General features: G+C 41.4%; 3 protein-coding genes across 6 annotated transcripts in view; 1 reads left to right on the top strand and 2 right to left on the bottom strand.

Moving 5' to 3' along the window:
* The window catches only part of LOC138607103 (AP-1 complex subunit sigma-2), a 19,192-nt gene extending 8,304 nt beyond the window's left edge, over positions 1-10,888 (bottom strand). Inside the window, exons 1-4 of one of the 2 annotated variants that reach the window (XM_069679660.1) lie at positions 10,847-10,888; positions 9,982-10,160; positions 7,302-7,410; positions 6,508-6,645 (exon numbers count right to left, since the gene is read on the bottom strand). In XM_069679660.1, the coding sequence (XP_069535761.1) occupies positions 6,508-6,645; positions 7,302-7,410; positions 9,982-10,160 (426 nt within the window). In that variant the 5' untranslated portion in view covers positions 10,847-10,888. Of the gene's footprint in view, positions 1-4,873; positions 4,905-6,507; positions 6,646-7,301; positions 7,411-9,981; positions 10,181-10,846 lie in introns of those variants that run through there. The other variant, XM_069679659.1, reaches the window with a different exon arrangement.
* Positions 10,889-12,914: 2,026 nt separating this feature from the next.
* LOC138607861 (retinoschisin-like) lies at positions 12,915-16,612 on the top strand. Its single transcript, XM_069680515.1, has 6 exons — positions 12,915-12,978; positions 13,437-13,462; positions 13,555-13,747; positions 14,707-14,848; positions 14,923-15,118; positions 16,460-16,612. Exons 1-6 carry the CDS (start codon positions 12,924-12,926, stop codon positions 16,610-16,612), a joined length of 765 nt encoding a protein of 254 aa, XP_069536616.1. The 5' UTR covers positions 12,915-12,923.
* A 1,859-nt stretch (positions 16,613-18,471) lies between these two features.
* On the bottom strand, positions 18,472-71,487 carry LOC138607290 (cyclin-dependent kinase-like 5). 3 transcript variants are annotated; one of them, XM_069679870.1, is made up of 18 exons: positions 71,420-71,487; positions 67,986-68,207; positions 65,027-65,061; positions 39,513-39,558; positions 39,280-39,416; positions 39,046-39,166; positions 37,867-37,926; positions 35,139-35,229; positions 34,833-35,022; positions 32,848-32,928; positions 31,836-32,002; positions 29,522-30,566; positions 29,004-29,105; positions 28,484-28,589; positions 26,549-26,672; positions 26,230-26,335; positions 22,437-22,604; positions 18,472-20,406 (listed from the first exon to the last, which is right to left on the bottom strand). In XM_069679870.1, the coding sequence occupies exons 2-18, from the start codon at positions 68,047-68,049 to the stop codon at positions 20,047-20,049; spliced, it is 3,003 nt and encodes a 1,000-aa protein (XP_069535971.1). In that variant the 5' UTR covers positions 68,050-68,207; positions 71,420-71,487; the 3' UTR covers positions 18,472-20,046. The 3 variants fall into 3 exon arrangements, with proteins under 3 accessions (XP_069535971.1, XP_069535970.1, XP_069535972.1); XM_069679869.1 differs by having other exon boundaries at positions 71,322-71,463; XM_069679871.1 differs by lacking the exon at positions 29,004-29,105 and having other exon boundaries at positions 71,322-71,463.
* Between the last annotated feature and the right edge of the window lie 602 nt (positions 71,488-72,089).

Here is a 72,089-nt window from a genome sequence, read left to right as displayed (position 1 = left end):
TAACTCAACTCCAGCAGCACTTTGACTAACCTGCATGTGCGTATCTGTAGGTTTACTAAAGGATGACGATAGCTTTTGTCTCCAATCATAAGTCTATAATAGTAAATAGTCAAATCATGTTCTTCGTGTCACTGATGCGTCGTGTTGTAAAAGCTCTGATAATTAACATGATAAACAGACAAGGAGTCAGATTACTTAATTGGAATTCCTGTGTGTCACATGCAGCTTCTCAGAGTCTCTTTGAATTTGATATGAAGCTCAGACGATGATGAGAAAGCACCACAATGATAACCACTTTAATCATTAGCAGGCTCCTTCTGCGGTCATGTTTTAGATTTTAGTTTGTCATCAAATCCCCTAAAAAGACCAAAACCAACACATGAGACGACAGAATAATTCACATGTACAGATCACGTCTGGCCATGCTGGGCTACTTTACAGGAGCTGCAGGTAAACACTGAGCACTACACAAACACTTTACATCTGTGTCCAGTTTTAACTTAATAAACACATTTCTGTCTTCAGTGGAAACAAATGACACATTTGTGATTTTGGTCTTTTTGTGGTTTTTGTTGAGAATAGGAAAAAATACAAAAAACAACTTTAATTTAGTAAAACATTTGAAGATGATAGTTTTCTAAAATGGTAATTTAAAGGGATAGTTTGGTTCGTTTGCAGTGGGGTTGCATGAGATGCAACATGAAGGAAAACAATGTCCTCTGGTCCACACTGTGAACGGCACTTTGTCGTTTCCATAATATTGTATTTTCTTTAGTTTGTTGTCTCTTCTACAAACCGCTGACACAAACAGCTGATCTGACACCGTACGCTGCAGGCGTAGTAACACGTTGCGGTCTACACAAAGTAGTGCCAAATAAAGAGGCTTTCTCACTGAAAAGTGAAACGTGTGAGTTATTCAAATATAGCGTACCATCGATACCACTATTGATTTGTAGGTGAGACATCCTTATAAGTGGATAAATTAGGTGTGGAATTGACCCTATCTGCAGCGACATATAGCCGAGTTTCCGTGCCGGCACTCCGGCCGGTTTCTAAACACCGGGGCCATGCTGACCGGCATCCACTGTATGTATGCTTATTATTGATAAGTATCTCATACAACCCCACTTCAAACAAACTGAACTATCCCTATAAGGTAAAAAAGTAGAATTAATTAATTTGTTGATATGAAATACTGTTGTAATGTGTTATTGTGAATCAAACCTTCAGTACCATTTTTATACAACAGACAGCATCATTAATGTGAGCACTTTCACTCAGTGCTGTGAGTAAAAGGACAGGGGCATGTCCATTGGACCTCGGCAGTCTTCACTCTGGCTCTATGAGTACAGAGCCATCAGAGACTCCTCCTCTTTTCCTCACAGGGTAAACATGCACTAAGGTTTTGACCCCATTTCTGTCAAAGTGAGAATATAAACTATATGTTTTAAAATAGCTAACTTTAATGTGAGCCCATCACAGGATCACAGTACAGTACGATCTCTAGAGTACAGATACCTGATGGTTTAATTAGCAGCTTCATAGTTGATATTTTTGTCCAATATTTGCTTATTTCAGAATCTCTGTATCAGTGTCAGTGTACGAGAATGTGCAAAATAAACCTGAAATAAATGATGTTCTTTACATTTTTAGCTTAATTAGAACAGCTGTTTCTAATTTCAGGTTTGTCTGCACAACACTTGTTCATGTCAGTCTTGTGTGTTTTTTTCTAAACTACAAAATCTCCTTCATGAATCTTTTCTAAAAATGTTTTGTGTTGTTTATAAAAAACATTATCTGTCAGAAATCCAATATCACCTTTCTCCACTGGACGTTAATGGTTTATCAGCAGTGGCCTGATTTTGCTTCCCAGAACTCATTAGCCTCGGCCTCTTGGCTCAGTTACCGACTAAATGTTGAGCAAACAGATCCAGCACACCCATCAGCCTGCAGACAATGATGAGTTTATACTGGACTACTGTTTAAAAAGCCAAATACTGTGGCAGGAATTCACTGAAGAATTGCGCGGCTTTTGCGCCTGCAAAACCTGTGAAAAAGACTCAGTCTCATTCTGCAAGCACATGCAGAGGGATGAATGCACCCCAAAGTGCGATGCAGAGCAAACAGCGTCTCTGTGCTCCGGTGCTGTTTGCACATATTTAAATGAGACATGATGCAGACATTTGGGGCAAATTTGGCCCCTTTCTGTGTAAATGAGCCTCGTGGCAAAAAGCACCTGATTCACAAACAGCAGCGCTAACAGCACCGCGCAGTTACAGTGAAAATGTTACCGCCTGCAGAGAGCTGGTGGGAACTGTGGCGCATCTTTTATAAGGGCTCTCACGCTCTGAGTTTACACTAATCACGACGACAATTCCGACTTTTGTGTAATCAAAAAATGTATTTGTCAATCAGATAATATTGTATTGTCATTTTTATTATAATCAGGAGACCAATCAGTCAGGGGTTGTGCTAGGTTCAAACTCTGCACACGGGCACAGACACGGGCAGACGGTCTGGAGCCGATATGCAGGACGGGGATTATTATATGGACGAGTTGCTGTTGTGCGCTCGTTTAAAAAAATGAAGCTGCGTTACAGACAGTTAAACTAGTAAACACTGGTTAAGACTGGATTTTACAATAAACTGTAAAAAGAGCTGCCCCCTCCTCTCCCTGCTCATCATTGATCTGTGCATGGAGTTGAGATCCATCAGTATCTGCTCAACTGATGCCTGAGAGCGCAGCACCGCGCAGCAGAGACGGGAGGTGCAGACAGCTTCTCTCCACAATCAGATGCAAAACAAGAGGAAACTGCACGGAGCTGTTAAACTTTATGAGCGTGTTTGAGCTTCAATATCATCAGAGCAATTTGCTTAGCAAATCGGATGTTGAGACGGAGCAGATAGCAGGGGCAAATGATGCGCAATTTATGGAGCTATCAGCGGCCACAATTCATTCTTAGTGAATTGTTGTGTATTTTTTGCTTTTTAGTCCATTACATATTAAAAATAATCCTAATCCTAATCCTAATCTTTTCACAGTGTGTAGCTTTCTTGGTCTATATAAAAAATATAACTTTTATCATTTTCTGTAACAAACTCAATATTTCTCATTAAAGGGAAATTCTAGTATCTACAGACGTAGACTCTATTTTACACATGTTGGGGTCTAAATGTCTAATAGGTACAAAAAGGAATTGGGGTTGGCTCAGGAGGTTGCTTCAGCAGGTTGTCACAAAACAGGCTGTAATGGCTGCAGTGTAATATTTCAGGGCAAATGTGAACAATCAGTTTGCCCATTAAAAGTGCTTTTTCTGACACTGACAGACTCTTATTATTATTATTATTATTATTATTATTATTATTCCAAGCATCAGACAACATAAAAGAAAGGATCCCTACAGAGGTAGATCTTTTTGTTAGGGTTACATCGTTCTCTTCAAAGCCACCAGACTCATTGACAAAAACACTAATTTAACCTAGCAGAACTCTGTCAGGTTAAATGGAGTGTCTGGTCTACTGCTGTCATGTTCTGTTAGTATGTTAGTTTGTGTTATTGTGCTGTGTTGGATTCAAGCTATCTGTTTAAAACCTGAAAGTCAGACAACAACACAAACAAACTAACCAATCAAGGCAGCTTCATATCAGAAAGTCCCCTGTTCTGCAAGGCAGAATTACTGTTTTTGTCAGTGGAGTCTGGTGGCTTTGAAAAGAGCGATTTAACGACCCTTTCTGATTGAAAAAAAAAACATTCTTACTTTTTAATAAAAACGTCTACCTCTGTAGGGATCCTTTCTGTAACGTTGTCACACATTTACAGGAACAATCGGGGCCTGTCAGTGGCAAAAACTAGAACTTTTAGTGAACATACTTTGATCTAGCACATTTGCCCCATTAGTGAGTGTCATTACAGCTCCTGTCCCGGCTGCTTGCTGGTGCAGCCTACTAAATCAAATCCAAAATGTTTGAACCTAATATTATCATTTACACCCAAAAATGTGTACAAATAGGTCCTAGGCTTAAAATACTTGAGTTACCCTTTAATTCTACAACTACAAAGTAAAGACATGTTCATTACAAACACATGACAGCGTTTCCTCTGTTTTCCAGTTTCCTGTTTTATCGAGTCCATTATTTTTTGTGGGGTGATTATATTGTTTTTATTGATTTTCTTGTTTATGTAAAGAACTTTATGTACATTATCATTGTATGGAAAGTGCTAACCTAAAAAGTCTGATTGACTGACTGATTGAGATATTTAAGGTTTTAGTTTTGTTATGTGTCCACATGAGAACCTCTTGTGTACTGAGACTGAGGCACAGCTGAGGTGCTGAACAGGCTGTTGGCCAGAATCATAATAAGCAGTGACACTGTGCCACTGTAATCATGCTCCCTGTACATGCATTGCTAATGTGGGCCAGTCATGTGTGTGTGGTCTGAGCAGTGAGGACAATGAGGCTTTGTTACTGGGCTGAAACCTGAGCTGCGTTCACTACAACCATCAAACTAGTCAGCGTTACAGTTCAGTGAATATTTGTAACAAAATATCAGCTGTTCATTTTCAGCAGATATAAATTAAGTATTCTTTTATAATGCGTACTACTGAATATACTTCTTGTATTAACCATGATCATGTAGATGAGCTGCTGATGAAGACTCATTGGTTAGTGCTTTAAGTACCAGTTACATCAGAGGGTCAATAAGAAGCAGAAAGAACAAACCAGTAACTTTCATATCTCCCATGTTTTCCTGACACTTGAAGTATTGCTGTTGCTGGTTTGTTGCTTCAGCTGCCTCTAGCAGGTTGAATCTATTGTTCATCTACTGATCTAACACTACAGCAGGGGTTAGTTGAATTTTTTCCACACTGTACCTGAGAACAGGCGCATCTGAAAGTCTATATTCTGCAGATCACAACAGTGAAGAGTAAACAGGCAGAGAGAGGAAAATGTCAGCGAGATCAAGATCGAGCAAATGAAACAGAAGACAGTAAAGCGCTGTGCAGCCAAGGGAAGAAGAATCACAAGACATTAAACATTGGAGGAAAAAGGTTGCGGCAGTATCTTCATGCAGGAGGGAAAATTATTAAAAAGTATTTTGGAATCAAATCAGTTTGCAGAAGCTTTCAAGTAGAGTCTGCCCTGTTTCTGCTTCATCTTACTGATATCATTGTTTACCGTCCATTCTCTCACAGGTGTATCAGAGATATGCTAAGTGCTAGCTAACTGCTAACAAAACCTTGTAATTAGGCTGCAATTATGAATTATTTTACTGTCAGTTAATCTGTTGATAATTTTCTCTGATTGATTGTTTGGTCTTTATAATATATCGATCAGTGTTTCCCAAAGGTCACGATGACTTCCTTTGCCTTCACAGAGGACGAAAGAATATATAGTCAAGTTTAAGAAAACTGAATCAGAGAATTTGGACTTTTTTTTTTAACTTAAATTGATTAATCGATTATCAAAATAGTTGGGAGATTTATTTAACAGCTGATGGCCAGTTCACACATGCATTTCACTGGAGAAACATAAAGTTGCTTTTTGAAATGCAAAGTGTTCATAAAGTTTAGATTCTGAAGTAGAAACACCAAAAATGTGAGGGTGAATAAAACCCAGATAGAGTTCTGATTAGTTTGACATTTGTCTGGGGTTAAAAACTTGATGTATCGATACATCAAAATGCCATGAAGTGCACAGACTTAACAAATAAAGAGCATCAGACCGCACTTGTTGTTACCAGCATAAACATGGACCTCCCCAAATCCAGCAGGACTGAACGGTCTATAACTTTAAGCGTGGAGGCAGTGCTAGTGTTAAACACTATTAACAAAAGATTGATTTTTTTCTGCTTAACCTGCAAAGTTGGACAAAAAGAAACTTATTCTCAATGCACCTGAAATGTGATGCATTGCGTCTGTAACTGTGCTGCCAAGCAAATAGTGTCCCTGTGCTCTGGTGATATTCGCATGTTATTAAATTGTCCCTTTTCGGTCGAAATTAGATTAAATGCTAAAAAATCCAATTCACAAACATCAGGCCGAATCGACACTCCCAGTTACAGTGAATATAATGAGTGTCTTCAGAGAGTTGGTGGTAACTGAAGCACGTTCAAGTACGCCACGCCAGGCATGCGCGTGTCGACTGTGGTCTTGCAGTGAAGCCAGCATTTACACTTTACATGCTGCACACATAACAAGGGTAAAATACACTTGCACTATGAGCATGTTTTCACTGTAATATAATCAGCCGAGTGTATTTAGTGAACCAGAGACGGGGCAGATAAAGGTTGCAGGTCATGTTGCTCTCCACTCGTTGTGAATTCACCCCTCACACTCTGAGCCCCTCCTCTCACTCTCTCTATTCAAACTGACTTTGATCTGAAATTTCACAAATGTCGACATAGTTGCAGTGGAGAGCGAGGGCAGATTACTAATGATGTAAGAGCAGGAGAGAGGAACTCATTAGTATGAAACAGCTATTATTCCCACATCGATTGAAGCCTTACCTCCTGCAGCAAGTCAGCCTGCTCGATGGCCTTTAACACATTCTTCTTGGACGTCTCCTGAGCCTCTCCGCCCAGCAAGAACTCGTCCAGGATGAAGTAAGCCTTCTCAAAGTTGAAAATAATGTCCAGCTCACACACCTGTTGTTTGGAAGTGAAAGAACACTCATTATAGATGGACAGTATTTCAAGTCTAGAAACAGATACACAACACATAAGAGAATATAGCCCTGTTCACACTGCACTGCACTCCTGAAAATATCCCGACATTGTCCGGGTGGGCCGCGTGTGTGAACGCAAAGAGCCACATTTTTCATCCTGACTTGATGCAGACTTTTTCCTGTCAGCGTCCGAGTAAAATGTCCAGAAGTCGGGGTGAGCGTGTGTGAACGCAGCAGGCAATACTCAGGAACATTCAACGTTAGCGAGTGATATATCGAGACTGGTGCGAAACCAGAAGAACGGCACATCACAGGATGATTAAAAACATCTGAGGTTGAAGAAGAAGGATCATTTACAAGAAGACAACGGCAGAGATGTCTGCTAAATGGAGAGATGAAGAAGTTTGGGAGCTTCTGGCTGGGAGAGCCGAAGCCAAAATTGTTTGGCAGTTGGATCGTACTTTTAACGTCATGGACTGCGTCATGAAACCCCCCAATCGTACAGGGAAAACCTCCCGCTGTGAGGGATATGAGAAAGGGCAATTTCAGGGGACTGTCTTGAAATTTTCTGGAAATTGTCATGAGTGCATGTATGGAAAAGGGCTTAAGAGAGATGAGGAGACAGCAGGAACTCACACTGCCAAAGTACTTGTCCAGCAGCTCCACATATCTGTGGATGATCTCCAGCGTGATGAGCTCGTTGTCCTGGTCCTCTATGGCACAGCAGAAGTACAGGCTGGCATATCTGCAACACAGTGACAGAACCACCAACTTTAAATCAGCATTTAAAAAGAATCACTGACTGTGAAAACTTCCACCTGACAACGTAAACAGAAGAAGAGCTGACGTATCTCTAAGACAGGATCGCAAAGTGAAATATGTATAGTGTCTCCTGGTTCACTGCAGTAATGCTGAGGCAGCACTTCTCTGTTATAATTAATGGCTGTTTACTGTGTGCAGGGTATTCATTTAAAAGCAGGATGCAGACGGCTGTATGAGTTAAGCCTCATTCTGCCATGCTTCTTATCCCTGGTAATCCCTGAGGCACTCTATAAGCATGTGATGATTGGCTAATAAAGGAGCGGGTCAGTTGATCCCTCACAACCAGCGGGGCAGGAGGGCAACATGGAAAAGGCCGGAGGTTTCAGAAAGCCAAGAAACACGGCTCAAACAAACACGGACTGGAGTTGTTGCCATTATTCATTCGTCTTGTTTGATTCCTGTTTCCTTTCTGTTCCTGGGCACTTTAATGGCTCTCTCCATTCCTTGTTCGCTGGCTGAATGCAGAGCACGGCCAAGCTCTGGAAACACAAAGGCTGCAGTTCAGTTGTTTCACAGAGAAGTGAGACAGCACTTTTACTGTAGCTGACTCATGTAGCGAGCCAGCAGGCACAGCAGAAGAAACTCTTTGAAGAGATAGTTCCTGTTACAATTTGTTTCTCAACGGTGCATTTGGAAACCTCATGACAAAGTTAAGCCAGTAACACAATTTGGGGAACTGGGTTGCACACACCTGTGGTCATCAGGATATTTAAAGAGTCGCAACAATTAGTCAATAAATAATTTAGTCAACTGACAGAAATAATAAGCAGCTATTTTGATCAATTAATCATTTTAGTTATACTGAAAGCAAAAGACGTTAAATATGTTGCTTCTACAACTTCTCAGATGTGAGGATTTGGTGCTTATCTTTGTCATACTTGACAGTAAAGTTAATATATTTGTTTTTGGACTGATGTTCGAGTATAACAAGCAGTCTGAACACATCATCTTGAGCTTTAGGAAGTTATTTTTAACAATTTTTTCTAATACTTGACAGAAAAAAGATAGAAAAAACAATTCATTTTCAGATTGTAAAATAATTGTAGAATCTGAAGGCATGCGACTGGATTTTATTGTATTGACCAATCTCGTATCAGCAGCTTATTAATCTCTATAAAAAGACATCTGCATGCTAACAGCTAACAATCTGTTCTAGATCAAAAATTCAACTTGAGACAAATTCCCTTGACACTTTGTAACGAAACCTGTTCAGCGTTTAGATTTCCCGACTTCCTTGAATGCATCAGAAACGATGGATCCAACTTCCGTTCGTTAGTTTTAGTTTTCTGTGGAAGTTGTCATCTCTAAACGCTAACTTAACCGGAATGCCCGACATGTTCACTGTTCAGCTCTCTTCAGTAAGTCATCATCAGACTGTAGGGGATGTGTTCTGAGATTGTTTACTGTCTAAACATCAAACAGCAGCAACAGTTATTTTCTGGTGCTGGTCTATACATCACATTTGTCATTGTCAATATGAACGCACTGCAGAATGTGGTTGATGAAGACCTTGTGGTGAAAAAGAAAAGCACTTTTGATATTTGGAATGATTTTAGATACAGGAGAGACGATGTGTAACAAACACAGGTGCCAAACAGCAGAAAGACATAGAAAGGAACTGTAACGTTACAGCTGATAAGCACAAAAAAAAGTTTGTTTTATAACCGCAGGTCACATCATCTTACAATATTGAAAAATGCTGTCATTATAAAACTACTTCCACTGGAAGTCCTCAGGCTCACTTGTCTGCTAGGAACCAATTTGACCTGACTCTTTCTCATTTTATTTCTCTCTAAATGTCAAAAAATGAAATAAAGAAATGGCATTTCCAAATGTCTGCGGCCCCATAGGTCTCCCTTAAAATTGCAATGTCTCAACCAATACTGACTTGTGTTCTCAAAGTAATTATAACCTTTTTTTACTTTACCCTTCACCTTAAATGAAAAGGTAAAAGAATTATTATATCAAAACTAAGAAGACTGTAACTAAGAGCTCGGTGAATAGGAAGGACCCTCTCGCAAAACTATGAAGAACGGAAATAGTCTGCTGCACAACTAATTACACTTTTATGCTTTAATAGGATGTAAAGAATGAACTGTGGTAGGCCAGTGAAAAATACCAATAATGATAAAATGAGTAATTACTTCAAACTACTTAAATTTAAGAGGTAAACAAATATTTGTCTACTTATGCAATGGTTCAAAGTAGCTGTCTGGTGCGTGTCATGTTTGTCTGTCATTTCTGGGTCACTTGGGTTCACCAATAGTCTGCCAGCCTGTCTGTTGGCACAGCAACAGGATATAATGAGGAAAAATTAATAGCCTCTTGTTGGAGTCTGCGTGCAGCCATGATGCCCTCGTCTCTTTGATAACACTTTGACAGGATGACAGGTCTAAGAATTGCCCGTGGAAGTGTGAAAAATTCTATTCTGTGAGCGCTGAACCAAGACACACGACACACTGTGCCCACAAACACTTCCCATTTTTCTACCCACCTCTTGTATACAATCTTGAGGTCTCTCCACTCCAGGAAGCTGCACATTTTTGGTTTTCGTGCCAGGACTGTCTGCACCAACTCTCTGGTGATCTTCTTCTTCTCCTTATCAGACAAAGGCACGTACCATTTCTGAAGCCGGAGCTTTCCTTGTCGACTGAACAGGAGCATGAACTGCATCTGAAATGAAGCGATGAGAGAGGAGCTGTTAAACACAATGAGGTATGATGGAGGGAGTGGATGATTAAATACATCCACAGACAGAGACAAAAAACATTCAAAACAACACATTTAATCACTTTTTAAATACCTAAATCTGATGTAGATGTCAACAATGAGACTGATTCTGACAATTCAGGAAAATTATTTCTGTAAATTATGTAGGAAGTACTTAATTACCATAATTGAAAACTTAGTAAGGTGCAGATAATTAAAGGGAAGAAGGCTAAAACTTCTTCTTTTGATTTAACATAGAAATTCAATAGGATAGTTAACAACTTATTTAGATATTTGTGTATGTTCTGCTGCCATCTGTTTAATAAAAACACTTCATATTTAGTTTAGCAGAGACAACATACCACCACGTTTTTAATGTAATCCAAAAAAACAAACACCATCATTCAAACAAACAATTTTAAATCCTATTCTTCACAGCTGTACCATAAACATCACTGAAACTATCCCCTTTTCACCGTTATTAACACAGTCTAACGGAAGTAACGTTACCGTTAATCTATAACCGTTATTCAGCCGTTAGCATTAGCCTCACGAGCCATAGCATGGCTTTTTTAAACACGACATGCGACAAAATGTGAATGTACATTTTAATATAAACACTGAAATAACACACACTCAAAACTACTTACCTTGATAACCACACTGTATTCTCCTCTGAAGAAATGAGCCTCCCAACGCCTCCCCGAAACATACACGGCCGGCTAGCATCAAGCCTCTGATTGGTCAATGAAGCGCTCAGAACGATGTTCATTGGTCAACATTTTTTTTCAGAGGCTCCGCCTATCCAAGACTTTAACTTGATCTCGCTCATACGATTGGCTGGTGTATACGTCAATCAAACAAAAAGCGCCTGATAGTTCCGCCCAAAACAATGTCATCAATAGAAGGACTAACTGAATGTTTAGAGGAGGAATAACCAACAAGGCGTGAAAAGTAGCGTTACCACCACAACAGGTTGTAAGTGTAAGACTTTAAATGAGTTTGATTTGGCTTCTGATGGTGGATAACAGATATACAGGCTAATATTTTCAGAAGGGGAGCAACATACACTTAAAACAAAGGTCCAAAAGGAATCCATTAACAAAACACTATACTTTTTGTGTTATTTTGGACACACATAAATGAATTCAGAGTTTTAGAGTTGACATCCCTCCTCTCTCCCTAGTAAAAGGAGAGGATTGAAAACATTCTCATATCCATACAGTACACAAAGCTGCAGCCATACATTGGTGGTAGCTTTTTGTTTTAGCTTAGCTTCAGTTAATAATTGGAAATGATGAGAAAAAGCTTGCTTGGCTTTTGCCAAAGTTCACACATACTCTACCAGCACCTCTTACACTATGTTAAAATACCAAACTTTATAAACTGCTATTCAGTAGCAACTGACCAAAGTTTATTTAGGGGGGACTATTTCTTGACTGGTAGAACTAACTTCCAGGAGGCATCTAAAGTCTTACCAACCTACTTTAGATTAAACCATGTCCACTTCCATATGACAAAATCCACACCTGCTACATTCGCATTTAAACCTCTCTCATGCAGGTCTCACAGAATACGTAACAGCTGTTATATATTACAGCTGCGAAAATAATGATACAGGGCCCTGAATTTGATAAAATCACTGTTTATCAGACAAAGGAGACGAGAATTAGCTATTTACCAACTATATGTTCAGTGTCCAGGATTGGGTAATGGTAAATTTTAAGAGCTGTGTGATAACATTTTGAGTTAAGCTTAAGAGACTGCATTATGTGTCTTATAATGTAGAAAATATCTGAAAGGTAAGACATTTCTTTATGATAGAGTAAAGTTATGATAAGTTAAATACAGCCTCTATGCGTGACTTAAGGTGTAAACGAAGCACAGTAGAAGCTAACTAACTACCTAACTAAAAAAAACTAACTTGGTATATCTGCTTATTACCTTGAAAAGACTAGTCAACCACTTAAAACACGATACTAGCCCATATGTATGGAGCTCCTCTGATGACATTTGAGGGGGGAAAAAACGTTGTGGCCACAAGATAGTAATGAGTAGTAGTAATATAAAAATGGTAATCAGAATCGAATCATGTGGGCACTTATGAGGAATTTCTCAAGTGTCACCAGAGGGCCTCTGTACTGATGTAGTATTTATGCATTGTTTTTTTTATGGATTAGGCTATCGAGATAATGTGTAATAAGTTAGTTTTGGATAATGGGATGTGGATTATGTTACCTTTTTTACCTTTACCTTTATCAGACAAGCGATGCTTAGTCATGCTAAGCTAAACTTCTCCTTGATCTAGCTTTCTATTTAGTTTACAAATATGAGAAAGGCATTAATCTTCTCATCTATCTCTGCAGGCAAAAGTAACTATTCCTTTTAGATTCAAGTACATGAATACTGCCACCTGTCGCCACCTGTCGCAGTAGTGAGCACTGTTGGTTGCATCCGAGGAACAGACAGGACACATGAGAGGCTGTTTGAATAAATATTAAGATATTAAAATGGGATCACCTGCGAATAATGATGCTAACTCTTGATTTATGACATGATGGTAATATCCACAGGTGCAGTATAGTAGTCAATCCTAATGGAGGTGACTCAGGGCCAATAAAGCGTATTATTAGATAAGGCAATCACGGGCCTGTGGATTACTGTAATCCTATCTGCTCGCGTTGGGTATCACACACACATCACATTCCAGCACAGCAGAGGAGGAAGATGGAGGTCACTGCTCGATGTGCTGCTGTGCTCTTCCTCCTGTTCCTGTCGCAGGGTAAGTCACCGTGCACCTGCAAGAGGGATTTTATTCAAATGTTCTGTACTTTACCTTTAATATGATCACTGCTCTGCCTTGTGTATTTGCTCTTTCTGTCAGTGCAACACAAAGTAGCATGCAGAATTGTTTCTGCTATAAAACTAGAATTTGCCAGGTTGCATTATGAAGAAGTTGTTGATAGTATTCAAAGAGCATTTCATTGTAAGTGACAGACACAAAAGTAATTATGTGCTTCAATATGATGTTGTTTCAAGTTTCTTCTGTCCCTGAGACTCAAACATGCAGAATCATTAGAGATATTTGTCACAGTTGTGTTAAGCAATATGTAAGCTAATTGTGATAGTGTTCATCTGAGCTTTTTATCATCACTTTCTTCTGTTAAAAATAATTTCATCTTTTACTTTTTATTTAAACACCTGCTCCTTCATTTGCATGCATCTGTCGATGTGTCACAGCTTTCATCACTGTTCACTCCCAGGAGGTAAGACCACCTGAAACAAGTTTGAAATGTGATTTTAACTCACTCTAGGAGCAATGCTCTGCATTAACTCCTCCCCGTATGTGCTTCAGGAGGAAGGGGAGGATGCCACGGTGGAGGAGGAGCTGCAGGAGGAGGAACAGCAGGTCATCGAGACCTGGACCCGGAACATGAAAGCCTGCACCTGTGACTGCGAGTCTCCTGATTCAACGACAAGTGTCCCACCTGTGCTGCAGACCTCAGTGGTGCCGCTGCCACCTCAGGGTTTCACTCAGAACTGCATGCCAGGTGAGGTCTACGGCCGGGTCACATGATTCACTCCCAAGGCTGTTAAATCTTATTTACCTGCAGAAAAAGTGATGAATGGGATGTGCATGAAGTGAAGGGCAAAGACATGGCAGGAAACATCACACGTGATGATAAATGGTTGCCTCGGTGCATCCTGTGGATGTTTAAAGACCTCCAGCTGGTTTGATGGATCACACACCTCATGGTACCTGACTGTGTCCTCATCAGCTTCACCTCTGAATCTCTGCTGTTCTGCAAAAATCACGACACTATTTTCAGCCATGTTTTTCAGGCTTTAGGTGAAAATGGTTTGAATCTGTAGATCTTAAAGGAAGAGGCCCGGAAAGAGCAAATGCTGTACGATAATCTCATTACCTGTGCAGGAATGTGATGAGCAGATTAGGGAGCCCAAAATAGGGACGTGCCCTTCACTTAACAGCGTGATACTGGGAAAAGCAGCACACATCAGATGTTCTGCTGTATCAGGCAAGACTTCAGGGAACAGATCTTAGTGTGAGCGGGATCACTGCGAGCAGGAGGGTTTAAAAAGAATAAAATCAGGATGCCATTTAGATGTTACTTGGACTATATTCTGTAGTTTTTGATGTCTATGGAGATTCAGGGATGTGCAGCAATGTGTTAAAATATAAACCATTTATTTGCAGAAAAATATGCAGCATCGCCAAATGTTTTTGTTCTGTTTTGTGGAACAGCTAAAAGAAAGGAACCAGAGCATCTGAGGGGCTGTCAAAAAAAACCCCAAAATCATTTCCAAGAGGTGGTCTGGTGAAACGCCATCTGGTGCCTCATAAACTGATAATAGAAACAGGCGGGAGTTAGAACATGTCCGAACAGATCAAATCTCAACCAAGTGTTTTCATCTGTGTCTTTTAATAACCAAATCTTTCTAGTTAAAGTAGTTTGGACGTCACAGTAAAGTGCACGTGTGTCCTCTGCAGAATGCCCGTACCACAACGCTCTGGGTTTTGAATCTGGCTCTGTGACATCAGACCAGATCAGCTGCTCCAATCAGGACCAGCACACCGGCTGGTACTCCTCCTGGATCCCCAACAAGGCCCGCCTCAACAACCAAGGCTTCGGGTACGTCATAAAAACCTACTATATATCATTATTGCTATTATTGTGAATGTATTACAACAAAAGCATGTTCCTAGGTGTGCGTGGCTGTCCAAGTATAACGACCTGTACCAGTGGATCCAGATCGACCTGAAGGAGGTGGGAGTGGTGTCGGGGATCCTCACTCAGGGCCGCTGTGATGCTGACGAGTGGATCACCAAATACAGCGTCCAGTATCGCTCTGTGGAGACGCTCAACTGGATCTATTACAAAGACCAGACAGGAAACAACAGGGTGAGTACGCAGACTGTGAATGTGATGACTTCATAGGTTTCTGACTATTATCAGACTTTATTCATATGATCTGCAGCAAATGAGGAGCTTTTCCAGAACATTCCTGACTGCTGATTCAGTTTAAATCTTTTCAAATTCATTGATGTTGCATAGTTTTGAGTCTGACGCTGATGCTGCTGTGATGGAAGCAGCCTGGAGGGTGTTTTTTTCAGCGACTGTAGCTTCAAAACTTTGACTGTCTGTACTTCACACCACAGTTCCCGCCTGACATATATTCGTTACACTGACCTTACACTGAACTTGTGTTTAGGGTTTGTTCCCCACATCCTCCATGAAATGTCTTGTAGTAGCACAAACATGAACTGTTTGAGCACAGAATTTTATTAAGGCATTACAGCAGTCAACAAACTCACAAAACCCAGAAGGAAAATCCAGGCGATCAGAGGCAAGGTCACAGTTTAACAGTGAGCTAACGTCTTCTGCTTTGGTCGGAGATATTCTACATAAAGAACATTTACAAAGCTGTCAGATTCCATAAATTATAATGAAGCTGTATTTAAAAAGATGTTACCATAAATAGTCTGTCGCTGCGTCTTGTATTAAGCTGTATTCTTATTCTTATTTTCCTCCTAATAACAATCATTCAGGCTTTTCTTCTTCTGTTAATCTGGCTTACCTTGTTCAAGCCGACTCTGGTTGCAGCATTTAAAAGAGAAGGAACTAAATGGCTGAAGGGTGACTCTTTCTGATATTTAGTTTTACTGAATTTTATGGGATTATTCCTCAGAAAAAGTCGACACAGCAGAGTTCAGCCTTGCTTGTTTTGGAAGAGTTTAAATGATTGGTTGATTTATGAAGTCAATAGACTTCCTTTTATATCTGATCAAATTGTTCAAAGACCAACAGACTTCCAGCTGCTCTGATGAGAGGATGTCCTGCTTTTATAGAACTCAGAATTATATAAAAATATACAGTACATAAAATGATGTACAGAAATATCTTTGTTGAGTAAAACAAGATATTTAAAAACCTTCTGGGTCAGGAAGTTGTTTTGGTAAATAAAGCTGTAGTTTCAGCCACAATGGGGACTTTTCTCACTTCTTTTTGGTGGTTTTTACTCATCTGGAAATTCATGGCAGTACTGACTGAGCAGAAATTGACCACTGAATATGTAATTAATGGAAAGTCATAGAAAATAACAGACCAACATGTTATCTATATTTAAGTTTGGGAATATTATTTCTGCAACATTTAAGAACAGTTAGTTTTACTGATGTATTGATCCCTGTGAAGAATAAGTCATCGAGTGTATCTTTACATAAGTTTACTTTCTGCTCTCAGGTCTTCTATGGGAACTCGGACCGCTCCTCTACAGTCCAGAACCTCCTGCGCCCGCCCATCGTAGGTCGATACATCCGCCTGGTGCCCCTGGGCTGGCACACCCGCATCGCCGTGAGGATGGAGCTGCTGATGTGCATGAGCAAATGTAGCTGAAGAGAACTTTTCTCACGGCCCATCCTCCCCTGCCAGCCTGCCGCTTGCCAAAAGAAGGAAAGATCCATCAGGAAACTTTGTTACGATCTGTAACTTGCAGGTGGAAATGTTTAGTGCCCTTTGATGCAGCGTTAATCTGTCTAAAGGTTTGTATTATTTGAACGTATAAATACATTATATACAGGTGATTCAGTTTAAATGCATTTTGGACGCCTGTAACCGTCAATAAAGCTTCAGGAGTAAGAGACAGATTTGATAACTCATTCATGAACTTTCTGTGAATCAGAGAAAACACAAATAAAAAAGATTCTACAGGTTACAAGAGTCAAATCAAGTTTGTTTTTATTGGAGATTTACTGTTACATATGTAAACATGAATATTCTAAAATTGTTAAGCATTCGTTTGTGGGTTTATGTTCTCATGTAAATGCTTTGTTGGAAAAAAAGCAGATAAACACTGACTATGCTACTAATTTGTGTAATAAAAGCACAAACTTAATACTTGATTTCATTTAAACAGTTGATAAACATCTTCTGTTATAAATATTACCAAACAAGTAGTCACACATCAGTATTAATATAATACACGGTGCTCCTCCAGCAGAACAAAAATCCAAAGAGAGAGAAATGTATTGTGTCAAGTACAGAGTGTGCACAGTCCTTACAGAGGCACAATACACACAATACGATACTGTAATGTTGGACTCAGTGTGTTACTGTTTGTTCCAGTCTTCACACCGTACACACGATGGACATGGAGTGAGGAAGAATTTACAGAGTCAGAGCAATATTGCTGAGCCACACAGTCTCTTCAAAGTGCGACAATTAAAAGCTTAGGATTCATTTATGCTAAGCTACTTTCATGGCACTTTAACCCAGACAGAAAACAATGTTACAGCACAGAGCTTCTGCCCCCACCGTGGTTCAATAGCAAGATTTCTCAAAGCTTGTCCCAAGTGGCTCAATGTGTGCAATCAGTTAAAATGCAGTAGTACAGTGATTCCCAACAAGGGTACATGTTGCCCAGGGGATAGTTCTGCAGTTGCAAGGGAAATCATGGTAGCCGAAATGATTTAAAACAGAAAATATGTCTTGTAATGAGTAAGCCAAGCTTTAGCCTAATACCTGGAAAATTGTTTATATAAAATAACAAATAAATGTTTTGAAAATGGTAGAAATGGCTAAAAGTTTAAGTTGCTAAAGTTAATGGATAAACACTAGAAAGAGCTAGCTAGCTAAAGTGATGGATAATTGTTGAAAAAGCTACAAGAAATTGATAAAAAGTTAGCCAAAACAAACAGTTGACATAGCTAGCATAATAGTTTTGACAAATAGTGACGTAAAGGTTATGGATAAACAGCAGCTACAGTTAGCTAAAAGAAGCTAATGGACAATTGTTGACAAAGCTAAAAGAAAAGGATACACAGAACAGTTAGCTAAAACAATTTATCGTTACGTTGAAACTGAATTAATTGTTTGGAAAAAGTTACGAATAAATGGTTGAATTAGATAAAAGTAAAACATAAACAGCTAGTTTAACCAATAGACAAGCATAAAGCTAAAAGAAATCGACAAAGCTAAAGTTAGCTAAAATGGGTTAATGATTGAAAAAGCTAGCTAAAACAACCAGGTGAAATAGAAAGCATAGGAGTAATTGTCCAATGGTTAAAAACTGTATTGAATAAATGGTTAAAATAGTTTCCAAAAGGTTGTGAATGAAAGGTTGAAATAGTTAAGAGTAATGAAGAAGTGGTTTAAATCGTTAGCTAGAACAAACAGTTGAACAGATGGTGACAAGGCTAAAGTAACCGATAGCCAAAATAATAGATAGATAGACAGATAGATGGATAGATAGATGGATTGATGGATAGGCTGAAATAATGAATAAACAGGTAAAATAACTAAATGTGCTAATTCTTACAGTTAACAGTTGAAATAAAGAGCTTAAATTCATGTATATGGTTGAAACGCTTTGCTGCTACTCAAAATGGGAGCTAAACATTGACAGCTAAACTATGGGGAAAAAACTGTAATTATCTACACTTTTATAAATAATATCCAGTTTAATATAAAATCACATTTTGACCATGATGGGTGGTGTTGATGAAGTTGTCTTGTGTTGATCTGACAGGGCGGTTAGGGTTGAGAATCACTGCACTTTAACATCCAGAATGGCTTTTGTGTCCACTAACTGCTGTAAAAATTAATAATGATTACATTAAAAAGAACTGCAATAGATGGTTTATAAATCTAGTTCTTACAGCAGTTAGACTTAATATAATATTTTGGATGCATTTGTACATTCATCTAACTGACTGAACAAGAAGAACCACTCGGACGTTGCTTATGTGAAATCTTTAAGTGAGAAATGAGCAACAAACAAAAGTTATCAACTTTAACTGGATCTGGTTTATACTGTATAATTAATCCTTAAGGGTGCTTCATAATACTGTTATATTATAAACATTTCAGTAAGTAGTTTTGGATTACATTATTACCACATGATCGTGTGTATAGAGAACCGCTCTTATATAAGTTCTCTTTATAATGACTGAGGTGTTATTATAGCTTAAATTGTATAGCATTTGTTTATTATATATATATGATTTTCACATATTGTGCATGAAGAGTCAGTGCCTAAATGTAGGTTAGTGCATGTTGATCTGAGTCAGTAGATGCAGTGCTTTGTTTCTCCTACAGAGGGCGATGTTTGTTAGGATTTCTGTCAGTTTATGGCACCAAAGTGTCTAAAATGGCTGCATTACACAAAGACATAAAAACCTAAATATCCTTAAATAGAACAAATAGATTGAAGCTTTATAGATTGTCAGTGCCAACTCAGAAAAACTGCACTACAATTATAATTTAAAGAACAAGACTGCTTTGACTTGTAGTCGCACATTTGAGCGACGGAGATGTTTGAGAGTTACACTCCTGGGTGAGATGAACACAATGCAAAGTTACCGACATTACCAACCTCTATTTTAACAACTGATAAAACTGTATTTAGAATGCCTTAGATAGTCTTAAGGAAATACTACGCAGTAAAATGTACTATATTTCTATATCGAATAGAAACAAAAATACTTACACTTAAAATCTACACTTGATCTATCCATTTATATATATTTAATTTGCAATATATTTACTTTATAATACAAATTATAATCAGAATTACAGAAGTATTAATATAAAGTCTATCAAACATGGAAGCTTTAAAAAAAATTAAGACATAAAAAGGCTTTTGGCCTGTTTGCAAGCAGAGTTTAAAACTGAGGGTTTGGTATGCGTGTGTTTTTAAGTATGTGTGTTTTTATGTGTGTGTGTGTGTGTGTGTTCAGCAGGTGTATTGTAACGCAACAGGACATGTAGGAGCAACAGAGGGTAAAAGAAGGAGTCTGAAGTGGATCTGAGAGCAGTACAGGGGACAGAGATCACAGAGCCGTCTCTTTCAGGTCGTTAAGGTTTGGCATACGAGACCTGGAGGGCCGTCCGAAGCCGTGCCCGTTCTGGCCTCCCTTGATGCTCATTTGCTCGGGGTAGGGGTTGCCCTCGGGTCGGCCCAAGGCGGTGGAGTGCCAGTTGGACTCCAGCTGTCCGGGCAGCGGGTAGGCGGTCTGTCGGCTCTTCAGCTGGGGCGTGCTGACCCCTGAGTGACCCCGACTCTCTGTGAATCCGCCCTGAGCGGAGGCTGGATTTGGCAGCGGCTGGTAGCGCATGTCAGACGAAGCCGTCTGATTGGAGGACGAGGACGAAAGGTGCAGGAGTTTGCGCAGAGACTTCAGTGGCTGACTCTGAGGGAGGCGGGACACATTACGGGTGAACAACAGATTTCAATCAATCAGTTTAAACCATCAAAAAATACTCTTTATATCTTAATTCTGTAGAAACTTTGTTAAACCATCACTTATGGGCCTCTATGTGTGTTGGTGAGTGTGTGTGCAGACCCTTGTGAGACCCTTCCCTCTGCATCTATTCTGTTGTTTTGCTTTGCACGGGACGTTTTCAGGAGGGGCGCTGTTGTGGTTCTCTGAGCCAATCACAGCGTACAGGTGAGTGTGGGAGTGGTTCAAATTAGCAACTGGGCCCCATTCAGACCGGCGAACATGGCGAAAGAGCGACGCAGAGTTGGCCGTCTTTCTGCTGGACAGGTAGGTCCCTAAAACCGGGTAGGACAAGCTAACCGGCGGTTAGCATGCTAGCACAATGGTAACTGGCCTTTTGCATGCTAATGCTAAGGTAACCGTGGTGCTGTTGGTGTTAGCTCGGTGGGGTGGGCGTGTTCACGCATGAGAGAGTGAGAGTGAGCTTCTTGTGACAAAGAGCCCAGGAGGAGGGGCCCGGTTTGAATGTGTTGTTGAGAAAGTGTGTTGAAGAATCCTACTTATTATACCTTTAAAGAGGAAGTATTTTTATTAGACACAGGAAATTATGGAATGTAACAAGAGATATTAAAGTCAGTGAAAATCTGCATTTTATCCAATTAAAGATAATGTACAGAACCTATTGAACAAGAGATAGAGTAAGCTATGGTTACTTAATGGTAGAAATATTGTGGGCAAATGTCTAAAATGTGGAATTACAGAAGAATTGATCCACACATGTTCTGTCTGTTGAAAAATTCAGAAGGTTTGGTTTGAAATAAAAGTTTGTTATCAGAGGCATTAGGGATGAAAAATTATTACAAACCTATTAATTTGTATTTTTCTAGCTATTTTACGAGATGGTGTGTGATATCTGCAGAGTTTGCTTATATATCTCTCTTCTGTGGTAATCCAGAGGAAATCCAGTTATTACAGTATGTTGATTTTTACAATGAAGCCAATGAAGAAGTGAAAAAAACCTGCAGTTCCTCGAGTGGCCACTTGAGGCTCCAGAAACCAATAAACAACATTATGGCAGATGGGAAAATGCCCATTTTTACCGCAGAATAAACATGTTTACAGCCTGGTACAAAAAACGGTTTTGTTTTTAATAGCTAATGTTGCTGTTCCAGATAACTGTACGGGGGGTGAATGTTTTTCATAACACATCCGTTTTAATTATATTAAGCCTTAAATCATAGGAGCCGGGTCACTTGACTGACAGGTGGATCCTGCTGGACGTCAACAGACACACAGTCGCTGAACTTCACCTGTTTGTGTTGTTGGAGCCTTTTGGTGATTTTTTAATGCAAAAATCGGACAAATAATCTGTCTCTCTCTCTCTGTCTGTGATTTATGGAACTTTCTGGCTGTGCAAGAAGTCTGTGTTACAGCTGTTCAGTGAGTCAAACTCCAGTTTGTATTAATATATTTCTGTAGCACTATATGGTGGACTGTGTTTGCCATACCTGGCTTGTTAGCCTGTTCAGTGTTTATCATACATTTATTATTCGTCAGCAAGTGCATAGGAGTCGGGAGTCGTTGGAGAGATTACGGAGGACCATAGTGATGAGAAGTTTATTTTCCGTTTCCCCGTACGTGTCGTTCACCTGCCGATCTCTCACATCTCATCTGCTGCTTAGATATTATGTATTTCAGCTTAATTTAAGCAGTCGAGAAACCAGTGTGTGACGTCACAGTGGCTAGTTACAGTCTATGGTTTATTTATACCTAATTTAAGTGGAACAGACATAAAAACACTGAGCTTGTTGGTATGATGTGTGGGTTAAATGTGTGATATTGCCATTTTGTTCTATTCTCTCTTGTTTAGTTCCAGTGTTAGGATTATGAGTCTACTTTTTGTTGTTGTTGTCTTTCACACTGTTATTTTATATTGTTTATATTAGGAAATCTGAATAAAATGTTTCAAAAAGACAAAAGACATTCGTCTTTGAGTTTACCGGTGAGTGTGAATCGGACAGTTTCTCAGGCGGCCAGTCCTTGTCCCGGTCTCGGTCCCGCTCCTGGTCCCGGTCTCTGCTCTTGTCTCGGGATCGGTGGCGGCTGCTCTGGTGACTCGAGGACCTGGAGGACTTCTGCATGACTGTGTCCACGCCTTCATTAGAAACCTTTCATACAGTGGAAGCAGATTTAATCAAACCTGCCAACATTGAATATTTCATTATTTATTTATTATGCACACAATGAAAAGGAAAACAAGAAACACTCAAAATGTACTTTTGTTTTCTAAGGGACTGTGGAGTCACAGGAGGCTATAAAAAGTTATAAATCTATGAAAGAATAAGTAAAACATGAGTTTATATAAATAGTAATAAATAAAACAACAAATAAGTTGTGTCAATATAAAGAGAAATATGTAAAATTATCAATAAATGTGACACGTTTCTAAAATGTACTTATTTATACTCTTTTATTCCTCTTTTTATTTCCACATTTATTTTCTTATTGATTTATAGATTTATTCTTTTTTTGGCATTCCTGTGACCCCATAATAAAAAAACCTTTTCATCATTATTCCTGGAAACGAGGTTTTATATAGACGTCTATTTAAACTTCAAAACAGATTGGAATGTTTCCTGTTTTCCTTTGTAAGTTATTTTTGGAGATGGACCTTTTTATTGTTTGGTCACTAAAATTAAAGAACACAACATGCATCCGGAGCCAGACACCCTGAGCATTCACTGATATGAGGACGAGGAGAGACGACCGCTTCTCTGGTTGATTTTATACAATCCATGAAATATCTAAAGCCTCAGTGTTTTCGAATGATCTACTCTTTATGCAGCAAACTCCTTTTTTCCACCCGCTCTGAGTCTGACTGCCTGATTTCTTGAGGCCAGATTGTGTTTATTTGTGCTCTGTCATCAGCTGTAACCCCCTCTCAGAGAGTGAACAGACTGTCACCAGGAATAGAAATGTGAGGGGAAGAAAGAGCCGCAAACACCTGTGCAAGGCTGAACTCTTACTACCACTGAGATATCAGTCAGTTTATCAGGTCAAAGTGCTTTTAAATGTTTGAAATGAAGCCACTCCCTCTTCCACCCACTTCCATCCTCTATAATTAAATGAAGGCTTTGGATTCGGATCAGATTTGAGGAGCAGAAAACTTGAGAAAAATGTTTGTGTGTTAAAAACAGGCACACAGACTCCTGAAATCTCTGAATGTGCTTCACCAAAGCCTGACAGCGCTCTCGCTCATCCTCAGCTCATCACCAGAGACATGCTCTGAGGGTTCTGGCTGAAATCAGCGGCGAGTGATCCCAATCAAATGGACCGAACACAAAAACGACCAACCAGATCCATTAATCTAACTGAGGACATCATTATTACAAGAGTAATAAACACTTTCATCATTGAATTATCAAATATCAATAATGTTAGCATTCAGAAAAGACGCTTTATTGCCTCATTTTTTATACTGATAATAACTTAAGGTTGCACTGATGATGTACCTGATAGATGGATCTGACTGGTTGATGTTGACTCATCGCTATGTTGAATGAATATTTATAAAATGATGAAAGAAAACAACTAAAAGGGGAATTCAGCTATTTTAAAACCAAGGTCGTATTTTGGGGTCTAATTGGTATAAAAAGTTTTGGAATTGTTCCGGTAGATCTCTTCAGCCGACAGCTGGGAAACAGGCTGTGATGGCTGCAACCAGTCCTTGGAACAGGACCAAAGTACATCCACTAAAAGATCTTTTTTTTGTCACCAACAGGCTCAGGATGTTATTCTAAGTGTCTGACAACACTACGAAAGGATCCCTACAGAGACAGACCCTTTTGTTCAAGAGGAAGGACTTTTCTTTAAACAGAAACTCTCCTCAAAGCCACCAGACTCCACTGACAAAAACTGTGTTTTTACCGGAACACAGTCCCTGCAGAGGATGTGATTGTCAGTGTTTGTGCAACAGCAGAACAACAGGTAAAGGAGGTAAACAGCGAGGGGAGATTGTTGTTGTAGCTCTCTCTGCCGGATTTAAAATAAACCAGATGTTAGACATGTCCCTCCAAGTAATGCTAAAATATACATCCACAAGAATTGTCCAATTTGTGCCAACTTAACATATTCCCTTTAGATATATCATGTTCACAAGAATTAGAAGGAATAATGGCAGGAAAAGTGTTTTTCCAGGATATTATGCTGTCAAAGTGAAGTTGACCTTTGACCTTTGGGGTAAAAAAACATCACTCCATCATTTTGTCCTATTGGATATTTGTGGTAATAGTGCCATAATAAGCGTATAAATTCTTGGGTTAGGATCAGAAACATTATTTGAGAGATCACAGTGGACACCAAATTATTTTCAACTCATTCTGAAAGAGATTCCCTCAAGGCGTCCCTGTACCACGGCATATTAGGGGGAAAAACAGAGCCGGGGGAGGAGAGTAATATTCCGAAAAAGAAACTTAAAAATTCCAAGATTAAAGTTGAAAATTTGCCAGAAAAAATGGCCAATTTGTGAGAAACAAAAACTAGTAAAATAGTGTTTGTAGGAGAACTTAAAATAGTTAGTTAGTGTCCGTCATGAGAGCGTAGGGTAACTGTCATGTGTGATGGTAACCACTGGGGCAAACGGGGAGTGTAGAAATGTGTGTTTTTGCAGCAGGGGGTCACTCAGTCTTTCTCCTCTATGAAGACTGCTTCCTGTGTGCAGAGCAATGTGCCGAGCTCCGTGCCATGTGCACCTGTGTGAGCACTAGAGCCAACAGGGCAGAGCGCCGAAGAACAGGTGAATCGAGAGGGAGGGGGCCGTGAGCCAGGAAATATAAATTAAATTTGCTCTTTTTCTCTGGCAAGTTTACGACTTTAATCTCTGAGTTTTTTCTCTATATATTACTCCTCTCCTCCGGCTCCGTTTTATTTTTACAATGGCCTTAATACGCTGTCGTAAAGGGTCATAAATTTGCGTATTTTATCAGAAATGTGCGATTTTTTTCTAGCAAATTTACCACTTTAATCTCAGAATTTTCAAGTTTCACTCTTTTTAACAATGGCCCTAATACGCCGTCGTATCCCTGAGATATCTCCAAGAAAAATATGGGAGGGATGAAAAGCACAACCCGAAAACATAAAACATCAGCCCGGGGACATGAAAGAAAGCACTTTTAGTGTACACACAGTGACTGGGCACCTTCGCCCTGAAAGATCATGTTGAAACATTTACAGCCTGCAGGCCGCAGCACTCTGATGGAGCAATTCCAAATCTTTTTGAACCTATGGGTCATTAAGAACCCAAAATACGTAAAAACAAGGTTCAAAAATACCAAAACTCCCCTCTACAGTTAAAATGAAACACATTAGCAGTCATGATTATTGTGGTTAACGCATGCTGTGTCAGACGGGTAGCATGGAGTTAGGAGGTGAGTAGGATAGTGTAAAACAGCATGTACCATGGGAGAGGACACTACAGGGAGGACTCTCACAGAGGAACTATGCTTTATGTTATTCTTTGGGCTAAACAGAGGGAAAAGACATTTCTTGATGACAGGCGGCCGTCCGTCTGGAGCTTGAATCTGGAATAAAGAGGGATATGACTGGTGGCACAGGGAAACATGATGCACATGACAACAAGAAGAAATGATTTAACATCTCTGTAACGGTGCCAATAGGACCAAAGCATCAAGAGGAGGAGATACAGTGTGTAGACAGACAGGTATTGACATATGCATGAAATAAAATGCATCCAGACAGAGCTCACATCATCTGTGTTTCTGACATGCAAGTTACCATTTGAGATTTTTTCTTTTTCTTCTTTATTGCTCTGAAGAAACCCTGCTTCTCCTTTTCTTTGGATGGCTCGGAGGGGTTCAGCACGACAGTGTCCGGCCCAGTCCTGAAAATACAGAACAGAACTGAGCAGGACGTTTGAAGTGTACAACTGTTTTATAAACTGTAAGTAAGACCATGCAATTTCTATTAATGCAACCATGTCATGTGACCACTGGGAAACTAAATACTGGTTCAAAGATCACAGTACAGTGAACAAGTTAGCGTTCAGGGTGACATTAGTTATTCTTTGTTCTGTTGGTGGTTAAAGGTAACGTACCAGGGGTCGAACGCCGGCTGACGTTTGGAGTGGTTCGTCAAACCCGAGCCGTCCCCGGACAGACCCGAGCCCCGACTCTGACCTCTGCTGTCGTGGAAGGAGTTGTCTGGCCGGGGAGAAGGGACTGTTCAACATACACAACAAATATGTTACAAGACAAAACTAATAAACACTTTCTTTGCTGTTTATTCAGTCTATAAATGTATTGTAATGTATTTGGGCTTTTGTCTTTATTTATAGGACAGCTGGAGAGAGACAGGAAAGGTGGGGAGTAGAGAGTGGGGGATGACATGCACCAAATGATGGGCAGACTGGGAGTCGAGCCTGCGACCAGTGGGTCGAGGACTGTAGCCTCTGTTTTATCTAAATCAATCTAAATAGTCCTGTTAATGTGGCCATGAACAAAAAGAACAGAGCAGAGAGGAGGTTTTGCTTTAAACTGCAGCTAAGTTTAAACTGAAGATATAAATAATACATCTGAAAAAGACTGAACATCATCTCCCATTTATTAAAGTGTGTAGAATTTTAAAGTTCCAACTCTGGTGTCACTTTGATGTAGAATCAAGACAGACACTGTGGTGAGTAGAGACAGCCAGGGTGGACTGAAAGCAAGAGATGCAACCAATTCTAACCTGGATTTTTATCCTGCCATCAAATACAATGCAGCTTATTGCAGATACATCTGTACTAGTGCATGTTTACCAATAAATAAAAGAAATCTCAGTATAGAAATATCCTTTAGAAACAACTGTAAAGTGTCCAGCCCAGTACATTCCTGTGCCTGACATCCTTACAAAAGATACTTTAGTCGATTTTAAGCCTCACCACCTGCATGCTTCTAGAAATCACAATCCACAATGATCAGTCCGACACTTTAGACTGAAATGTTTCAGCTATTAAACAGATTGTCATGAAGTAGACAAATCCATCCTTCTCCACAGTATAAGTTGTAATCCCTTAACTTCTTATCTAGGGCCATCATCAGGTCAAAATTAACTAAAGACATTCCCTTTAGCCTGAGCTGCACTTTTAAGTTGGTTAATGCTAATTAGCTAAAGGATGCTAACATGCGAAAGTTAAAGTAGTGCGCCTCCTGCAATTTGGAGGCTGTGGTTGAACATGAATTTATGCATTTTTATAACATATGTGTATTTGTGTTTATCTTTAATCACACCGGGTTTGTGCAATATTTTATATACCCCCTCTTGTTTGTCGTTTGTAATTTGTGTGTTAGTGCATCACTGGACTGTTTTCTTATTAAAGTAGACGGTCGCTCAGTCTGTAGGGACTTGGTGTGGAACCAGAGGGTGGCCGGTTTGAGTCCCAGTACGGACTGAGTGTGGTATTGGGGCTGGTAGCTGGACACTTTCCGGGGCACTGCTGAGGTGTCCTTGAGCAAGGCACCGAATCCCTGCTTGGGGCGCATGTCCATGTGCAGCCCCCTCGCTCTGACACCTCTCCATTGATGCATATCCATACGGCCCTGTTTGTGCATGTGTGTATTTTGGGCCTTTGTGTGTGTAGCATGTTTGTAAAAATAACAGAGTGAAAAAAATCAATATTTTGCAGTCACTGCTCACAGCTGTTTAGCACTATTGCTCAAGGCAAAGTGGACCCTACTTGCTAAATACCAGCCTGTTAATGTGAGCGTGTTAGCATGCTAAATGTTCATGTTACATTATTTGACTCCTTTAGAGGATATTTATAGATTCATGGAAAAATCAATGTTGGCATCAAGCTGAAACAAAGTATATCAAAGACGCTGTAATCACATAAACATTGTTTCACCTGCTGAATGCACATGTATGATTTGTATGAAATGTTCCTGTGAACTGCAGTAAACAGCAGTCAAGAGTCTGGTGCTTGAACATGAATAAGCAGCGCTGCTCTCCACCGTGCAGTGAAAGAAAGAGAAATGTGTGTGACTAAACCAACCTCTGTAGAAGCTGCCCACCCTCCGAGGCATGGATTCACTGTAGATGTTGCGGTTCTCTTTGGAAGAGCCGCCATCTTCTGTTTGCTGGTCATGATATAAGCCGACCTGATTCACAACAAGAGACCTAGTCACATAAAAAGTAAAAGCCAGCTGCTTTGCATGCCTCTCTACCTGAGCTGATATTTTTATACACCTGAAAGAACAGAAATAAGAGAGGAGGCGTATCGATTTAAACACGGTCATTACAATAAAACATCTGTAGAGGCTATAAATGTATCCCAGAATCAAACTGCTCCGGTGACAAGCTTGACTGTGCTATCATAAGTAGTCACATTAAAGGCAAGCAAAGCACACAGAGAAAATGAAGAGGCATCTGATGCGGAGAGACAGAGAGAGAGAGAGAGAGAGAGAGAGAGAGAGAGAGAGAGAGCAGTTCATGACAGCAGCATCCACCCACATCCAGTCTACCGAGAGTGCGGATGTGGGTGGGGAATGGTGGGTGCAGGCAGAATGTCGGACCTCGCTTTTTTTCCGCTGTGTGTGAAAAGATGCTGTGTTGTCCCTTGTCGAGTCCCTTATTGGGGGTCTGCTGTGGGTGACCTCGGTGGGTGTCTGGTCACTCTGTTAATGGAGACATGATCGAAGCATGACGTGAGCTCAGCATTGCAGCGCACACATACAAATACACACAAGCACACTCTATATATACTATACGTGTGTATACAGTATATATAAATATACAGGTAACATGTTTCACTGTATAACAAGAGAGCCACACTTTCATCACTTGCATAGGAAGAAGCTGCAGTTCTCTTCATCCTGTCATTCCTACAAACCTTGGACACTGACTAACAAGATCTGGCTGCAAAGCGAAACACACATCGTGATATTTTCAGATGCCACCAGAATAAATCCTGTTGTACAAACTGACACTGAGGCAGAGTTATCCAAGATAAAATGGTGTAGGCATTTGGTATGATTAGATCATGTAGGCTTTCCTTGAGGTTGGAGAAGTTTGATGTGGGCTGATGACTGACCCTACTCATGTCTTCTTCTCTGGAGGAGCCCCCAGAGTGGCGCGGCAGCGTGCGGTGCTGCAGCTGCGGAGACAGGAGCTGGAGGCTGCTTGCTCTGGTGGGCCCGCCCTGCCCCACCACCAGCCCCTCTTCCGCCCCGTGTGTCCTCTGGTGGTCCCTCCGTACGTACATGGAGTGGCGGTGCGGCCGCTGCTGGGAGGAGAAGGGACTTGTGTACCCCTGACCGTAAGGCAGAGGGTCGTGTGGGGCTGACAGGGAGTGAGAGTGACTTCTTTCGATGCCACCCTCCCCAGGGTCCAGAGTATCTGGAGACTTGGCCTCCTCTGAGGCCTTGTGGCGGGTGGAGGAGCGCCTGTAGGACGAGTCCAGGGTGTTGCTCTCTCTTTCGGACCGCATGCTTCCTCTGCTAATCCCACCGGGTCCCAGTCTGTCCACCCGGCGGGGGGCTGCTGGGCTGCCCGGGGCTGTGAGGTCGAGGCAGCTGGAGGGAAAATAGCGAGACGTCGGCTCATCAGCGTAGAGATGCACATCATTTAAGTTCCCCACTGACTTGGCATCACTAAGCGTGCCGTAGCTTTTTGATAAGTTCAGGTAGGCAAACTTGGAGGAGGAGGGCGTGGAGCTGTGGGACTCCATGTAGTTGTGTCGACTGTGTTTGTCCCCTGATTGAAGCGTGTTGGTCTTCCCCTCCACAAAAGAATGGCGGTTCTGCTGTGAGCGGAAGTTGGATTTGAGGTACTTGGCTCCGGGGCCGTCGGACACCTTGGACCCCAGGTTCATCTCAAAGTCGCCCTTGCCCTTCCCTTCGCCCGGGCTGAGCAGATGAGGCAGGTTGCTGCTGGCCAGGTCCATGCTGCAGGAGGTGGAGTGGTTGTAGATCTGCGGCTGGTAGTTCTTGGGATGCAGAGTGGGACTGAGGTTGATGGCTGCAGGCATGTTGCCGTTGAGGAAGCCGTCGTTGCTGGGGAGGACGTCGTCATGCCGGGGCAAGCTTGAGCTCTCTCTGCTGGAGCGGTGGCTTCCTGAGCTCTTCCCTCCGTGGCTCCTGAGCAAGAGCAGAGACAAAGGAATGATTTAACAAATGGATGTCAAAAATTAAACTTTATCGGGCAGAAAAACGAATAGTTAGTTATTTTAAATCATACCTAAGTGATCATATTCAGTGTGTTAATATGCATGGCACCTTAGGACATCTATGGTGTTCCACAGGGATCAATCCTGGGACCCCTTTCTAAATATACAGTATGTCAATCATATTGAGTCTGCATTGTGAGCTCATGCTGTACGCTGATGATTCAGCTTTGTTAGTGAGTAATAAGAGAAATTAAGAACATGACAAATAGAAGCAGGCAATAGACTCACTAAATTCTCATGTTATTTATTTTATAGTACATTTTGTACCTTAGCAGACATTTTCAGTTCACCTGCACTGAAGTGGCATACCTCAATAACCTACCAAGACCCAAAAGTCCCAAATGCCTAAAGTTAGAATAAGAGTTTTTTTATAGGAAAGTTGCAAATAATTGTTGCAAAGAAAAACCATGATAATTAAAGAAAACATGCATCGTCAGTTTTTCATTATATCATAGCAACAACGGGCCCAATTATAGATTGCACACAATGAGATGAAACATTAAAGCCTTAATTAGAATCAAATCATTCATTTCAAACTCCTACTAAGATTAATTGTCGCTAACAGGGTGCAGTATCTATCTACTACAGCATGAGCGTAAGAGACCAGCACGGGTAATAAAAAAAAAATAGTTTAAACTTTTCATTAATTCAAACAGAAACAGTGGGGAGTGGGAGAAGGTATCTTTTTATTTTGGTGAAATTACATAATTTGCATCCGTAGTACTTAATCTACTTTAACGAGCAGTAATGAATGAGCAGTCTTTTTTATGACTGGGATTTTGGGGCTAAAGACGAATATAAAAATAAGATATTTTCACTTTTGGGTTTTCATCCTGTTCACTGATTTTGACACTTGTATTTTCTGTTTTTTGTTAATTTATATTTTGTTTGATTTTGTATTTCTGCATGTCCATGTTTCATGTTGGATCTTTGTGGTGAATAAGAAGAACATTTATGTCGGTCATTATGTGCCAAGTAACAAGCTTTGAAGAAATCCTCTAATAAAGGGAGGTGCATCCTGCAAAACTGTCACTACACAGCGACTGCTGCACATCAACATCAGCAGGTAATAGTCCTCTTGGGGGCTGCTGACTGACAAAAAACAGCCACATTAACATGTGCACGTGAACCACAGGACGACAGTGACAAGCTTGAAATGGCTACAGTGGCTGCTGCGGACCTGCTGGGGGTGGTGTTGTCTCCGTGGTGAGGTTTTCTCTTCGAGGAGCGGACAGGTGTAGGCGTGGGTGGGCCGGGACGATCCACCAGCCGCAGGGTCTGGAAGGCGTGGTGGTTCAGGCTCTGCTCCGTGAGAAAGCGCTCTGTTGGGTTCAGCAGCAGCAGGTTCTGAGGGACACAAAACACACAGAGGGAGCCTGTGAGTCCTGGAGAAACCCGGAGCATCCAGACCTCCCAAACAAAATGAAACAGTCATGCTATCATGAGTCATCGCCATTAACATAAAAGTCAGGCTGCAGCTACATTTAATTGTGTCTTACAGTCACCAAACAAGCCACACAATGATGTGAAATATGATGTGTGACATTTGCTTTTTGCTCGCTCAAACTGAGCTATTTAATAACCTCCAGTTTCCATAGACTTTAATGAGCGCTGAATCCTGTACGAACAGCAGATAACCTATGAACTCTGAGTTTATATAAGTAAAGCTACTTTCTCACTTCCTCAGGAACAACAGAACTAATAAGACAGGCTATCACTGTTTGCAAGCTGTGCAGCATTGCGTTAGCAACTAGCATGCATCTTTTGTTTAATTAACATCTAAAGTCTGATTGGTAACGAGAGAGATGCCCGTCCTTGCTGAATTCAGTCCTGAGATGACATTATGTTAGCAGTGAGTCATTATCTACTGGGAAAAGCGCAAGTGCACAAGCACAGCCCACATTCTTGACATGGAGCTCCTGTTTACAGTGCAGACGCAGCAATAACAGCAGTGCTGGAACCGGGATATGAGCCCAGAGATGCTGAAGCAGTGAAGAGGCACCGTGCAGTCACGACGTAAACACAGCGGTAGTGATGCAATTATCACATGTCTAGAATGTGAAAATAGGCGTTTCTGTAGTGACAAAGTATTTTTTCATCATTGCCTGTAAGTAGAAAAACACTGCACTAATAAAAAGGTAGACGTGTAAAGATTCCCCTGCAGAGGAGCAGCTTTGCCAGCATCACCGTACCTTCAGCAGGTCCAGCAGGCCTCCACCGATGATTCCCAGGTATCTCCGCTCCAGGGTTTGGGGGTGGTTCACAGCAGGGAACTAAGACAAGAAACAGTCAGTGGATAAGAGTACAGAGTGTCACCACAGCAAATGTCAAAGTGATACATGATTGAGTAATCACTACTTTGAAGAATGAGTAACCACCTGTACTCTGAGCGTAGACGAGAGGAGTGTGTGTGATCAAATAGTTTCATTGTAAGTGATTTTAACAAACGTCACTTTGTACGCTAATAATTAACTTAAGTCGAGCTGAAACGAGCTAATACAACAACCGCGCGGCGTGGGGTAATGATGGCGGAGGATTCAAATCCCAGCCCGGCGGGAGAGAGAGAGATTCTCACCCCCAGGATAACAGACAGGTAAAGACGTGTTTATGTTTCATAATGTTTAATAAATATACCTGTCACAGCACAGCTCGCTCGGAGCGCTGAACGTCCGTTCTAGTATTTTATTTGTTTGTGTCACAAGGTGTAGGAAGCCTATGTTTATATTTTAAAGGCATGTTTATGTTTAGATAAATAAATCTTTGCAAGTAAGTTTGTCTCTCGTTGAATCGGTATGCCCTCTTGTGAACAAAAATAGATATTCGAAGAGTTCAAACCTCCGTGTTAACCAAACATTCAGTCATTTTTGGCCAGTTTAGACAGCACTAATAACCTGACCGCTGCATTTTGAGGCAACTGCTAACAATTTAGAGCAGTTTGACTGAAGCATGTGAAAAGGAAAGTGCAATAATACCGGAGAAAATTAAAGTGTGAATAATAGTTTGGGGTCAGATGAGGACAAGAAAACACAAACTCAGTGACAAGATGATCAGAAGCAATACATCGGTCAAACATGACGCCAAGATCACTAGAGGTGTATTTGATATGTCAGTAAACTGTTGCTCTCTTTAAATATTTTATATAATTTCTCCTCTAACATTGTTTCTTCTGAATGGTGCTTCCCTGCAGATGCTACCTGTGGATCATTCTGCAAACACTGTTCATAACTCACAAGAAGCACGGCTGCTTTCTTCTACATTCAATCTCCCTCTGTCAGCCTCTCAGTCTGACTGAATTTCTCTTCTGACTATTGTGAATCTGCTGTTTGCCAAAAGAAAAAAAAATGTCCAGAAGCTGTTCTTTTTCCATCACACATTTCCAAGCGTTGCAGAAAGCACACCGTAGGTGGCCAATGTGATAAAACAACCATCAAACATCCTGTGCTCACTCACAAGTGTTGTGTGGTTTCTTGCTGCTCTGATGCATTAATATTTTAATAAGAAACAGTTTGTGTGGCTCCTTCAGACACAAATCTTCTGTCTCGTGTTCTTCCCTGCTGGTATTAAGATAATTTGACTGTGAGAGAAGGGCTTAGACATAAACTCGCTCTGATTAGTGAAGTTTGCTGACAGGGTGACGCTCTCTACTCATTTTAATTACAGCAGGCATTGAAATGTCTGTCTTCATTTAGAGAGCGGTTTAATGAAGGAAAAACAGCTGGAATTTAGGCATGACGACCAGATTTAAAGCTCCGAAGCACCGAGCATTTTTTACCGCAAGGTCTAAATTACATAAATGCAGCATCATCAAGGGTCAGGGGCCATCAGTGGGTATTCACTCAGGTACTCACAATAAGGGCAATTTGTACAACTAGCATCTTCATCCTGAGGCGTAGGGAAAATAAGAAAAGGACGACCCGGGTCTGTTGTACCAGCAGCCTTCAGAAGACTTATCACAGCCTTCCTTCACAGAGCATACAGGATAAATGATACACGATGACTCATTGTGATCCAATCAGTCACGGCAAAGCAAACGCAGTAAAACCAGTAAAAAAACAAGCAGAGACACAGCAGGGAGAGTAAAAAGAAAGACCGCAAAGGCGAGCGATGAAAGTAAAAAGAGACACGTGGACGGTAGAGGTCAGCAGAGTGAATGGAAGCCATGGTTGGAGTGTGTTACCCGCAGCCCGTGAAATCGAGGGTTGTTATAGAAGAGCTTCATCTGCTCAGGTGGGAGGGGTCCCAACACTTTCTGGATGGTGAAGAGCTGGTCGATCTCACTCTCTCCTGGAAACAGAGGCTGTCCGTCGCTCAGCTCTCCTAAGATGCAGCCCACCGACCACATGTCCACCGCCTTCCCGTACGGAGCCCTGGGACCAGACATTTAAGCGGTTGGGGATTAAGGCCAGGAACAAAAAAAGGTACTAAATTATGTGTCAGTGTAGTAAATGAGCTCCTGGACGAGGTTAAAAAATAGCATTCGTACCCGAGCAGGAGCTCCGGAGAGCGGTACCATCTAGTGGCCACATACTCTGTGTAATTGGCATCGGTCCCCTCAGAGAGATTTCGCGCAAAGCCTGGGAAGAGAAGACACAGGAAGTAATAATCTCATAATGAGAAGCTTTTTGATGTGCTCCACATGCTGAGACACCAAAAAAGGATTTCAGCCGGGCTCCTCTCCGGACGCTCGTTATGTTTCAGAGGTGTAAGGTATAAAGTGGGTGAGTTAGAGAAAAGCTGCACGGATATAGGAGAGATGATGAGCCCTCTGGTGACACACTGCACTTGTAAATGTAGTCGTATATAAATGCTTGATATTGCTTTACAGACATGTTAAATGGTAAATTGACTGCACTTATAAAGTGCTTCATGTCAAGTCCCAAAAGATTTTGGTAATTAATTACGTGACATTTCAGAATCTCTGAGGCATTAAATAAACGTATAAATACTGAAACGTGTTATATTCTAACAGTAAAATGAGCATTTGTTTTTTTCTTAAATGAGAAGATTGATACCACTACCATATTTGCATTAAGAAGCTAAAGCTGTTAGCTTAGCTAGCATAAAGACAGATATCAATGGCAGGCAGCTAGCCAGGCTCTGCATTATATCTATTGTAAAGGAAGTCACTGTGCTGTACTAAGATATTTAGCCCTACTCAAACTTGAAGTTTCAATCTTTACAGTTTATGTTTGAATCAAATCAAAATAAAATGTGTTATTAGTTGAGCTTCAGAAGGTAAGGATTTCTAACCTCGGGACAGAGCCATGCTAGCTGTTTCACCCATTTTCCAGTCTTTGTATGAAGCTAGGGAGAGCAGTTGGGTTAGCGTCTATAGCCTTAAATGTAATGGTTAGATATGAGGGCAGCATCTTATTGAACCTCCCACCAGAAAGCTAATAATATAACCCATAATACTATTTAACACACAGTATATCCTCTCATACAGATTTATTTTAAACAAGTATATCCTTAGTATTAACGAGTTGCAAAGTAGGGATGCCTCAAGGACCTATTTAAGGACCCTTTCTTTAGTAAGCATATGAATGATACGCCAACATGATAGCATCCAAACGTATGCTGACGATTCTACATAGGATTCATTGTTCAGCAGGGTGCGAAATACAGGGGGTCTCGGGGGTCTCTAGAAAAATCTATTCATAAATATAAATATCCTACAGAAAGATTTTGTTGTGGTGTTTCCTTTTATAGCATACTGTCATTGACTATGCGGTTGTTTCTGGTAAGGCCTTCATCCAAGGGTGGCAAATGGTCTACAATCCATTAAGAGAACCCAACGTTCCCCCGTACAAACTCATAAGCTGCTTCGACTTCATGGTCACACACGGTGAAAGATACGAGCACATAAAGTCGGGAAAATATGTCAAAGAGAAAACAGAGTTCATTACTTTGGATTCACTTCTAGAAAACTTGCTGATGTGCATTCAACGCATGTAGCTGATTGCCACGGCTTGATTCTGTACAAGACTTCAGCACAACGCTGGAGCACGAGGTAGGGGCCACTGTGTATCTCACACACTGTTGTACATGTCTCTATTGTAACATAATGTAATTGTTTTTCAAAGAGTCGTGTGGTCTCTCTCTGTTTTATTGTCTTAATTGCTGTTTTTTTGCTGTTTTATGGGCTTTTATGTGTCTTTATGCTTCTCTACAGAGTTCATGTGTGCTTTTTATGTGTTATGTATTTTACACTGTTTTTATTTTTGCTTTTTGCACTTAGATAAACTCTTTTGTTTTTTAATATGTGCTATATAGTGGATAGGATTAGAAGGTGTTAGCTTAGCTTGGCTAAAAAGTTAGCCTTCCTTCACATTTAAAGCTTATGAATTAATATTTTTTGTCTCAAATACATTTTTTAAGTTAAAGACGTGCGTCTAGGTGGATTTTTGAACCTTGTATCCAGGCTCGCTCTTTCCTCATGTTAATGGTGGGCCCATGTTACCAGCAGCTTCATGTTAGACATGGGAGTGGTGTCAATGTTCTTATCTAACTCTTGGCAAAAAGCAAACATACTTCCATAAATGTAAAAACTATTGTTTTTTAAGGAAATAACATCACTATTGAAACTTAATTACTTCCAACATGAACGACAAAGGTAAAATCTCTCATTTAACCTGCATGACGAGCGAGGGGTTGCAAATAGACTATTGGAAATATTAAATTCAGCTGTTTTCATTTTCGCTTTGGGAATTTCTCACACTGACATTTAAAATCAAAGCAGCACACAATGAAGATAAATGTGCAGTAAGACGTCGTCCGAATGTAAACCTTGACAGCAGAGTGTGTTCAGCCGATGTTTGTCCTCTCGATGCCTTTGGCTGACACAGAGCAAACAGCAGGCCTCCGGTCTCTCACTCCAGATTGCCTACATGACGTTGGCTATGCTATGTTTTCCGTTTTGTTGTGGTGCTTCCAGATTGGATCAAAGCATGATTAGCCCCTTGTTTCCCAACACGTTTCATTAATTGAGACGAGGGGAAGAATGCACAGCATCCGCCTGCTGAGAACCAGGAGAGGAGGGCTGCACACACAGCTTTAGAGAACCGGATGAAGCCTGCCTGCTGCCCCTCTGAAGCGCTGGTGCCAGCCAAATATAGTCTCCGTTGAAAATACTCCTTTTACATCACAGCTTTGACTGTTTGGCCACCTTCCTTACAGCTCTTAGAGTGCGAGCATTTGATAGATGTGCTTACCAAAGTCACATAACTTGAGGACGTCATCAGAGCTGATGAGAAGGTTTTCTGGCTTTATATCTGAGGAGGAAGAAGACAGATTGGGAGTAAGACACCACATAAGCTGGCGAGGGGGCATCATCGTTACATCATCACTACCATCACACTGTCATCTGTCTCTTTGAGGAGATTAAATTCTATTACATTTCCAGTAATCCTTGTAAAAAGCAACACAGGAAGAATCAAAGAAACCAAAGTATATCAGTGCAAATTCACAGATTGTAAATACGAGCCATAACTTATACATTATAACCTCTTCTATCCCATATGTGAGCCTGGGTAGACCACAGGCCATTTGGATGCCCACTCTGTTGCATCCAGTTTGCCAGAAGCTCACATGGACCATCTGCTTTCCTGCTCTGCTGCCACTGATTTGCCCCAAAGCTCACATCTTGTGAACAATGGAGTAGAACATTCAAAGCCACTGTTTCATTAGACAGAAACACATTCATACTATTTGACACTAAAAATGTACATTGGTTGAGTGGTGGAGCGGTTGTAAATCTGTGGACCTGCACAACCCTCTTCCAGCTAAAGATCAAGGTGCCTTTTAAACAGTCTGTAGTGCATGGTGTAAAGTGCATGGCTCAGGGGCATGTAGGCCGTGTCCGACGCCACTGTTGCAAGTTAAACAGCTCGTAATCAGAGGGCAGACTCAGACGCAAAGAGGCTGTATTACATCCATTCAATAATGATGGGATTGTTTTGGGTGCCAAACGAATCAAACCAGCAGAGTGTCATCTCCCATTCTGTTTAAAAGCCAGGTGCACCTGCAGCTGGCACATCACTATTCGTGCTGCGCATTTTGCTGTTTATTCAATAGATTCAGATCATCTTCCAACTCACCTACGTACAATAATGGAAAATTGTGAAGCCCAGATTGTAGTTATATCTGCTGCAGCAAAAATGTCTCCACATGAAGAGAGAAGCTTTATGCATTCACGCACAACTTCTTTAAATCTCCAAACCTGCCCAAAGGATTGTTCAGGATCTGATGCTGATTATTGTTTGCATGTTAAGATAGCACCGTGCCACTGAACCAGGAATGTCTCTTCTCTGCTTTAATACGTCTGTCTTGCTCTGGCGCCTTTTTATTATTTGTTCTGATAAAGTAAAGATAAAACAGAAGAGTGTAATTACCCCGGTGAACTATGTCATGCTTATGGCACCAGTGAATTGCTCGGATTAACTGGTAGATGTAGCTGCGAGCTTTGTCAGTCGGCACACCGTTGGGTAACTCCTCCAGCAGCTCGAGCATGTTCTGAAGGAGAGGACAAACTCAATGAAAAAAAGCAAGATGGCCGCCACAGGTGACTTTAACATTAAAAAAAATAATTGTAGACTTTGTAAAGAAACAGTGTGGACGAAGCTTACCTTCTCCACATACTCAAACACCAGATACAGCTTCCCTCTTCTGCGGAAAGCCTCCTTCAACTCGACAATGTTCTCCTGCTTGAGCGTCCGGAGCATCTTAAGCTCCCGTAGCGTCGTTTCTTTAACCTCCTCATTTTCTGCATGGAGGTGAAGACAGAGGAGGAATCAGGGACACATTTTAGCTTACATGAAGCAACAATAAATAAGTTTTATGAGAGGAGTGTTGTCCTTACCTTCACTGTCCTTGAATTTCTTAATGGCCACAATTTCATTTGTATCCTGCAAAAAAAAAAAGAACAAAAAGTAAGAAATAAATCGCACAATGAATCATTGCAGCCGAGATCGAGACACCTGTATATAACCAATGTTGCTTTTACTACTGCCTCTACTAGTGCTAATAAAACCCTGTTTACACCTTGCATTAATATGCATCCTGGTTCACAGGTTTTCAGCTTTAGGTACGTCTGTCACACCTGGCATTAGAATGAATCTCTTTGTCTCGAACAACCACTTGCGATCGCATCACATGTAACGGACAGTGTGTTTTGTGTGAAGAATCCAGTTTTTTTTACACCTATAAATAATTTTGTTGGCACACATATGAGTTTGTTTAATTCGGTTTAGTTTATTTTAGAAGGGACAATGCAAATAAATAGACAGACAAAGTAAAACATGTTCCAGAAAAGGACGTTTTTTTTCATCTGTAGGCACTCGCCAGGGTGTTACTACCTAAAATACAAACACACAAACCTTGGCAGTTGACAGACTCAGGATGAGTTGATGAAAAACAGTAGTAAAGTAAATTCATAAAGAACCACCATCCAAACAAGCAAGACGTATAAACAGCAATAACAAAGGAGAGTGAAGTTCTGACATGTGTCTGTCTCGAGCAGCCATTGTTTTACTTCTGCTTACACAGAGGACGACACATTTGTATTCCTGCTTTTAAAAGACACACCGTACACACCGCCTCTGAATGTGGGCTGAACAATCACATCTAATGCTTCCTCCTGTGTCTTTGGTGCAATAATATACACATAATAATACCAGCTGTAAACAGGTGTACACAGGTGTACACAGGTGTACACAGGCCCTAAGTGGACAAAAGGAGTTACATTTAGGGCCTGTGTCCACTAACAGCGATTTTTAGGCAGGCAGCACCCATGACCTCAATTTCAGAGCGCTTCTCACCGGTGCTTCTTACTGTTGCTAGGAAACCAAAGTTGTCTGTCAGCAATTCCCCTTCCCTTGGTTGTGATCGTTAAGTCTGTTTTAAATCGCTCTGTATGCTTAATATTTGCTTATATATAGGGACATTTTACTAAACATAAAAACAATGGAAGGGAATCGTGTCCTGGCGTTAGCAGCAGCTCTACACCTGGAAATCATCTCCGCTGCCATTGTTGATGACGATGTTGATAGGGACGCTACAGCGCACATGAAACATTCCAACGGGTTGCCATGGTGGTAGACGTCCAATGTCACTAAGCACGATTTGATTTGGCAACGGATGACGTGTTTAACAAACAGGAAAAACGGTCACATTAGCAGGTATCTTTAACAAATATACTAATAATCCAAGCAGCAACTAAAGGTAGATTTAAATATAAACCAAATGACAGTGTCAAACACGATAAAGACACATAATTACTGTTAACACTATGACGTTGCACTGACTACGGCAAACCAGTCTTTCTCCTGTAGTAGACAGCCGAGCTACAACAACAGGAAGTGCGCAACGTGGAACTTTATCGTCCATTTAACCGTCGCCGCGTAAAGTCCCTAATATCGGAAGTCCCACCCCTTGTTGAGTTTGATTGGTCCGTGAGGGAGAAGTGACATTGACAAGTGCAGTGGTGTTCCAAAAGCGACAACAAACAGCTGACGCTGAGGGACGCTGAGCTGCTTAGAGAACAGGCAGAAATGAGTGTTAGTGGACACTAAGTTGTTTGCTCTTTGATTAAATGCTAATACTACTTGCTAAATTTGTAACACAAACACATTCAAGTCCAATTTTTTGTTCTGTTCGTTGGACAGAATGAGACATTTGAAGAGTTTGAGTCTTGGAAAGTTGGATAGATGTTCTGCAGTTTTTTATAGATCAGTTAGTTGAGAAAATACTGCCTGATTTTATTCAGACAGGCGCTCTAATTGAGAGACAGGTTCTCATTCTCATCAGAGACCATGACAGGACAAATGGACCATAAATCTTAAAGCTGTGAAATGTAAAAGTCAGATAATAAACAGTATGTACAAGAACAAAGCCTCGCAGACGCTCTCTCCAGCTTACATACAGTATGAATAATGAAAATAATTGTCAGCTGCAGACATTATGTGATAGACGAACCTCGTCACATATAAATGTGCTCCATGACAACAGTCGCAGGCAGAGTGTGATTCATATTAACGGGTCACTTGCATAAAAATGAGGTACAACTACTCGAGCTGGATGATTCACAGCTGGATGGTGGTGCAAGCAGGACACAAACACCTGAAAGGATGTGTAGTTTAAAAACAATCTTGCATAATAATCTTTGTCACTCATTTACAGACATGAGCGACGTGAAACAACCAACAATACATGAAGCGAACAAAGACATCCAGAAGTAATCACCACTGAGTCACTGTTTCCCTGAGACACTTCTCATCATCCCTCCATGAAGTTCTCTGAAAGACGACGCCCCAGCACTAGCCCCGTTTCTCGACATGTCCTACTTAGGCCTGGTATTTCTGCCTATGGCTCAGAGCTGTGCTCCAGTTTCCCACCCCCCTCAGAAAGCCAAAGGCGGCATCGCACCACTCCAACATGGATGGCAGCGAACAGTGAGCCCTCCTCCCAGCGCCGAGAAACACAAGATGACTCACAGCAGGGTCAGCTACATGAGCATCACTGTACTGAGCGAGCACACACACACACGCACACACAGCCTGAGAGAAGGGAGGCGATGCGCTGCTGCAGGGTTTACATTAAATAACCTGTTATATGTCTAAATACTGTCTGCTAACAAAGGACATTAAACCCAAACAGCAGCTGCAGTGAATCTTAGTAGTTAGCAGTAACTTCATTACTTGAGTCAAAGTATAGATACACCTGGTCAGATAAGACTCCAAGACAAGTGAAAGTAGCTCAGTCAAAGTATTACTTGAGTAATACAGTACTGGTGTACTTGTTTTAAAAATACTTGATGCTACACACCATGTGTGTTTTGATTTAAAAAAATGACTGAACCATTTTCTGTGCAGAAAAATAAGCCCTGAATATCTTTCGACAAGGAAAAATGTGTACATCGTGTGAACAGTAGTTATTTAATTTGCCTGTTCTGTGAGCTGCTGTAACAAGTTACTTTCCCCTTTGGGGGATCAAATAGTTTATCTTATCTTATCTTATCTTCAGTATTCAAATTACTTTAAAACAAAACCTCAAAACGTATTTTCACAATGCATGAGTGCAGTGAAGGTGTACATTCTGCTCCGTTATGATTATTTAGAAAACATTATTTACATTTTTATACTCAGATGTTACAGGTTTCCACATTTGCAGCTCCAAAATAATCACAACAATAACAGGAACAACCAAAAATACCTGACGACCAGGGAACATGTCAGCCGTAGCCTTCAGTAGCACTAAATGAGCTGTCTGATCTGCGTGACGTTTTTTACGTTAGCTCTACGTTCAACCATGGAGACGCTCGAGGTACAGGTACGGCAACACCACTTAGACAAACCACACGCAGAACTACACAAACACAGTTTACTGTTTTAGAAAAGAAAAGAAAATTCATCAGCTGACTTCAGAGCAAAAGTAGCGAGTAACGAGAGCATTCACAGAAATGTAGTGGAGTCAAAAGTACCATATTTGTCTGTACAGATACAAAAAAAATGTACTCAAGTACATTTCCTTTGTTTCTGTCCACCCCTGGTTGTTATGTACTGCAAATCAAAGTCAATGCTCAGCTCAGTCTGCACACTGGTTCCTCCCAGTGAGGACAAAACTGCACCTGGCCAACATTTATATTATTATACAATAAAAGGAACACATTTGTACAATTTCACACCTGGTCTATCCAACACGTTCCATTTCTGTGGAGTAAAAGTACGTTTTCTGTATGGATTATGATTCCTGTCTTTCATTAATATAACCATGCACCATGTCATTTCGGCCACAACAAACCAAATTAAAATCATATCTGTATCTTCTATTTGTTGAGCAGTGTAGTTCCATGTAAATCCACATAAAAATACAACTTGTTGCTTTTGTACGGATTCGTTTGAACAGATTTAACAACATGTCAAAACCTGGGCAGGCAACTCCGGAGAAACAATCAAGAATAAAATGCATTGTTACAGTTTCCAATCAAAAAATAGACCAGATAATATACTACCATTTACAGGTCGACAGTTATAGATGTGTGTTAAAAGTTTGAGTACATTTGAGCTGTAAGGAAAATTCCATCAAGTATTACAAGTAATGCCAACGCTCTAAAAAAGGACCTACCTTTGACTGAATCAGTGAGCTTTAGAGTTGCTGGCAGGCTGACTTTGTAAACTTCAGACAGAGCCCAGTTATCTGTTTAGTCTCTATTGGCCAAACAAATCTATTGCCCTCTGGAAACACGGGCTAATTCCAAACGATTATTTTTGTACAAAGTGAATTCATCTTAAAATAAAGTGTTTTGAGTTGTTTTCTTGACTGGACTATCTCAGTCTGGAGGTTCCTGCTTGATTATTCCACCCAGCTTCCACAACCCACCTTGTCAGCGAGCTCTATGCCTAAATCCAGGCTTCAGAACGCCCCCTCAGAACTGGACTGTGGACTAAATGATTGGCTACACTCCATGAAGCGGTAAACATACACTCATCATCACAGAAGCAAGTAACTCCTCATACTGAGCCTTCACCACCCAAACTCCACAACTAGTAACTTCCTAACTTCAGAGACCCGAGTGGACCTGTTCAAATTATTTGCTCCAATTCCCCGGACATCTTATCAAACTTGTGAGTCATGTCAGGTTGTTTCTGCTTCAAGTACAAACCACAGGACGAGTTTCAGTCCGGATGAAAACATAAGTGAGTATAAAACCAGCGACACCACACTTCCCACTGATCTTTATTTGTTCGGAGAAGAAGAAGCAGTTTTTACGTGTGCATGTTGATGTTGGAGGGATCAGTGCAGAGCGCCAGCTGCTCTCAACCTTTCTGTGTTACATTTTATTTTAAGCTCTGCAGGAATTCCCATGTGGCGATGGACAGTGAGGCTTATTTGTGTGGGAGAGAAACTAAGCTGGGTAAATGATTATTTACTATGAACATACATTCCTTCTCCCAAGGCCCAACTTATTAAGCTCTGGGGTCCAACAAGACCACCTTTAGATACCTCACAGTCAGGCTCCTCTAAGGTTTTAACATCCAAAACAACTACAGAGGGAAGTGAGTTAAAGGAGTCTTTTTAAACCTGGGCCCTATTTTTACAAAGTCGAAATGACTCATAGGAACAAAAACTTTTGGAATCGGTCCAGTACATGTCCTCTGCCGTGGCCGCGATTTCGGCTACCATGGCTGCAACATAATCCCCTGGGGCAAATGCGCCCGATCAAAGTACGTCCACTAAAAGTGCTTGTTTTTTGCTACTGACAGGCTCAGGTTGTTACTCCAGGTGTCCGACAATATTATGGAAACGATCCCTACAAAGATCGTCCTTTTTGTGTAACCAGAAACTCAAGGAGAAGTCTCGCTCTGAAATGTCCCGGCTGTGAGATGTTACCTGAACAGAGCGGTGGAAACGTGAGTTTTAACTACATGTAGTGTGGACTTTTAAAGTGTTATATTTAACTCTAAAGGTGTTAAATTAACACGGCCAATTTTGCTGTGTAGAGGAGATCCTTCATCTTTTGCAGCATTTATTGTTTAAAGCCACTGTGAGGAGTTTTTTACTGGTTATGAAACAGACTAAAATTAATTCTGATGACTCTATATGACCAAAAAAGGAAAACCAGACTATCAGCGACAAGATTATTTCTATAGTTATTTTTAATGCCTGAAACGGCTGGCGGGGGTAAGGTGTCAGACGAAACGATTAACTGCACGCTGTAGGGACGTAACGATACCTCGCAACCTCGCCACGTCTTTTGCGTCTGTAGCTCAATAGACATCCTGTTTTGTCTCCGGCATGTAAACTTTTGGCATGGGATGCTGCTGCTGCTGCTATCCCACGCAACGTCGCCTAGGTTACGCTTTCAGGGCTTATCAGTTACGCGAGACAGCTTTTCAGTGAATGTATTTCCGTTATCGGCGACACCTCGCCCTGGTGTTGGTTAACGCCGTGGTCACATAAACGGACCGTTCACGGAGCGGACGTGCCCGCAGCACACACGCCGTGAGGCTGTGTGTGTCGACAGGAAGTAGGAGACTTGAGCCTTCGTTTCCAAAAGTTACCGTCACCAGGCTCCTCACACTGACTAAACATACATTTGAACGCTGTTACAAACAGTAGACAGTAGTAATAACTTCACTGCAGCCCACAGGTCTGTTTGTATTCATAAAGAAACTTGTCGCTCCACCAGACACTGATAATTCAGTTTTGTAACAATGTCAATATCCCCCCCTGGAAAGGCTTAGAATGAATTCAAAAGTTATTAATTGTTCATGATCTTGATTAAAGAAGTCTTCAAACGTTTTCCCAGAGACAATTAGTCAGAGGAGGCTGCAGTCATACCACTGCTGTGTAACCTCCTCGTCGTGCATCACGCTCTCAAACTTTTCATCCGGTCTGACGAAGATGCTGCCAAACACTGAACCCCGCACTTAGGGCATCAATTAAGTGTCAAAGACTTGCTTCTGCACGGAGCACAACATGATCAAATTGCTAGGATCCTTGGTTACGTCTCTCACTGTCCAAATAAGGAGATAAAACATGAGCTTCTTAGCTGTGCTAGTTGTTAATAACAGCCTGCTGGATCTGGGGGGTGATGAGCGCTGAGAGTGCCACGACAACAAAGAGTTCATTCAGGGTGAGCAGGGACATTACCTCCAAACCTTTTTTTAAAACTCAGAAAAGGACTGAAAATATATTTCTGTTGCAACTCAAACTTTTCATCAGTAGATTTCTTGATACATATTCACAGCACTCCCTGTAATGGCCCACTGAGCATCTCTCAACAGCAGGTTGCAGAGCCTGTACTTCAGGTAAGGCAGAGAGACAGCAGGTGATGTTCAGTGTGACAGCAACACAAAGACCCCACAGGTCACTGCAGAAAGACGCTGGAGACTCTGAACACTGAGTGGAGCGAGCAAGTAGGTCATTCACTGAAAACCAAAGCTGGAGCCATGCATCGTGTGAGTCTGATGTGTGTGATGTGTGGTTATATGAGTGTTTATCACTGCGCGATGTGGCTGGAATATCAAACTAAAGTGTTCTTACTAAAAGGTCAATGAAGACTCACATGATGAGACACATAAATAACAAGACAGGCCAAGCGGCCTGCTGCACTACGCCATCTGTTGCCAGAATAAAAAGCCCCAAATGGTTTTTTTTGCCATTTTGCCTTTACTTGATCGGACAGTGCAGAGTGACAGGAAATATGTGGAAGAGAGAGCGGGGATTGACATGCACCTAAGGACTGCGGCCGATGCGCCTATGGGGCACCTGTTCAACCAACTGAGCTAAACCAGCGCCCCAAAACCCAAAATGAATGCATTCCCCCATCCTTGTCTTTTTTTATGATATAATCTCAAGGGACTCCCAAACACAGTATTTCACCCCTTATGTCCTGTGTCACACACGGTGTTGTGGCCTGATTCGATCGTCTGATCAACAGTTCTTTATTAATCGTATCTTTGTCTTAAAGGACAGGAAGCATCTTACTCTGTAAAAAAAGGACGATGTTTGTAGGGATCAGTTCCGTAATGTTGTCAGACACCTGGAGAAACAACCTGAGCCTGTCAGCGGCAAAAACAAGCACTGTTAGTGGTCATACTTTGATCGGGCGCAGTTGCCCTGGACTATGTTACAGCCATTGCGGCCGTATGGACCGATTTTGTTCCTGTGAGTCATTTCGACACACACATTTGTACAATCAGGTCCCAGGTTTAAAAATATTAAACTTCTACTTTAACCCCTACAATGCTTACATGGCTGCAACTGCTGCTAGAACTCTAACAGGTATATGATCATTATTTTAGCCACACTGTGACCTAACCAAACTGCCACTTTTGTTTCATTCTGTAAACAGTCACAGTTTGGTAAACTTTAAATCTCCTCGGTCATATTTAGATGAAGATTACGGTTTGAGCTACAGTAAAATATGAAATATAAAATAAATAATACATAAATAAATAAATAATCTGTCAACATTGACTTCTGGTCCTCCTGTGAGAAGAGAAACAAAACTGCTGTGACCTTTAAGGACCTTGCCAAAGTGTGCACGTGAAATCTTGTGTTTTAGGTAGCCCCATAATTTTCCTCTTCAGCATCAGTCCTGGAAGGTTATTTACAGTAACATGGACCCTTGTGGCTTGATTATAGAGTTGGCTGACCTGCCACGGTGGCAGCTCAGTCTTCTGAAATCTATTTAGGACACATTTAAAACCTTACTAAGAGGTACCTAACGGCAGAAACATTAAGTATCTTATGTAACTGTGATCCCTGGCCTTTCTAGACCTCATTAATATAAGAATAACATTTCTGCAAAGGTTGCAGGTTACCTGAATTCTAAACCCACCAAGCCTGTATTTACTTTGGTCCCCTGCTGGTTCATCCTAAGGTTCAGGTCTTGATAGGAAACAACCACAAACACAAAGCAGCCAGAGATGGAAGACGACTGCAAACGCCGCACTGCAACCTGAATGAATAACCGAGCTGCAAACTGGACGAGTAAACTAAGGCTGACATGCAGCATTAAAATGTTTGACATCTATTGATTGCATTCTACTGTAGTTAGCTATAACTTTCAAAAAAAGCAAGACTCCAGTCAGAAGGAGATCAACAGGTGAGTTGGACGTGACGTCTGCAATGCTTCAGAATGATCCTTTAAATAGCCGTCATCTATCAGGGGGATGATGACAACTTTAACATTCAGACAGGAAACGCGCGTCCCCTCTCTCTCTCTCTCTCTCTCTCTCTGTCTCTGGCTCCTGATAGGACCACATAGACGAGCGCTCCACTCAAGGTGACCCATTTAATGTTAGATGTGAACGTCCTTTTTTCCTCTCCTGTCCCAGTTTCAGTTCACTGGGTGCAAAAATAACTGTTCCCTTCAAAGGGGGCGGATAGACTTTATTTTTTCACACTAAATAAATCTCGATGTTTCTGACAGCCACTCAGCTTATTTGGGAGAAACACAATTTAAGGCGACCGCATCAGTTCTGTTATCTGTGAAACAGAAAAAACGTTACGCAACCTTAAAAATGAAAGATGGTTTAAAAAAGGAGCAATTCTGATCAAGACAGGACAAACAACAGCTGACTGCAGAGCGCTGCTGACTCACTGGATGTTACATGGCCGCTCCTAAAACAGTGATAGGCCTAATAGATCCAGTCAATACACTAATTACTCAGCTTTGGATCGTTGTGTTGTACCTCCATTAAACAACTCAAAGTCACAGGAAACAGAATGCAAACAAGAACGTATTCATTTCTTCTCAGCGTTTAACAGTCAATTACACACGAGTCCCACAGAGCTGAGTTTAAGATTTAACGTTTTTAATGCTACTATTTATGAGTGTCACTACGCTGCCTTTACACACTCTCATTAGTGACATCACAGCAGGTGTTGCTTCTTTGTGTTTGTGGATCAGAAACACCTGCTGTGACTCCACTTGTAAGCATGAAGCCGAGGCAGAAATGATTTGATATAACCTGCCTGCATGAAGTAAAACGTTAAAGAGCAGCTCCAGTCATGTTTTCAGACATATAAAATGCTCTGCTTGAAATAAGAAATAGCCTGTTTTTTCTGTAAAACATGTTTAATTACCTTGTAAAAATCCTCCCGAGGCTTCTCCTCCTTCTCCCTCATTAAAAAAGCCTGAATCTGCAGAGGCCCCGCCCACTATGCACATCTCCAACCGCCCCCTCCGTCACAAAAACAAAACACGTCTCTGCCATCGTTTAGTGGCAACTTGTTGAAACATAGCTAGCTTGAAATGTTGTAATTAGTCAGCAGTGAGTTTGCAAAAATGACGATGACGGTTACAGCTGGCTCGCGCATCGCCAAAGTGGTTGCCATAGGTTACACATAATGACATGCAAAGCGTCACCCAGGGTTTCTGGTAGTTATTGTGGGGGTTTTTTTGCGGTAAAATCTGTTGAAGTCCGATTAAATAATATATGTTCAATAAAAAAAATATCACTGATTCATTGTAACTCCGCCCCCTCAGCGCTTCAGGAATATGCTAATCCAGCCATCCGAATCACCGGTTTGGACGCGTCAGCAGCACCGCCTCCTCTCATCGATGCCACAAGCGCACGAGATGCCAGCGCTCCACAGCTATGAAGGCTTGAGTTTCTCCGCGGCCTGCGAAGTCCTCATCAGGGATATCAGTTAAATATATCCCGATTAATCGCCTTTATATCGACTAATACTGTATTAGTATGTATAACGAACTGCACTCCCTCAGGGAGAGAGAGAGAGAAAGTGCGCATGCATATGGACAGCGCGGACGCCGTGCAGAAACTAAAGTGGTCATTTGAGCGTGAGGCATGTTGTTCTGCTGTATGAATTTCAGTTTAGTGAAGTGTATGAACTGAACTGTAGACGGGAGTCCTTGTTTACAGTGACAGACAGAGTGATCGCTGTCTCATGCACGACTCCTCCGCAGGTTGAAAGTGAAACCGTTATCCTTGTCATATTAATTTTTGGACAAAATGATTGTTGGGTATGTTCAGTCATTTCCCTACCAAGTTCTACGCTCTTGATATAGCCTACCTATCAATTGTTGTGAAGCTTAATAAATGCAGTTGCACGTTGTTACAGTTTGAAATGTTTATTGCAGCAGCAGAACACAGCTTGTGTTTGGCGTTTCGACCTCATCACTCCTCACAGATTTATTTCACATGCAGAAATTGAGGAGTGATGAGATAATATCTTAAACCCCGTATTCGGAGCCTGCAGGTGGATGCTGGGGAGGTGGTGGGGCTGAAAGTACTGGTGAAGGGAAGTGATGGCAGTGACAGAGCAGAGAGGGAGAGACCAGAAATCTTGCAGCTTAAAAAGACCGCCAATTGGGAGGGAAGTGCCTGTGGAAGTGACGCATATCAATTATTAAATCAGTGCAGCTTGAGTTGTCTGCCTGAACTAGCTCGCAGGCGTCGCCCCATATTATATCTGACCGTAATTTCACCCATTTGTCTGTAACTTTGAAAGCTTCCAGGACACGAGAACCGACGCAGAAACCCTGGTGTCACCTTGTCCATTAACGGGATTGGCTCCTTAGGTTTGTGACATCTCAAACCTGCCAATCTGAAAACGTGTTGTTCAGCCTGTCCTTGGTACACTGCAGTTTAAAAGCAGACAGGCCCAGCCATGGAGATGACTGCTCATGTTGTCCCTGATATGTTTTACACCACATGGAGATGTTTACAAGGTTAAACACTGGATTTTCACTGGAGGAGGTCTTTAAGAACTAATACACACTTTTAGTTGTCAATGTTTGAAAAATTGTAGTTTCATCAGAAAATGTTTGACTGGTATTTTTAAAGATGAAAGTCTGAGAAAGTGAGATATTTTGGAGAGTAATTTACTCTTAATTAAAGACAGATAAGACGCTGCAGAAGTTTACATTTGATTAAGATTATATTCCTGAGCACTACTCATGAGACTGATTTTAACAGAGGCACCCACAGGACCATGCCAAGTGGCACATAAAGGCTGGCCCACGCAAAATGACAAATACTGATGGATTTAAGCGTTTGATTCCTATAGTTTGTGGAGCGCCCGCTGTGAGCCCAGTGATGTGGGCTGCAGGGGCTTCGCAGGCCAGTCGCTACATCAGACACTCAGTCTTCTGGGCATCAGAGGGTTGCAGGAGAGAAGAGCCACCAGGAACATCACAGAAGCCGCAGAAAAAGCTCGGACGTGGCTGTGGATCAGGAGGAGGAAACAATGGCACAGCCAGGCACTTGGACACAAGCCGGGGACTGGCTCAGGTGAGGGTGTCTGATGATCAAAGACCCGAAAAACAGGATGACCCTGGGTTCATCACTGAAGATGTATCCAGCTGGTGTTTATAAAACTAGTGAAGAGCAACAAGATGACCAAAACACAGCACACACCAACAGATTCCATCCACCAGTACGACTTTCCACACTGGAAATCTCACCAGATCTCTCGCGAGAGACTTCAGAGTGAACAAATACATGTGTGCATGCTCGGCTGTCCTCAGGGTTCCCCCCACACAACACCATATTGAATCGTAAATATTGAACATGTTTGATCTTTAGGATCTGAAATCGGTGCGGCCACGACGTTCTTCCGAGCAGATCGGAGGAAGTAAAATCACTCTTTACATAAATCACACCACAGGAGCATCTGCCAAGATCACCTTTAGAACCAAAAACATCTGGGCTGATTATCTAGAAGTGTGTACCCCGCTTTAGTTAGCAAAAGGCTGAGAGCTTTGCACCATGAGAGGAAAGTACAGAAACATTAGAGTCTGTTGATTAGGCCTGCACGATATGAGAGAAATCTGCATTGTGGAAGAACATTTTTCAATATTGTGAGTATGATAAACAAATATTAAAGTGCATATTAGCTTTAACTCTTAGTTTCCATGTCGATCTGCTGTTCTGCATGTTTTACACAATGCCTGTTTGCAATATGTCCCTCCTGAATCCTAAATGAATCCAAAAAAGTGTTGTTTTTTTCACCGCTACATGTTCACCAGTTAATCTGAGGGGAGGCGATAGCTGCTTGTGCTTCATCTGATCACATCAAAAAGGTGTGAAAGCACGGCCAGTCTACCCACGGCTCCGTCTAATAGGTAACATGTTTGCACGCTCAGTGAGAAAGCACGGCGTATAAACATAAAATCATTTCTCTTATATATTGTGTATATAATTTTTTTTTTTTCACGAATGCCCATACTGCCATACTGTTGATGTTCTAAACCACCAGTATGTGGTTTCATCTCACAAACACCACTGCCTGGTTTGTACACTAAGCTTCACCATGAACATGTTCTGTGTTGGCATCTGTCAGTGGCCCTCCGGCTCCTGTGAACCAAACGCTGCCAGGAAAAAACAACTCCATGCCATCCTGGAGCTGCCAGGAGCCTTCACCATGAGCAGCCAGCTCTGTGCCTGTAGACTCATCTTGGCATGTGCCACATATGTTCTTACTCACGTGCTAATAATAGGATGACTCGTGATCATGGGATCCTGCGGCTCAGGAGACGTCTTGCTGTGTTGTTTGCTCCCGTCTCACAACATTTCTTGTTTAATAACAACATTCATGATGCTGTGCAAGATGTAAACCACGTGCAGGTTTCTCTGCAAAGTTTTCTGCAGACTGCATCTAAAAAAATGCATTTAAAGTGCTTTTATTTAATTTGTGAAGGGAATTTGATTCACTTGTTTACTTTGCCGTCTTTTCAGTCTCACGTGTCGACTGCTGCATGCACGCTCCTGTCAGGAGGTATTTTTATCAACAATCAACTCAACTGATGTCTTCTGCATTTTCATGCCGGCATCACATTAGCTTCTGTTCTCAGGATGCATTAGGGTCAGCAGTCTCTCCCCTTCTGTACCCATCAGCTTAACTTTTACTGTACCCAGTATAACAGTTATTATAACACTGCATCGCACACACAATGAGCTTTTAGTTTTAAGACAAAATGTTAGACGTATGAAGTGCTAAACCCTAAATCACATCCTGAATTATATTTGTCGTCCCAGTTAGTGTAAAAACAACAAACTCATAATCTATAGACGGTATCGTCTATATCAGTGAACCCACCAGGGCCAGTTAACCAGCCTGCATTGCTTCTTTTCATAGCACAAATTAAAATGCACAATGTGGATTTTAGAAAATAACATGAAGTACACAGCTGTCCTTTAATGGGACCTCATCCCACATCGCACACTTGAACTTGTACACTTGGCCTATCATGTAACTATGTGCTCTGGATGGTGAAGCCGGCCCCAGACAGCACCAGCTAACTTAGTGTTAATCCCAGATTATGGATAACTTTCCAGAACCAAGAACAACATGACCAGCTCCAGAAAAGTGCAAAGTTGACCAGGAAAACTGACAGTTCACATCTGTTACATTTTACTGGACCACGCCAATGCTAACCTGACATGCTTGATATGCAGTCAGACTTTAGCTGCGTGCTAAGAATCTGAAGCAGCACTTGAGCGCTGCAAAATCAGATCACTGCAAACAACATGCAAATATGATCACACAAGTACTTGGTTTCTACTTTGCTTCCAGTGTGCAAATGGACAGGGGCATTAGAGCACAACAGCTGTTGTTTTCATGTTCCATGGCCAAAGCTTATGACACACAACAACACAGACGATTTAGCCTTTGACGTAAAGTCTAGCTGAAACGGCATTTCGAGAGCATCTAGCTTCCGTATCGTGACGTATTTCCGAGTGAAACAGGACGTGCAGGCGGGACATATCATTAGAGGGATTTGATTTGATCGTTGAGAAGTGGGCGTAGACAGACGTTCTCCACAGCGCAGTAGCTAGCTAACTGACCGAGCGTTCTTGGTGCTCTGCAGCTAAATGTTGCAGATTGATTGGTTGAAATTGTTTGGTGCTAACTTACGTAAGCACACGTGAAATTTAGTTTTACCGGAAGAAAAAATGATTTTGATATAAGAAGACGAAGAAATGGATTTTCTGTATTTTTTTGGCCTATATTGTCAAATAGATGCACAATGTTACCGGGGATGTGATCTAAAAGGATTAAAATGACATTTTTCAGTTCACCTCGACTTTAATTATGTCTGTGCAATTACTTCTCATGTGCAATAGTTATTTATTCTGTAAAATATTTCACTTTACTTATCAACAACCATATCACCATGATAGACACTGTGAGTGTTTCTGACTTGGTGCAATTTTTTTGTTCAAAAACTATATGTATATATGTTTTATTAATATTATTATTGTATTTCATTGTCTTTGCTTTGTTTATCCATCACTTGTTTTACTCTGTCCTTTACTTTGAGCTGTTGTAACAAGTGAATTTCCTCCAATGGGCGATCAATAAAGTCTATCTTACTTTGTAATCTTGACATAATTTGGCGCTTGGGGAAAAATATCTTTTTATTTCTATGAAGTAATAAAATGAAAAACATCACAGGGAACTTTCCAGCATTGTAACTGATAACTTCTGTGTAATGTGGGAGGCGAGCCTTCCTCTTGTTGCTATTTATATGTAAGAAAGTGCAACATGCATGAAACAGGATGAATCCCTTGTGATCTGAAGTGCTCTCTGATTTTTACATTCTGCTGTGAAAATCAAGAAAGAGCAAACGGCTATAAAAGACACATGAACGTTATCTGGTTGACAAACATGCTCACAGCCCGGCATGTACACCTGCTGTTTACATGCTTAGCTATAAGTGTGCAGTGAGCCAAGCAGGCAATTAGGTAAGGCGGTAACGAGCCTGCATAGTGCCAACAAACACAAACATGGCAGGTGTACATTTACCTGAAGCGAGTCTACAGCCTGTACTTCATGTTTCTAAAGATGTGGAAAAACGCCATCTTTAGATTTCTACATTTGACACGAAACGCTGATTTTACTGCTCATCTAAAGGGCAGAAACGCTCCTTTCATGCCCTCCTGGAGACTTTCCTGGTCTGATACTTTCTCAATGAGTCAAAGTACTTTGAGGACTGCATTACACTTTCTGATCCTGGCGGAGGTCCAGTCATAATGCAGCCAGAACACCTCCGCAGGCTGAGCCAGGGCGTCTCATAATTCTGTTAATCTCCTACGATTAATGAGAACATATTACATATAATTGCATGAAATGGTTTAATCTGAATCATTAATCAGCCCGCCGGAGGAGACGGAGCCCTGATGCTGTCAATGTTTTACCTGTGTGCAGTCAGAGTGGCTGGGGAAATCAGTTCATGGGATGATAAGCACTTTCAGGGTGACGCTGTGTGTAGTTTGCATTCCTGAGAGGTGTTTCCACGCTTAAACAAACACTCACTACAGCCCTGTTTACCCTCTCCCTTCTACTATTCCCATACAACCGCACGCATGCTAATGAACCGCCTATGGTCGTGTACAAGCTTAATCCAGGATTTAGATTAGCTGCTAGAGAGACGCCTTTTGTGTTTGACTCATGAAGTTTCAAACTAAACACAAAGTGCTTCAGGTCTCAGAGTCAACGAGGAGTCAGCAGAGAAACTAGTGACAAACACAAAGTCGACAACACGTGACAGGACGCTCAAAACCAAACACAATTTATTTATCTTAAAGCTGCACAAAGCAAAGAGACAATTCTGCATCAGATTATATTTACATCAAGTTTTGGGTAAATTTGAGGCACAAATTCATGACAGTCGAGTCATGTGACCCACAAGGTAAAATGAGCCTTCTCTGCTCAGACAGAGAATATTTACAGTTCGCAGTTATGTCAAATCTGTGTCTTTAAATATTCTGAATTATTTCAACACGTGCAGCTGTTTTCAGTCTGAGCATACAAATGTTTTCTGGGTCATCTGAGCTCCATGCTAGGTTAGCTTGCTCTGTAATCTACACTGAGCAAACACACCGTGTAACATGTTAATGAACTCGGGGTCAGAGAGCGAGCAGAGAGGGTGGTTTCCACTCAGTTCAGTTCAGTCGCAGTTTCGTCAACACGGCGAATAAAGAAAGCAAACTTCAGCACCACTTATCAGGTAGAGTAAAACACACAAGAATGACGTGCAAGCGAAGAAGACATTTCTGTCTGAGCACACTGAAATAAAGAATGTCAGTTTGAGAAACTTTATTGATAACGAATAAGAAGAAGAATTGATCCATTCTGTCCTTCATACAACAGTCAGCATTATAATACTGATGATATATCAGGACGCAGTGACTGTAACAAATTCAATCCAGAAATGGTTTAAAATAAGCAGCAATTATTTTCCGCTTGCAGGAACAAAAACACAAAAGACCAAAAAGAGTCAAACTAAAGTTCTTTCAAAATAAAAGCTTTAAGGGACGCTGGTTTAGCTCAGCAGGTAGAGCAGAGGATACAGACACAGCAGCCGCTGGTTCGACTCCCACCCTCGGCCCTTTGCTGCATGTCATCCCCCACTCTCTCCTCCCAATATGTCCTGTCTCTCTTCAGCTGTCCTATCAATACAGACAAAATGTCCCCAAAAAATAAAAGCTTTAAGGTTCCTGAGAAAAACAGACAGATACAGAGATGGTAGCTGCTCTGTTTCCTCAAACCAAGCTATCTTCTGACATCAATTTGCAACATCAAGCGACAACACGAAGATCACACGAGAATTACTCTTGCACTAGAAACAGCATCGCAGAAATCTCTCATGACATTTCACTGTGACCAAAGAGGAGGACTGACCAAGCAGCCACGTCCCCAACACAGCTTCCTTTATCAGTTACTTCAGTGCAAAAACACTCTTGAGGATTGGACTCTTTATTGTAAAAAAAAAAAGCTGTATATTGAGGCCAAACGTGTGATGAAGTTCAGTGACAAAAGCCACATTATTAGCACACACAATTAACACAGTACATTAGCATAATCTGTGGATTTCATTAAGCACCAAGGGACAAGAGAAACACCTGAAGCATCCTTGAGGCTAAGCTGGCTAAAAGGTGTGTTTGTATCTGCAGCGTCCTTGAATCTAATTTTACTATTTCCTGTCATGGCAGCACAATGAAACACGATTCAAACAAAGAGAGAACCCAAACATATTCCTTTGATGATCCATTTTACATAAACAGAATAAACGGAAGAAGGGGGACGAACAACAAGACAAGAGCTTCTCTGTGCAGTGTGCTCGACTCTTCTGATATAGCACAATTATGCAGGGTCAAGTGTGGTCGCTCTCTTTATTTAATAACCTCGGGATGGTTTGGAAATATAGCAAAAGACTGATTAAGGCCCTGATCAGACAGAACACGCTTTGCAGGCTGCACCGCACGGCCTTTTCTGTTGAAGCCTACGGTAAGAGCAGCTCTGTTTTCTGTTGTTAAGGCAACCACCAAATCACGAGCTGTCATTAACCTAACCGTTATTTTACTGACAGAAGGCCGGCCTCTACATTCATCCGATTGGACAATGAGAAAAAACATCCATGACGTCGGGCGCTTTTATGCTTTGAGTGGGAACGTTTTTCAACTCAAGGCACTCAGAGCGTTTCTTCAAAAACATGACGCGCACAGGCGCTCAGCAACGCAAAAGCAGCACGCAAAAAGCATCCCTCTCACCGAAAACAACTACAAAAAATATATGGACGTACAGTTTATGTCATCACCATCTCTATCACCTGGTTTTATCTCCCGGCCCTAACAGGGTTTACCTGCTAAAACGCGTTCTGTCTGATCGGGCCATGAGGCAGGAAGGCTGGAAATCATTAGTAACACAATAACTGTGTCCCTCCATCAGGCGACAACAATAACTGCTCTTTAAACGCTGCGTCATGTCTTTATTTAACGTTGCCTCTGGGTTTTTCACACCTTTGGCTTCTAAATGTAAACCATCATCAGATCTGAAACCGACATGTTCCATAAAGAGGCCTTAAGAAAAGGTCTGTCAACATAAAGCCTGTCATAATGGTGACGAGAAAGACAACGCTTTAACAATGGACATGCAGCCATTACTCAGTGATACTTTCAGCAATAGCAGCCCAATATGATACAAGTAGGTCTGACCTATTATCCCATTTGTGTGGCATAATTTGGTTGTCAATATATAATGAGTGTAACCTTTGCTAGAATAATAGCGTGGCTTGTAAATAAATAAATAAATGAATAAACCCCATTAGGGCCGGGAGGTAAAACCAGCTGATAGAGATGGTGATGACATTTATGTCGATATCCATGATTATCCTTGGACATGTTTTACTTGATTGACCTTATTTACCTTATAACACACATAAATACAAACAGTAAGCATTGTTTGCGCCACCAGTGAAGAAAGCAGACGGAGACGGAGGGGCAGGAAAGAGACAGCGAAGGTAAACTCGGGTTAATCTCCAATGCTGGGCAAATTGGTGACATGACGTCTTTAAAAGGACGTGGCTTGGATAATTTAAAAGTGATAAAGCGCAGATTAAGACGGCCTACAAAATATGCCATCAGTGAGTGCCAACACGACAGGAAACACAACAATTTTCTACTATAACCTAAAAAGGGAACATCCCAATGATTCAATATATTCTCTTACGGTTTTCCATAACTTTATGGCTATGCCTGCCTCTGAAGCCTGTGTTACCGGTGAGAATATTCCTTCAGTATTGCGTCCCTTGCAGCCATGGACATTAAAGCACCTTCATCCGACAATTTTTTATAATATTTTGAGATCTTGTTCCATTTATCTTTTAGCAGGATGAAGGATCTGCTTAAATTAGCAAAGAAACGAGCTGATATAAAGTTAGCAGCAGCTCTGCTATCAGACCCTCTTGACCTGCTGTGTCCCCTGAAGAGAACTGGAGAAACACTGATTTTTACCATGGAGCTGCTTAATTCTGTTTTTCAGTGGTTTTAATAGCAGGTCGGTTGATTTTGGAGATGAGGAGAGACCTCTGAAAACAATTCGGCTCCTGGTACAAACCTTGTTAGTGATGAACACTGAAGGAATCCTAACTTTAAAAAGAAGCTAGGCCGTAGCTAGTGTCATAAATGTCACACTAAAGCCAGCTGACTGTTCAGATGCTATAGAGCATATGTGGCCATACACACTCAGTAATCCAGCAGCCTCTTCTCACCTCGGTGTGGAAGTCAGTGAATACACACTCTCCACTCTGCATCCGTTCTATATCTGTCTCCGGATCTAATTATTCCTGTTAAACACAAGCACTGCATAAACTAAATTTGAGGGGCGTGTCAGCGGCTGATAAGTATGTTCTGTGAGCACGAGCAGCTGCGACTCTGCACCAGTTGTTACACGCAGACAGCCATTTTCTCTGGCCGGAGCACTCTGTCACAGCACCACCGAACCCTCCATAAGCCTGTGTTTTATTCTGCTTTATAAGTGGCTGAATATACGTGTGAGTGTGTGTTCGACTGTGCCCACGTCTGCATGTATGCACACATAATCATGCTGCATAGATCTGCGAGTTAGCAGCTGAAAAAATCATGTCGGCCCATTCACACTAACAATGCGATTTTCCAGATGGCACTGGTCCATATTGATCTGCAGCCAGAGAACTCGTCCTCCTGTGCTTTCACACGTCCAGCAGTAAACTTACCAACAGATATTCTATCAAAGCTGCACATAACATGGAATCTGCAACACACACGAGGCCCACATATGAAGCAAAATGCCAGACTTCCTGGGGATTGTTACTCCTTTGTTAAACGCCAGACAAATAATGAAACTATAAAAAGCTAATTAAAAAGACCTTCCAAATTGGCTGCATAAATTAACATCAATTCAAGTAATGAAAACACAGCTATGGCTCTAAATGTAAACAGCACTGTGACTACACTGCAGACAGTAAACGTCTTATAAGCACTGCTGTTTAATGCACCCAATTCTTCCATCCCATTCAGACGGTAACATTTTCCATTCACCTGTTGTAAATCAGTTAAATTAAAGAGGACGTTAAATTCGACAAAGAAAATGTTTCACACGATGCTGATTATACGCATGTGCCCGAGTGGTAAGCGCTGTTGCCTCAAAGCTATAAGGTTCCTGGTTCGATTCCCGGTTCCGACGTAGTGGGCCGTTCTGTGTGGAGTCTGCATGTTCTCCCCGTGCATGCGTGGGTTCCCTCTGGGTACTCTGGCTTCCTCCCACAGTCCAAAGACATGCTTGTTAGGTTCATTGGTGTGAGCGTGAAGGGTTGTCTGTCTCTATGCGTCAGCCCTGTGATTGACTGGTGTAGCCCCGCCTCTCACCCAATGACAGCTGGGATTGGCTCCCGCCCCCCCGCGACCCCGAACAGGATAGGCGGTATAGATAGATGGATGGATGTCCCCCGAGTATCTCACATACTTACAGCTCTGTCCACTCCCTCTCCTTACTTCAGCTTTCCCTTCAACCAGAGCAAGTCATCTCCTTGTGCCAACATTTGTACTTCCATACCAATGACTGTATATATAGATGGACAGCGCGTCTCCATCAGCTCCCATTGTACGTAATTGATGCCAAAATGTTTTAAACATTTTTAAACCCCTTTCCCACCTAAATTTAGCATGTTGATGCAGGTTGTTCAGACCCAGGAAGACCCGCTTATAGATGCCGATTGTTTCTTTTCCCATTGCCAGTGATAAAGTATAGTATACTCCTGTCGGTCTCTTTTCTGCTGCGTCACCGTCTGACGTCATGGCCGAAACAGGGTTAGTAAACAGTGAAGATGTTACGGTGGTTAGCTCTTTATTGTATCTATTACTCATTCAGTCTGTTTATCAAACTCGGCACAGACAAATTTGGAACGATGTTCGAGCGCTGCTCGGACGGAGACGAAATTTGTAGCTGAGATGGCAAGGAGTCGCAATTTACCGACGGAGCATCGCGCCGGAAAGGGGGCGGAGATTAGCGTGTCAACCCGGGTTTTGTGTTCCCATCAATGCCGATCGGAGCCGAGGCGATAATTACCAGGGTCTACTGCAGAGTCCTTTGACCCGGGTCTGAATGCCGATTGTAACCTTTCCCACTAAGCAAAAAAGCCGGGTGTTAGCAGGTGTTAGCGGGTTTTTTGTCCAGTGGGAAACCGGCTTTAGAGAGAGAGGACAGTGGATCGGGTCGGAAACAGGGGAAGTGATAGTGGGGATGACATGCGGCAAAGGGCGCTGCATCGGGGACTGTCTCCTCTGTTAATGGGACGCACAATTTAACTGCTGAGCTACACCGCCGCCCAGAATTTGAGTTTCTTTTTGCACTTGCCGAATGAATCATTTACTCAGTACATCAATTTAGGGGCCTTTAGTGGACCGTAGGCTCAATCTGTGTTTTAACCTATTCAGCAAAAGATAGTGTGACTTCATTCAGCTGAAAGCCTTAAAGATTACATCTCTAATTAAAGAAATACTGATTTCTTTTAATTAGCATTTATTGATTTCTTAGCCTGTAAAGATTAGCAAACAAGCTAAAAATCTTAACCTGTTATTCAACTAATAAACTATCACTCACTCAACTGCAAATTAAGATCAACTTACAGACAAAACCAGATCCCTCACACACATGATTTAAGTCTCTGGCATCAGCAGCACAAACACACATGTTCAGAAACATTAGATTATACGTTGGCCAACATTTTCTTTCCTCCAACAACGTCAGAGCAGCTGATGTATCTGTGGCTTTAACATAAACTTTCCTGATAAATACTCTGAACAAGTGTTGCTGAAAAAGAGTCATTATTTGCTCAGGATGATAAATATTTGAGATCATGGTGATGATGACAGATTTTCGCACACTGAAGACGTGTTACAGACAAAGAAACAGCCTCCGTCTGTTGTGTGGACCTGACTGAGGTCTACTGATGGAGGTTCTCTTGTACAAAATGGAAACATTGGCTTCTGCAGCTGCCTCGGCCCGGGATCAATCAGTCTGAACAATAAAGCTGGGTAATTATAGGCTGTGATTCCGGCTTACAGCCGAGCTTTTCTTCCTTTTCTCCTCTCGCTCAACATCCAGTCCGCTGCTGCTGTTTTTTCATTTCTGACACTTAAGCTAACTTGCTCGCATCACAAACCTGTGCTAATGGATACACTGAGTAAGGTCATATCTGCAACAAACATTGTAATGTAGGCAGAAGATGCTGGATGATTGCAGCAGAAGAGAAGCATCAAGGATTTTGATGAGGAAGGCTCAGAAAGTGTTTTGTTTCCTGCAGATCTCTGTAAGTAGGAGGCAGTTAGTCTCTCTTATTCATGCTGGATTGCCGTCAATTCGTGGCACAGCCTCTTCCTTAAATGGGCTGAGATGACAAAGCTCTAACTGCAGTGTGGGTCGCCTGCTTTTCATAGCCCTGCTGCTTTATTGTTCTGTTTTTTGCTTCCTCTTTTTTTATTCTTGTGCTTAAAAAATTGATTGTTTTAATGCAAAATGGCCTACCCGACCTGCTTTCACATGAATGAAAAAGTGGCAGAGTAGTGGAAGAATTTAAGTTGATAAATGTGTTGCCATTCAGAGCAGATCATTTTCAGCGATGAATCCGAGCAGAGCCTAAAGAACTACAACTTATTATCCAGCCATCCATGAGAGCCACTTACAGCATCACAATAATACTGAGGCACACTGCAGTAAACTAACCAGGTGCATGAAAACCAGAAAATCCTCCTACAAACACAGTGTTGACCTTATTTCAACTAGTCACATCTTTTTTAAGATAAACACACAGGACACAGTCTCCGTCCTTAAAGGCTAAGACCAGTGATAGTATTATATATATAGTTATATAGATAGATATATATTTGTTATTGTCAACAATAAAAACATCAAAACAAATAAAGTGTTTGTCTGACTCCCACTTCCCGAGCCTGTCTGCGGCTCTCAGCCCCGACCTCATTGGTCCCTACTGAAGTTGAGGTTTTAAATAATTTCAGCTCGACACAAGGGCTGCACAATTAATCTAATAGTGATCCAGATCACGATTTTGTCTTCTCACGATTAAATAAACATGATTAACAGCGATGATGACGTTTAAAATGCTTCGCCAGTAGCAAACTCTGCTGCATATCAAATCAAGCGCTCCCTAAACTAACAGCCGCTCCCCCAGGGGGCGATGGAGAGGTTTGGGCTTCACTTTTGGGGGAGCTGGCATGTCATGTGAGCGCCTACCTCGCAGCGGCAGTTTAGAGTGGAAGAGTAAACAACAGAGACGGTCGGAGAAACTAAAGTCAGATGTATAGTTACAGGTTTAGTCCAAGTGATGTTAAGAAGAAACAATAATCAGCAGAGAGGTCATGAAACCTGCGTCTGCGCTGCAAAGCAACACGACTAACTTGTTGAAGCAGCTGAAAGAACAGCACAAAGTGCAGCATGATGAGTGTATGAAGGCCGAGAGGAAGAACGAGCAGCTCCTTGTCCTCCAGCGTCAAGTCAGACATCCAGAACAGCGATGCTGCACAGTGCGACACCCTATCCACCCAACTCCCAAAGATACACTGAAATTACCCATGATGCACCAAATTCAGATAAAGAGCTTGATTTTCAGTCTTAGTGTAAAACATTTCTTCGACTCTAGTTTTTAGCAAATGTTACTGAAACAGAAGGAAATACTGCATTAACTGGGGACTATTTTAAGCGGCGGATTAATCCTCATTTGGTGCACTAGTGAGTGTTCAGGGCAGCAGGACTGTGTATGTAGGATTGAGTCAACCCAAGTCCTTTGAAACATATGATACATATACTCTTTCATGGTGTTTAAGTCCACAGTCTGTCTGTTTTTTAATTGTTTTGGACAACAATTGCATGCTACAGCTAGAAGGATCATTTCATTGTTTATTTTGATCTTTTTATGGGACTAAAAAAAATAATAAATACACAGGAAGGAGCGCTTCCTGGTTTTTGACTGGGATATACTGTATGTAGTCATAGGAAACAAGAAAAAGTCCAAGGCACGCTCTTATGAAACCAATAAAATGTATTGTCCTGGAATGGTCATGTACACCTTTAAACCAAACTTCTAAGCGTTACGGCATCAAGCCTTCACCAGGAAGTCAAACGCAAAGTCTGACGTCCTGAAGTTTGGTTTTAAGGTCTACATGACCATTCCAGGTAAATAAAGACATTTTAATGGTTTCATAAGAGAGTGCCTAAATATAGAAGTATTGAACATAGACGAACATAGATGTATAAAAAGATGGACGACATGACAGCTCCCTAAAAGTGAAGCCAAACCCTCTCTATCGCCCCCTGCTGACTGGCTGCAGTATAGCTCATAAAGCCCGCCTCCTCCATGTTAACAGATGGGACATGAGTCAAACTATAAAATCAAAATACACGCCAAATACATTTTTCTCAAACATGGTTTCTATCATTGTAGTTAGTTCTTATCATGCTGATTTACGTCCAAGTCTTTTTTCTGACAAGTTTACTTTTAATAAGTTATTTGATGCTGTCAAAATGATGATTGACAGCTCTGTTGACAAATCTGGCTCCTGCAGCCGATCTGTTCTGGATTAGCAGAGTGGCGGACGAACGGCGAGAGGAGACGTAACTAACACAATCACTAGTCACTGAAGTTTCCATACCTGTGATCGTTAACCTCAGACCAACACAGAGAAGCTGTTCTGCTGTTAAACACGCCGCCAGGCGGGATCCTTGCTTTTTTTTCAGTAAGTTAAGTGTGTGTTTTGGTTAGCGGAAGTGGCTACGACGGCTCCACCTGCTGATCTCTACTGTGCAGACTCACAGGGGCTATTTTGGCCTCACTTTCATACAATGGGAGCAGAGGGAGACGCGTTGTCCCTCTATATATACAGTCATTGGTATAAAATAACAGCAGAGTGAAGTTAAACCTTAATTGACCATTTTGTATAACACAGTCTGTGAAAAATATAATACATAATATGAAAAGATAGGGGATTCAGGGACAGCTGATGACTGTAACGGTGCGACAGTATAAATACTGAGGTAGTTATATTGAATTATATAAAATCTTACCTTGTGTCGGCACTTCAAAACAACACCATAGGCACCTAAAAGAACATGAAACACATAATTAACTCAGATTTACCATGGCTTCTCTTTTTGAGAACGTTCAGAGTGTTCGTGTATTTCACAAATGACTTTCAAGAAGAGCTACTTCACTTAAAAGCAGACTCCATGAAATAGTAATAAAATGACAGAATAAATTGGGTTTCAAAAAGGAGATTTGTGGATCCAGCATGAACTTCAGTCATGAGAAAACAAAGACCAGTAAAGAGTCAGCCAAAAGCGACTAAGTTCCTTGTATCCCAGCATATTGCTTCAGTAGAAGTGGAAAGGGTCTTAAACCCTCTTACTCATGCTCCTCATATGTTCACATGAATTAAAGAAAAACATCCCCCACTATAAAAGGACAGGTGGCTCAGAAAGTAGGACACAAGTGTTGGCAAGCTACTGTAGTTCTGATGTTATCGACCCTGGCAGTCAGACACACAAATCCCCCCGAGGGTTCAAGAGGAATTCATGGACCGAGCAGGCATATGACAAACGGCTCCGTGCTCCTTCACGAACACATCAGAGCTACGGGAAGTAAACGAGGCTCAACGAGAGGCTGCACAAATACATTTACAGTCTTCCTAACGTGGTTTAGATACAGAGAAGACTAAAACTGAGTGCAACACTTCATTTTGTGCCCTGCAGGAGATAGCGCCACTCTTTGACTCCAAACAGGGGGTGTTGTATGTTTTAGCACATTAACTTCAAACTGCATGCTCTTAATTACACTGGCAATGTTGCTTTTTTAAAGTATGCCACATGTTAATAGACAATAGTTTTCTTAACTGTAAAAAGTTGAGAGAATCTACTTGAAGGCACATAAAACCAGCGTGAGGAATCTCATCCGCATCAGTGAATATTTGCTGCTGGACCCCGTTTTGTTGTAGTTCACATCTTCTGTTCTTCTTATTTCTTATTTTTCTTTCCTAATAACGCTTGTGCAGCAAAGACCATGAGACCAAAACTCACCAAAATCCACCCACTACTCAGACAAATAAAATCCCACTTAAATGTGACCTTAAGGTGGAGCTGCAACAATCCAGTTTTTCCAAGTTTTTTCACAATTATCTTCTAACAACTCGGTTTAAAGTGAAAAATCTTTCATATTTCAGTCTTTGTCAAATGTCAAATTCTGGTATTTTCTTCAATTTTCTTTAACCCCTATTTTTTCCATTTTCTCATAAGCCCTTTAACCAATCCTCCAAAAACGTAACCACGATCCTCCGCAGCTGGTTTTAAAGATTATTCTTTTTGGCTTTTTGCCTTTATTCAACAGGACGGCTGAAGAGAGCAAATGTTGGGAGTAGAGAGTGGGGGATGACATGCACCAAATGATCGGCAAACTGGGATTCGAACCTGCGATCAGTGTGACGAGGACTGTGGCCTCTTTACGTGGGGCGCCTGCTCGACCAACCGAGCCAAACCAGCGCCCCAGCAGCACTGACAACTACAATTTAAGTCATAAAATGCTTCTTCACTTAAAGCTGTGAGGAACTTTTGGTTTGTGTTGATTTTGGTGCCCCCTGTGGACAAAGCCGTACCTCTTATCTCTTTGCTGATTTTTGTCCTGTACAGGCTTAAATGGTAGTTTAAAAAGATAATCTCATCCTGCTTTCTTTAACAATCATATGCATCACTCAATTTAAAGTTTTGCCCTGGAAAATGTAAACAAAGGCAGCGTGCAGTTAATCACTTCCTTTGACACCTAACCACCGGCAGCGGTTTCAGGCATTAAAAATAACTATATAGAAATAATCCATCTTGTCGCTGATGGTCTGGTTTGCTTTTGTAGCTCATACACAGTCATCATAATTAATGTCAGTCTGTTTCATAACCAGCGAAAAACTCCTCACAGGAGCTTTAACAGAAAACCTTTAAGACAAACAAGAACAAACTGCATTAAAATGAAAATGCAAATGTAATGTAACATTTTGCTTAATAAATATTTGTCAGATGTCTCTTTAATCGTCATAGAGAAATCCAATATCAAACGATGGCATTTAAAGCTAAAAGAACGTGTTTCTCAACGTGCTAAAAACGCCACAATTTTCCTCCCATTCATTTTCCTGGAGTCGGCTGTAATTATGTAAGATTCAGTGTGTTTGTAATAGCTAGAGTGAGCCGACAAGCTGCACTCAGTCCTAAATGATTAACAAAATTGACTGACCCCGAGTTCACTGAGGAAAAATCTATGATGCTGGATCAAGTGGAGCGCACTGTGCCATGAGTGCAGAGGCAGAGAGTCGAGCTGGAGTGAAAAAACTTCACAGTTTAATGTGGCACAAAAAGTGCTGACTTCCTTCCAGAACGACTCATCTTTGGTCGTCCGCTCAGCCTTCAAAATGCAGCTCAAAGTTTCCCTGTGTCTTCTAGGGACACATTATACACACATTATAAAACTTCTAGGATGTGGGAGTACGGGTGTTAAAAACTGGGACAAGTGGGTGGCTTCACCTCAGGGCTTCTGCGCTTTATATCAACCAAGAGGCTCAGAGGGGGAAGAAAGCAGTGAGAAGCATTTCCAGGGAATTTAACTATCAAATCCCGCTGCCCCACTGATATTTACAACAAGGGAACTGAAAAACACCTCCTCACAACAACAGAGGAGGATGAATTCAGGTCACCTCGCTTCAGTTTTTCATGTTAAAATTCTTCCTCATGAATAAATATTAAACAAATTGTCCTTGACCTTACGGAGTTGCACAGTCGTGAACAACACATCAGGCTTTTAACGGCCTTGTTTCACAGGCAAATTGGATAAAAACAATCAAATGATTGCTCACTGAAAAGCCCTACAACAAATCTGTGAGTGCATGTTTCACCGCTCATGAACAGCTGTGGCCGAAGACTCGACTGGACTCGCTGCTGCAGACTGACAACAAACAAAATGTGGGTTATAACTTGAAATCAGAGAACTCACCTTCCCCCACAATCCCAAGGACTTCAAATTTATTCATCACATCACCGATGTCAGGGATCTTCATGAAGTCAAAAGGTGTGATGCGTGAGGTGCATGGAGCTCAGGCGGAGGAGACCCAGCTACAGGACGGCATGAGGCGGCCAGCTGCTGGATCCCGAGGGGCGTGTGCCGGCTGTTCGCCATAATATCCGCTGCATGCCTTCTTTAGTGGCTCACTCTCACCTGCACAAACAAAACACCAAATTATATACTTAACATATATTCAAAGTGCATCAGCTCACTGCCTAAAACCAGATGTATGAACGGTCAAGAAAGAGACCTTTATAGGCTCTTACTGTGGAGCTGTCCAGTTGTACTTCAATGACACCAAACTGCTCTACAGCTCTCTCCTTGAGTTAAAGGGGCACTCCAGTGATTCAGTATTGTACTTCCATTCAGCCAAAGAGACCAGTAACAATGGAAGCAGCAGAGGCTAACACTGTGTCTGCTCTTGCTTTTTAGTGCATAATTCCAGTTCCGCACAGAACAATTAGCAAAATACAGCACACGGAGTACCTGAAAGGTCGAATAATAGTTGTTTGAAAGCGGTACAGGTCTCAGCCTAAATGGAGATATACTGTAGATGGTGGCACAATTTCCACCTTGCACAAAACAGGGGGCACACAGGGGCAAATCAAAGTAAAAGCAGATTTATTATAGTCAAATTAAGCGAACAAGGCAGCAGATTTTCTGGGGGACAACAAACCGGGTCAAATGTTGTATGCCCGGCCCAGTTGATGAAGAAAAACAAGCTGTTATGTGCATTAGTCGTCCACCCAGTGGATGTGTTTGATGTGAAATGACACTACCCTGTCAAAATTCAAGCCCTAGGCAATTAAGTTCATTGTGCACGCAATGTACGACATGAAAGTGTACAAACAGAGGTATCCACCACATTACATGGCCTTACTTTTAGCCCATAACTGACAGGTCCTGCTACATGGATCGACATGAACCAAGTCCTGGATGTTAACAACTTTGTATTAAAACAATAACAGGGACAGAGTCCCCTGGTTGCTCACTTGGTATCGCGCATTCAATTTAAGGTTGTGTCTTTATATCGCAGAAGCCTGTGTCCGATTCAAACCCAGGCCCCTTGTTGGATTTCATTCCCCCTCTCCCCTTGCATTTGCTTCCTATGTGTAGCTGTGTATCTGTGTGTCTCTGTCTCTGTCCGTTTAAGGCTGAAAATGCCCCCAAAATATAACATTTTGAAAATAATTAAAAATATGAAATAAAAATATAAAAACAGGGACAGCAGACTGCAAAACAGCTCCCAAAATGAAATACATTTTAAATATTTGTTGCAGTAGTGATAATTAAATAGTGCTGTTACAGTTCAAACCAGAACCAGTAGACAATGGCGAAGCAAATCAAGTTGTTCGACTGCAGAGTGAAAAGTTGCACCAAAAAACATCCCAAACATTAAAACATATTCTAAGCTGCCTGACTTACAACCAGATTTTCAGTTTGGGCAACCAGAAGCTGGTGCCAGGTTGCCAGGTTGCCAGGTTGCCACCAATATTTAAAGGTTTATGTTGAACCATGCAACGCAAAAATGCTTCTTCCTACAAATCCCAGGATGCAATTTAAAAGCATATTTCATAACACTTTCCTGCCTGATAAATGCTTCTGTCAAACTCTGTGCCAACAGGTTATAACTCAAGTTATCAGTCAAATATGTGAAATCTCAATCTCTCCCGATAACCCTGATGACATCATCAGATAACCCTGGTGTCATCATAATGGGCTATTTTGTCAGACCTTAGATTGCTCCATCTAGATTCACTTCATACAGACCTTTTACAACAGTTTCCACAGGCTGATAGTCTCTCTCTCAGAGACGAGTTAACTGAACTTAATGTGTAAAATCACTGAAGTGCCCCTTTAAATAAATGAAGCACACATACATACATAGTCGGCTATACCTTCAAATAATGGAAAAGAGACAAATTAATGCCCCTCAGATCCTACCTTTTCTGGAGGGTAAACGGCACCACACAATCTGTAAATGTGATTAAAGCGCCTCCTCTGCTATCCACACACTCTTTACTCTTATTGAATCAGATAAGACTCCAGATACCACTTTCTCCATTTCATCCTCTCCTTTCTGGGAAAAGCTCAAGGACTTGTGTAGCCTACTCACTCTCCCAGTCTCCTACGGTGCTGTGGGCACAGGAGCTGCTCATCAGTATGCAAAACCTCGGCACCAAAATAAACTCTGTCTCCCTGAACGCTAAACATCGCTGTGTGGTCTATTACTCCCTTATCTTACTCAGCCGCACACCATCAACACAGGTAAACTGGGGGAGGATGATACAAGCCTGAACTTACAGCACAGATTGCTACAGAGAAAAAGCCTTTGGTCATCTGTTCTTTTCAAACAAGAGTGCGTCAGAGAGCTTCCTCCATGCAGTGGCATGCAGCCTATTGTTTTCAGAGCAGATTTTAGCCAACTGCTCTCCCAGGCCCAGACCTAGAAGGCTAATATGATCAGGAATGCACTGGGCATTGCTGTGGATCATATATTTCGCCTCTATCAACAGAAGAATGACTCATGCGTGGTAATGGACTGAATCTGTGGAATTCAAAACGCAGCACCTTTAAACCTCCTCATATAATCAATGCACAAATATCACTATTATCTATGCTTGAATTGTGTTTATAATCAATAGAATCAGACATTTTGGTATGGATTTTGCCAAACAATAACAGCTTACATCACTGCCTTTTTAGGTAACTTAACCACACATATTTGAGCAATATACAACATTAAAACAGCTACAACAGAAAAACAAGTAAATGTATGGTTACATTTTGCACAATAACGAATACAATGTTAATATAATTGCTGCATTTGTAAATACCTGTCAGGCACTTGTCCTGTTGCTTCTTCTAACATCCTTAACAGCAGATAAACAGTCATACAAGATGGAAATGTGGCTGGCAAATGAGTGTTTTTAACAGGGACTGTACGTTCAAGTGTGTGTGTGTGTGTGTGTGTGTGTGTGTGTGTGTGTGTGTGCGTGTGTGTGTGTGCGTGTGTGTGTGTGTGTGTGTTAGCTACCACTGCCCACAGAATAAATGAAACTAGCTCCCACATTTTCATCGCAGAGCAGCAATAAATCCAACAAGTCAAACATATGGCAACACTCAACCCAACTTAGTTCAAAACTGACTCGCATAAACAGTTATTTTTACACCTGGACTTTGGATATTTACGTTAAAATCAGGCTAGTTTTCTTCTTGCTGCTCTGCCACAAAACACACAAAACCGCAAATTAGCTTAAAACAAACCTGAAGCTTGATAACGTTGTCTCTCTCGTTAGCTCCAACAGAAGATATTCACACCATAGAAAGAGGGTTAATATGAAACGATAAAATAAACTACTCACTCAGTCAGTGTTTGGTAAAAAAAAAATGATGGACCTGGGCCCATATATCCACCCACAAACGAAGATATTTTCATTGCAGCAGGCAGCTACAGTAACTGGATCGTGCGGTTGACAAGCTGCGAGCAGATCACCAGGCAACAGTTTGAGTGACGTGACGCTGGCCAATGAGAGCGCTTGGAATGCTTGTTTATTCCAACGCCCCCTTTTTTGGACCAATCAGAGAGCAGAATGGCAGTGAAAAAACGGTGCTGCGGTCTGAGGGTGTTTCGTATGAGGTGGGATATTATTGTTCTAATTTCTCAATTACATAATTCGCAAGCTCACACACCCTGCTTTCTGTATGATAACATAATTTATCCAAGGGACACACTAAAGTGCTAATAGGAGTAAAAACCTACTTGCATTATAAGTATCAATATTCATTACAGATAGCAAAAATGTGAAATTTGCCTGCAGCCATCACATCTCACCGTTATCTTTAGGCTGCTGTGTGAGAGGAGTTTTATTACCACCTTTAGATTAAACTTCTTTTTTTATTACGGTGGGACTGGTCTGGGTAAAATATGTGCAACAAAGGAAGAAATTTTGAGCTTTTAAAATGTTCCCTCACTATAAACTTTGCCCAATATACAAACAGTGGCGGATCTAGACATTGTTTACAGGGGTGGCA

The sequence above is a fragment of the Semicossyphus pulcher genome, unplaced genomic scaffold (genome assembly GCF_022749685.1).
Source record: "Semicossyphus pulcher isolate SPU_LCO1_2020_fin unplaced genomic scaffold, fSemPul1.0.p SCAF_4, whole genome shotgun sequence".
Taxonomy (NCBI): domain Eukaryota; kingdom Metazoa; phylum Chordata; class Actinopteri; order Labriformes; family Labridae; genus Semicossyphus; species Semicossyphus pulcher.
This window is presented reverse-complemented; position numbering and strand designations above follow the sequence as displayed.

Bases quoted from the DNA above. Each gene is read 5' to 3' on its own strand.
- LOC138607861 (XM_069680515.1), top strand. From the start codon at position 12,924: ATGGAGGTCACTGCTCGATGTGCTGCTGTGCTCTTCCTCCTGTTCCTG. The intron at 13,748-14,706 runs GTGAGGTCTACG...TGTCCTCTGCAG, and splicing joins CACTCAGAACTGCATGCCAG to AATGCCCGTACCACAACGCT. The intron at 14,849-14,922 runs GTACGTCATAAA...GCATGTTCCTAG, and splicing joins CTCAACAACCAAGGCTTCGG to GTGTGCGTGGCTGTCCAAGT.
- LOC138607290 (XM_069679870.1), bottom strand. From the start codon at position 68,049: ATGAAGATCCCTGACATCGGTGATGTGATGAATAAATTTGAAGTCCTT. The intron at 29,106-29,521 runs GTCAGTCATCAG...CTCCATTAACAG, and splicing joins GAGAAGAAGACATGAGTAGG to AGTGACCAGACACCCACCGA. The intron at 26,336-26,548 runs GTACGTTACCTT...CTGTATTTTCAG, and splicing joins CAGCCGGCGTTCGACCCCTG to GACTGGGCCGGACACTGTCG.